At 42.1% G+C, this 69,860-nt stretch overlaps 6 protein-coding genes across 13 annotated transcripts in view; 4 read left to right on the top strand and 2 right to left on the bottom strand.

Annotated features, from left to right (window-relative positions):
* The window catches only part of LOC106096967 (class II histocompatibility antigen, B-L beta chain), a 15,762-nt gene extending 3,863 nt beyond the window's left edge, over nucleotides 1-11,899 (top strand). Inside the window, exons 4-7 of one of the 3 annotated variants that reach the window (XR_003214424.1) lie at nucleotides 7,948-8,054; nucleotides 8,145-8,279; nucleotides 9,347-9,494; nucleotides 11,517-11,899. The gene's annotated coding sequence lies outside the window, so the exon portion shown is untranslated. Of the gene's footprint in view, nucleotides 99-7,947; nucleotides 8,055-8,144; nucleotides 8,280-9,346; nucleotides 9,495-11,516 lie in introns of those variants that run through there. The other 2 variants (XR_003214425.1, XM_019346451.2) reach the window with 2 other exon arrangements.
* Nucleotides 11,900-31,282: 19,383 nt separating this feature from the next.
* tbk1 (TANK-binding kinase 1) lies at nucleotides 31,283-44,431 on the top strand. Of its 3 annotated transcripts, none has more exons than XM_003458438.3 (21): nucleotides 31,283-31,388; nucleotides 32,715-32,821; nucleotides 33,746-33,886; nucleotides 35,370-35,499; nucleotides 35,710-35,891; nucleotides 36,027-36,187; nucleotides 36,270-36,380; nucleotides 36,518-36,697; nucleotides 36,780-36,976; nucleotides 37,092-37,150; nucleotides 37,552-37,643; nucleotides 37,735-37,836; nucleotides 39,428-39,506; nucleotides 39,997-40,118; nucleotides 40,201-40,277; nucleotides 41,198-41,237; nucleotides 41,317-41,418; nucleotides 41,515-41,611; nucleotides 41,756-41,856; nucleotides 41,944-42,015; nucleotides 43,330-44,431. In XM_003458438.3, the coding sequence occupies exons 2-21, from the start codon at nucleotides 32,735-32,737 to the stop codon at nucleotides 43,367-43,369; spliced, it is 2,172 nt and encodes a 723-aa protein (XP_003458486.1). In that variant the 5' UTR covers nucleotides 31,283-31,388; nucleotides 32,715-32,734; the 3' UTR covers nucleotides 43,370-44,431. The 3 variants fall into 3 exon arrangements, with proteins under 3 accessions (XP_003458486.1, XP_005463515.1, XP_005463513.1); XM_005463458.3 differs by lacking the exon at nucleotides 31,283-31,388 and adding an exon at nucleotides 31,397-31,520; XM_005463456.4 differs by lacking the exon at nucleotides 31,283-31,388 and adding an exon at nucleotides 31,527-31,661.
* A 376-nt stretch (nucleotides 44,432-44,807) lies between these two features.
* LOC100712159 (histone H3) lies at nucleotides 44,808-46,002 on the top strand. The gene has a single exon (XM_005463455.4). It carries the CDS (start codon nucleotides 45,544-45,546, stop codon nucleotides 45,961-45,963), a length of 420 nt encoding a protein of 139 aa, XP_005463512.2. The 5' UTR covers nucleotides 44,808-45,543; the 3' UTR covers nucleotides 45,964-46,002.
* A 420-nt stretch (nucleotides 46,003-46,422) lies between these two features.
* Nucleotides 46,423-47,067, bottom strand: LOC100712429 (histone H4). Its single transcript, XM_003458440.5, has one exon. It carries the CDS (start codon nucleotides 46,862-46,864, stop codon nucleotides 46,553-46,555), a length of 312 nt encoding a protein of 103 aa, XP_003458488.1. The 5' UTR covers nucleotides 46,865-47,067; the 3' UTR covers nucleotides 46,423-46,552.
* Nucleotides 47,068-47,540: 473 nt separating this feature from the next.
* LOC100689808 (histone H2A-like) lies at nucleotides 47,541-48,066 on the bottom strand. The gene has a single exon (XM_013266283.3). The coding sequence runs from the start codon at nucleotides 48,064-48,066 to the stop codon at nucleotides 47,590-47,592; it is 477 nt and encodes a 158-aa protein (XP_013121737.2). The 3' UTR covers nucleotides 47,541-47,589.
* Nucleotides 48,067-49,947: 1,881 nt separating this feature from the next.
* On the top strand, nucleotides 49,948-66,334 carry LOC100690077 (CCR4-NOT transcription complex subunit 2). Of its 4 annotated transcripts, none has more exons than XM_005463460.4 (15): nucleotides 49,948-50,098; nucleotides 53,016-53,147; nucleotides 54,488-54,560; nucleotides 54,687-54,825; nucleotides 54,912-55,118; nucleotides 55,354-55,430; nucleotides 55,515-55,640; nucleotides 56,022-56,152; nucleotides 56,242-56,362; nucleotides 57,067-57,223; nucleotides 57,382-57,443; nucleotides 60,883-60,959; nucleotides 61,038-61,138; nucleotides 61,275-61,419; nucleotides 63,352-66,334. In XM_005463460.4, the coding sequence occupies exons 2-15, from the start codon at nucleotides 53,028-53,030 to the stop codon at nucleotides 63,436-63,438; spliced, it is 1,623 nt and encodes a 540-aa protein (XP_005463517.1). In that variant the 5' UTR covers nucleotides 49,948-50,098; nucleotides 53,016-53,027; the 3' UTR covers nucleotides 63,439-66,334. The 4 variants fall into 4 exon arrangements, with proteins under 4 accessions (XP_005463517.1, XP_003458490.2, XP_005463516.1 ...); XM_003458442.4 differs by lacking the exon at nucleotides 49,948-50,098 and adding an exon at nucleotides 50,974-50,995 and having other exon boundaries at nucleotides 60,883-60,932; XM_005463459.3 differs by lacking the exon at nucleotides 49,948-50,098 and adding an exon at nucleotides 50,974-50,995.
* The last annotated feature ends 3,526 nt before the right edge of the window (nucleotides 66,335-69,860 follow it).

Genomic DNA, 69,860 nt, shown 5'->3' with positions numbered 1-69,860 from the left:
TCTTCAGGTCCCAAAGTCAAACATCAAACGGTATCACTGAGCTTTAAAAACTGTCTGAATTCTTTCATCTTTAATAAAATGTTCAGTGTGGCGGCTTTGGCAGATGTACCAATAAAGTTTGACATCCAGACATCCATGAGAAACAAAATTCATCAAGTTTAACAGAGTTTGAAGTTAGCAGGGAGTTAGCTCGCTAGTTTCCATCTGAAGATGATATACCATGTTCTGGCTCAGGGATTACTAAAAATTTAAAATGTAAAGCTCTGCTATCACTTCAAACATAAATGAAGACAAAAAACTAAGCAGTACTGACGTTTGTAGGGATACTGAGGTTGGGCTAGATGGTATATAATTATGCTTTACATTATAGCTAGCGACAGAGCTATGGTTAGTGTAATGTAAAAATACATTAGCACAGTGAAGCTGGAGGATGAATGCTAACTTTTTACACTCAACAAGTGTTAACGTGAGGGTTCCTGATGGTTAGGGACAAATTCAATTGCATGGCAGGATGCTGTAAACGGAGCAAACTTCAGTCAGAAGAACAACTGATATGATCTATCCACAATATGAGGTTATTCATTAACCCTTTAAAGCCGGTCGGAGCGGGCACCCTCCGTTTTGCTTAACCATTCAGGGCTCTAGAGTGCGACCAATTTGTGGTGCGACTAAAAAAAATATTTTTTTTTGTTTTCGGGTAACAAAAAAAAAAAATCTCTGCAACTCTCCGTGTGGTCAACAACAGACACATTATGCCCTATCGTGGACTAAACCAATCAGAGATAGTCAGGGGCGGGACATCTCTGATTGGCCGTGGTCCAGTTGAAAGTGCAGGTGGAAGAGAGAGGTGAGTAGCTTGAATAAAGCGATATCAATTCATTAACGGATTCCACACAAAGACGTAAACACAGAGCGGACCCGACGCATCAGAATCAGCTTTGTCTTTCTCGGCTTTCTCACCCCACGGCCCGAACACGGAAGCGCTGTCGGAGCTTACCGATTCTGATGTGTCGGGTCCGCTCTGTGTTTACGTCTTTTTTGCGCTGATTCTGAGCTGCAGGTTTTGTCTCTCCAACCAAAATTCGCTGAGCCAGCAGCAAAAGAAGCAGCAAACTACGCTTCACATTTGATCAGTGTCGTCATGAATTCCCTCTGACTTTTGCTGTTTTGCTTCCACCATGATAAAAATCACACTTCATGCACAGCTCCCTCTCTCCCTCTCTCTCTGTACTTCAAGAACAGTTTCCCGTCTCAAATCTCTGTTTTCTGCATTATTCATTCGCTTATTACCCACCAGTCTACCGTTGTTTACAGCGCTGTCGGCCGCTGTCTTTTTCTTTTCTTTTTCTTTTTTCACTTAAATGACCTCGGACAAGAAAGCCTAATTTCTGCTGTTCAATACTGAAGAAATTTAAACTTCTTAAAATTATACAAAATTGCAGAATATTGCAGAATATTTTTTAGGTTATCTGCTATAAAACGCCAGACCAGGAAAATCTCCTTCATGTTTTTCTGTGTTTTATTCTCAGTTACTTTCACACAAAGGCATCTGCTGTGATGTTCACAATTCTGATGAAGTCTCACATGTATCAGTACTGATAAATGATCAGAATTATAATATTTCTGACTGTCTGAGGCTAAATTGAATCGAATCAGGACTTTGAGAACCGGAATCGAATGGATTATAGAAATCAGTGATGATACCCAGCCCTAGTGATCAGCCTAGGCCTGACAGGAGTGGATGCAGCTGTGGGTAATAAGAAAAGATGAAAAGAACTATTGATAACTTTTGTGTTAAGTTAAGGACTGATCCGTCTGAAATTCATAGCCAGCTCTGACATGGTGCCATCAATCTTTGAATGCTGAAAAAGCACAGTGTATCCAGAAAACACATTATATGCTGCAATAAATGCACTGCCCAGGTGTCCCCTCTCCCCACTGCCTTTCAGCAGCAGGCAGCAGCAAACAGGTCGTCAGAGGAGCCAAGATGATGATTAAGTTTAACATTTTCTACAATATTGACAAAGCACTTTAAGCACAAGTTTGTTAGTTAATAATTTAGAAATGAATATTGTCTGTATGGACTTTCCCCCAAAGAAAGTGCACATGTAAAACTGCGGTGTTAAGCGATGCGGTTGAAAAATTTGAGTGCGCCTAACTTTTGTGCCGGTACGCCTAAATTTTTAAAGTTAGACGTACCGGTGCGCCCATGTCAAAAAGTTAGTCTAGAGCCCTGCCATTTTTAAATCCGGGTAGCACTGCAAGCTAGCGCAATAATTTTTTTTGCATATGAAACCGGAGGAGTTGTACTTACATCTTATGCCATCAGCTTGTCCTAAGTCACGGTTTCCTTCCACATATAGCTTTGCAAAAATTGGATAAAAGCACTTACAGCAACAAAAACATAATATTCCAGAAACTCGCTTTGCCGATCCGATCAGCTGTTAATAACACTTTCCATGTCCATCAGCGCGAACTATCGCATGTCCGTCATGACCTGCCCGAAACCGGAAGTGACGTCATTTTGCGGAAATGTAGTTTTTTACCATCAGGGCCTTATGAGCCTATACTGGTGTTTTTAAAAGTTATGTTTGACTTTATGACTTTCTGTGTCATTTCTGGGATGCTTAGGACTCAAATCGCACTGCTGGAAATAGTTTATTTTGATGCATATGCTGTTTTTTGCAAACTTGCATCATAATATTTATTTTTTGTTTTTCCTGCACTATTTAAAAATTGATGTATTTCAAAAATAAAACTATGAAGACACTCAAAATAAATTTGCTGTGGTGGGAAACTATTTTGTGCAAATATCTGTATTTACAGTTTTGAGGGATAAGCCTCTTAAATTTCTCTTACTAGAAATATATGTAAAAAAACAAACAAAACGATTTTCAATTTTTTGGTAGTTTATTGTACTTTTTTTGCAATTTATGTAATTACTATGCACTTAATGCATACATATTATTAAAATTTGGGCTATAATGGTTGTTGATGTATATCAACTTGAAATCCTCCCAAAAATGGCACTACAGCATGTAAAAATATAATATAAGCTCTGGCGGACTTGGTTCTATGGTAGGTCTTAAAGGGTTAATAATGCTGCATGGTTTGGATTACTTGTTATGAAAATTTTCTGATCCTCAGCTTTATGTTCATGTTTGCAGGGGCTTGCTCAGATTAAACAGAACAAATTTGAAACATTAAAACATGTTAAAAACATGTTAAAAACACACGTTAGTCAACACAGAGCATTTTGGACCCTGAAGCAGGGTTCATACGTTCTCACTTAACAACCAGATTGTTGCTTCAGTATATTTTATATTTTACTTCATTATCTGACCGTTTATATCATTGTTGGACTTTTTTTTATATAAAACATACAAATAAGTCACCCAGCTGTGCATATAAGCACAACTAAAATGAATAATTAGTTAACAGTGTCATGTTCCTGGGTCTGTTGACCCAGCGTTTTAAGTTTTAGTTTATTTGGATGTTGTTTATGTTTAAGTTCATTAGATTAGCGAAGTTCATTTGGTTATTAGACTCCTTGTGTTTTCTTCCCCTGTATTTAAGTTTCCCTCACCCTTTGTGTTTCATGCTGCGTGTCTTATGTTATCAAGTTTGTATTATCATGTCTGTCTCATGTTTCCTGTTTTATTTTGAAGGAGTCGTGTGTTCTTTGTTCATTGTATTTAGTTTCACTTCCCTTGTCCTGTCATTAGGCTCATGTCAGTCAGCTGTTCCTCCATGTGTTCCCACTTCCCCTAATCACCTCCTGTGTATTTAAGTCCTCTGTTTTCAGTGTGTCATTGTCAGGTCGTCTGTTGTCCACGCCATGTTTCCCATGCCATGCCATGCTTCCAAGTTTCTTGCCTAGGTTTTGCTTATTGTTTGTTTAGATTTCCCAGTTTAGGTTTGTGTTAATTTTGCTTCAGTTTGCCTTGCCTTTTGTTTGTACCTCTTACCAGCCTGATTAAACGGCTCGCTTTTTGTTAACATTCAAGTTCTGTTCCCTGTTCCTTGGAGTCTGCGTTTTGGGTCCTTTTTTCAATTCATACAGTCTGCCCTCGCCAGACTGTGACAAACCGTTTTTTATTTGCTTTTTGTTTTTAGACAAAAACAAACAACTAAACATTGAGAGACTGGATCTTAGATCATGTAAATGCCCTCAAAATTTTAAATAAAACCATATGAAACGGTCAATTTATTTTGTTTTATTTCATTATCGAATAAACCGATAATGTCGAGCAAACCTGGGTGCAGCTGAAGAAGCTTCAGCTTAAGTGGTTACTGTTGGCGTTGTTGTGATTATTACTAGAGACGGCACGATACCACTTTAATTTGGATCTGCTGATACCGATATGAATCTAATATAGTCTACTTTATAATGAATAAAGATGTTTTTTTTTTTATATCTTGCTGCATTTTTATAAGTTCACACTCAAATTTAAAAAGACAAAACACTAAAGCTATTCTGGTACACTTCTATGCAAAAATACACTACACTGCACTGCACATATACTGATCTTTTTATTTAAACTTTTAGCAGAACCTTAAATCTAAGTATTTGAAATAATATTCAAAAAGTAATTTAAAATACAATTTTATGCGGATTTAAAAAAAACTCTTTGGTTCTGGAAAAAAAGAATTATTTTGTCTAATATCAGCACAAAATAATGTTTATAATCAACAACTAAAAAAAAAAAAAAAAACAGGTTGTAGAATGAGCCCTTTTATACTTAAAGCTTAACATAAGTAGACATCCATAATGGAAAGCAGTGCAAATAAATGCACTGCTTTCCATTATGCTTCACGACACTCATCTTTTATCAAGATGGATGTCAGTGTAAGCTGTTTCTATCACATTTAACCTGAGACTGAATTTTGGGAAATTTCTATACAAAACTTAACACAAGTATGAAAAAAGGTGTTTTTCATCGTTTTATTTTTTTTTGAACGACGGAACTGTTTAGCCTGCAACACAGTTTTTTCAAAGTAAAACTTGAGTAAATCCATTGTACGTTCAGACTTAGCAATGTCAACCAGAGGTGGGTCGAGTATCCAAAAATTGTATTTAAGTAAGAGTAGCATTACTTTAAAATATTATTACTCAAGTAAAAGTGAAAAGTAGTCGTCAAAAGATTACTCAAGTAAGAGTAAAAAAGGTAGTTGGTGAAAGACCACTCAAGCACTGAGTATAATGTCTGTTTTATTTTTTTTTAAAATAAGTGCTATCAGACAAACATAAATAAATAGATTTACAAATGTTAGTATTTTCAAGTAGAATACATGTAAAAACATTAACAAATTAAGGCACAACAATTCTAATTTCCAGATTTTAGTTTTTTACAACATAAAGCTTTTTTAAACAATACTTACAGCAAATAATATAAATATATAAACAGTGAGAACCATTTCCAGTGACAAGCTATGCTATATACTTTATAGTCACTTTTACTCCAAATGGCACAGCAGCCTCAGAAAACAATTAGAATGAGGCAACTTCAACATATGTACATACAAGGCAGCTTACTTTACCATAAATTGTATGGTTGTGCATCTATTTCTGCATATTTAGCAAAAATGTGCCATTTTTTAACTCAGTAAGGTGATGGTTAAGCTTCAGCAGCTGTTTGCTCTCAAGGTTTTTGCTGTGAAGATGTAACTGTTTAGCAGTGAACAGGAGTCCTGCCTGACTAAAAAGTCCAACAAGCTCCAGTTGCAGGAAGAGCTGTATTGATTTTGATTGACAGCTTCTTGATGTGAGGAAAGCCATGCAATAGATCCATACCTCCATGAAAGGTACCTCTCTAGCTCCCCTGCTTCTGGCTTTCCTGACCCCATGGATCCAAAGAAGTCATCTTTGTCAGATAGGCTGCTGTTTGTGCTGGCCTCATCCAGCTCTGTGTCTAGGTGATGTCAGATGAAGTTGAGACCTGTGGAAAGATATATGGTTTTCAAAAGAATTAGGACCGGGCATTACAGTTCTGTAGAGACTGCCAAGCTGCAGATGTTTGGCATTAAAATTTTATCACACTGGAGATGTTTTTTACTAACTCTTGTTGAAAAACAAAATCTTGTCATTCATATCCCGCACAAACAGTAATGAATGAATGTTATTAATTCCAGATTAAGTTCAAAATAAGAACGTATACAAAGCTAAGCAATGCTAGGCAATAGATCCTCCTTGCACTGTTTGGCTGTTCCTCGGGGGAAAGACAAGAAAGACAGTGATGAAAGCCGTGACTGGAGCTGCGATGTAGCCTCTAATCTCTCCATGGCTGTCCTGAGAAGGCGTGGCTGAAAAAAAATGAAACCACGCCCATTCCAATGACAGGGGAGGAAGATGGATGATGCTAGCCTCCTAACACAGACTGTTGAACAAGCTGCTGTTTCACATAATAAACCCTGTCAACCGCTGTATTGCCTTCTGATTTAACAGTTAAAGCAGTAGAGACGGGCTGTGTTTGCATGTGTGTGGAACTCTAGCTTCATTAACCAGGCTAGCTGTTAGCTTATAGCTCAAGCTAGCTAACCAGTGAGCAGTTAAAAGGACAGCCGAAGCTGCAGACACAACACCCACAAACTTATCTCACCAGAACTCATTCTAGTTTAATCGAACTCAGGGCATGAGGAAAACCGCCTCCATATCCCTGCAGTCATGTGACAGACCTCGAGGAATCGAGCTCAACACAGCTGCTGTAACTAGTGATGTGCGATACCACTGATTTCCTTTCCGATTCAATACCAAGTAAAATTCAGGGTGGTATCGACGATACTGATCCAATACCAATACTTTGTACAAAAACGTAACGTTTCATTGTATTTCATAATACAATATATAATTGTATTATGTAATTTTAACAATAATATAATAATATAGCTTCATAATGTTTACAGAACATCAAACTACTTGTTCCTATTGCTTAATAATGCAAAATAATCATATAGAAATAAAAGACCTGAAGTTGTGTGCTGTTTGATCTACAAATTTACCCCAAAGTACTAAAATATCGATATTTTAATATGAGAATCTATTCTATAACATAAATTACCGGTATCGGAAGAATTGATATTTCAGTATCGATCTGCACACCACTCGCTGTAACATAAGACTGACATCCACCTAACCACAGCGAAAAAGAAGTTTAGAGTAAACTTACACATTTCCTCAGGTTAGATGAGTTGAGTTTTTTCACGCTGAAATGTCGGTTTGTTTTGGCTCACATTGAAGACACAGTGTTATAGTTGTTCTTTTGTTCTGCTTTTAGGCAAAACATGCTTTGTATATGAGGCCAAGGGTATTAATCCTCTTCAATTCTAGCGTAGACAGTTGCCTCTTCCATGTTTTCACGTTTCTTCTTTCTTGGGCCACTCTGCCCGCCATATTGTACAACAGATCATGTGACTGCATGACTACATCTAATTGGTGAAAGAGTTACAGGTAACTCCACTGACGGCATGATCTATTATTAGTAGCATTATCTCATGGGTGAAATTTATTGTTTAAAAAAAAGTAACGAGTCAAATACTGTCAAATATAGTGGAGTAAAAGTAGTGTTTCTTCTTCACAAATGTACTCAAGTAAATGTAACGAAGTAAATGTAACTCGTTACTACCCACCTCTGATGATAATGCACAGACGTCCGAGCTCCATATATCAGTTGTTAAGCTTAACATAGGAATGCTTTACAAACATTAAGAAATTAATTTACACACTTGCTTTACTTTTCTGGGATAGCTCTCTCGGAGATGAAATGCCAGTTTGCCAGCACATAGCGATACTCCAGATGCTTTCAGTGTGAAGTAACTCCAGACCACCAACAGGTCTCACACACCACAGCCGCTCTATCACATGATGCACACTGCTCCAACGTACTAAGGTCACTACCTGAGTTACGCCATGTCACAAGTTTTGTGAGGTGCTTTTGTGATATTTGACTGGTACTACCAGACTCATTCTTACCTGGAGTACATCCCAACTTCAGGAGAAAAAATTGCCTGCATGGTCGAACACCTTGGTCTCTCTGAGCCGATGTTTTTGGTCTGGGGTAAGTTTGCTGCTGTGATGCCAATTAAAGTTAGAGATATAAAATTGAAGCTGCATAATTACGAGTTTCACTTTTATCTCACTGTTTCAGACCCCTCCCTCCCAGTGGCACAACGAACTCAGATAGCTGTTGGACTGTGTGGACTCGTGATTGGATTTGTTATTGCAATATCTGGATTCATCTACTACAATAAGAAGTCTGCTGCATACATCACTGTGTGTCAAAGTAAGGAGTTTGTTGGAAGTGTACATAACATAACATATTCTGATCTAAAGCTGGGCATACACTGTGCGATTTTTCCAGTCGCGTTTTTCAGCTTCAGCTCAAACTGCACGATTGACTCGCAGGAGTTAGAAGTTCGTAGGTCACGATGCAGGGTCTCACACTATACGGCCCGATGCTCTGATGCGACCTGAGTGCTCACACTGTGCGTCCATAAAAATGAAGGTTATAACAGAAAATCTGTCGCTCGCTCTCCCTCTCTGTCTTTCACTCACACAGACTCACACCACCATCATCAACTTTGCTAAATTGCCAATGAAAAACATTGATCAGGCAGCTGTGACTGAGCAGTGGTGTAGATCCAACTATTTTCACGGTTGTTGTGGTCGTGATAATTTTGTGATGTCACATCGAAAAGACTCAGATGAGCTTTCCAAAGTTCTACAAGTGCCTCCATCGCTTGTGTCCAGATCACACGCTGCACTGCTGTGCTACTCCGTCTTTTTCACCGACATTTATGTGTTTGCGCGTGCGCAGTGTGAGCGGCTGCGGTGACACCCTCATGACGGTCGGGAGGATTTCAAACATGAAATCCTCCCGACCAAGCGATTGATGATCGGGAGCTGGTCGTGAGGTGTTAATCGCTTCTCGTTACCCCACATATACTACACGATGAACGACGCACGATGAAGGCCAAACTCGGGCCGATCAACAAAACGGTCGCACGACTGAAAAATCGGCTCAAAATGGGCCAAAAATCGCGCAGTGTAAGCCCGGCATAAGACTGAAAGCCTCGGTGTGCCATGCACTCAGTAACTTTCTTGACTTTGTCTCTTTAACCTTCTGTTTTCAAGAGAATCCTAAAAAAATCTGTTCCTATTCTTACTACAGCATATATTGTTATTAAGTAGATCTATTGCCTCATCATCATCATCATGTTTTCTATGCTGCTATTGCTGTGTTCATAAATTGGGCCTTTTCTGTGGTTGCAACAACATTCAGTTTTGCTAACTTAGTAAATCTGACCAGTAGAGTTAATAATGCGATAAATATGTCCTTCTTTTAAACAGGACAAGTTTTTATTCCTGTGGAATCCTTTCCTGAAGCTGGAGCAACTTAACAGCCTGAGCAAACACTATTAATACGGGCACGCTCCATCCAAGGTGCCCCAAATATGTCAGCTCTCTGAATAATGATGGCTGCTGTGGGTGTTTGGGGGTTTGCATCTTCTTTTTTTTTTTTTTTTTTTTTTTTTAACCTGTCCCGTTTGGTTCTTTTGCCATCAGAATTATTGTCTAAAGGCGAAGAAAGATGCCCAACGGATTTACTTTACCAAATGGACCATCCCAGCCTTGCCGTAATGGTCCATTTGATTCAACTTTTTATTGTTTATTTTATTTTCACTTGCTGAATACGGGACAGACTTGACTGGAGGAGAGAACGTGGAGAAAGAAAGAGGGAAAGAAAAAAACCTGAGAAGAGGGACGGGGAAAAAGGGCAAAAAACAAAAACCAACAGAATAAGCAGACAAAAAATACATATATCGATCACCTGGATCACCTGTTGAGAAAGAAAAAAGAAAGCAAGCAGAAGAAAACGAGAGTAATAAACAAGATCACAATGATATATGGGAATATGACAGTAAATACTAAATATTAAACATTATTGTGCAGCACGTGAGATCGACAGCGCACAGTGTGCTTTGAGGTAGGAGCCAAAAAGGGTGTAGTTTGTGTGTGTGATCACCCGTGTGTACACCTGTGAGCATGAACGCGCTTGTTTTTAAAAGGTTCCTTCATGTAATGATCTGCTAGAGGGTGTGGGGGGCCACTGCCCCGACCTCCAGGGCATGAAGCAGGTATGGAGGAGATCAAGACTCCAGAGATCCAGAGGCCCCCAGAACACAAGAGACCAAGGAAGACCAACAGAGGGGCAGCCGCGCCACTATCCCAGAAAGAGCTGAGGAGAGTCCCAGATGAGGGGTCACTCAGCAGCCGCGGAGCAGAAGCCAGGGGGGGTTGCAGTGACGTGCCCGTGAGCTCCGCCGGCAGCCAGCTGTGCCTGAGTGGCCGAGCCCCGGGCCGAGAGGCCAAGGGCACCCCATCCCCAAAGTGGCCCGAGCGAGCCCCAGGCTCCAGGCCCCAATAAGCAGCCGCCAAGGAGTGAGCCGGTGGGTACCTGGGCGCCCACCCCCGGAGACAGAGAACCACCAACGCACCGATGTCTGAGGGCGTCCGCCACCGGCAGGGGAAGTGGTGGGGGGAGATGGGCCTCCAAACCTTGGAGGGCCTGAGATGTCCCCAGAGAGGTGGCGTCTGATACCCAACCTGACATATAGACACAGACAAACAGGCACACACAGATACAAACATCTATTCCCACCCTCATGCTCTCATATACAATTGCTCAACACTCACCCAACGTGGAGACAGACATAGAGAGACGCTGTACACACAATCACACTCCCCAAGCGTACTCTAAGCCCCGAGTCTAGGTACCCTTGCCCCTGGAGGGGGAAACTGCACCCAGACTCAGGTGGTGTAACCCTTTTCCCTGCGGTGGGGAGAAGCAGACAGCCCCGACTCCGCAGCAGCAGGGAGGCCCCATACACCAGACCCCAGTCGGACGGCCAACTCCTCCTCCTAGCCCCCCTGCTCCAGCAGGCCGCAGAGAACGGGGGTGTAGGAAGACTCCAAACCTCCCTCCACCCGCTCATATGTACTGTTGATGTATGTGTGTTCTAAGGTGCATTTAAAACCCAGGAGGGCATGGAGCCACCTGCCAGAGCAGCAGGTAAGCGTATAGCCCCTCCTGCTAGCCCTCAATGTCTACATGTATTTAAAATTGAGAGGTGGGCAACGACGCCAGGGGTGAGGTGTACACCCTGATGGTAGTTTGGAATCCGTGTAGCGTGCCCACCTCCAAGATCCTATATGTATGTGTAATGAGAGTGTGAGTAATGTGAATGTCTAAGTTGTGGGATAAAATTGAGGCAGAGGCAGCCAGAAGGGGACAGAGGGGGGGGATGTCTCCTCTGCACCCTGGTGACACACCCCTACCCCAAGGCCCTGCATGTGCGGGTGATTGTGGTGGAGCGGGAAGAGGGAGGCCGCTGGAGATGGGGAGGGAAGGAAGGGAGGGGCAAGTGACCCCTCCCTGGGGCCAGCTCCCCCGCTGACCCCAGTAGGCACCCCCATGCTGTGCAACCCGCCAGGGAAAGGGGGCCCAGGCCCATCCGGGGTTTGCATCTTCTACCTACGGGACAGAGGAGACATTTGTAATGTAGTTAATACTGTTATACAGTATAGTAATATATTTTTATAGAAAAATGATTACACTGTATCTACTGGCATTAACCCTCATTAAGCAGTAAACCCTGTGAGTTAACCAGTGGTGAAAGTGGAAAAGTAGAAAAACCCTGGAACAACAGGATGGTTCAAAAGCTACCCACAGTGTGCACACCCACATGGTACCTTCCTAGCAATTAAGTAAGAGAATGATTATTTCAAACTATAAAGAACCAACTAACATTTTGTTTATTAATCTGAATACCCTGAAATTTTATGATTTAGTTGAATATAAAATGGCACAGATAATGTATAAAGCACAAAATAACTTGCTTTGCCCCAGCAGTCAGAAGCTGTTTAAAGTCAGAGAGAGTCAATATGACTTAAGGGGAACAGGTTTCTTTAAAAGAAAAAACAAGATAAGGACAAACATAAAGCAGAGATGTGTTTCTGTTAGAGGAGTTAACTTGTGGAATAGTTATGACAGTGATTTAAAAAGGTGTAGTTCATTTTCCTTGTTTAAAAATAGAGTATTAGAAAAATATATAAATCAAGAATGAAAAGAGCAATAATAACTAGAAAGCGAAAATTTCAGTGTAGTGTAGTTTGCCATTCATACGGCTACAGGGAGCAAAACTCAGCAGAGCAGCCATTCTCCACCATGAACTATGGTAAAAACAAACACCGCTCGCGCCTCACAGATGACAGCTTACAGTTTTGTGTAAAGATGAGGTGACTTCGTACAGCCCCGATTTGCAGACGCTGTGCGCAGAGGTTCATGAGCAGAAGTCCCATTGTACCACGGCAGACCCGACGATGTTTGCATGAACATGCTTTGTAGCATTACTTTATGGACCACTTTTCACACATGGTTGGTGTACCCACACAGCCGGCTGTAGCTTTTCATCTCACAGCCCGACACACACCAAAAGAACAGCCAAGAGAGCACAGACTTTACGCCTGAGAGGCGTGATTGCAGATGCAGCTCAGGTGGGTCCGCCTCCCCTGCAGCGGCACTGCAGACCCCGCCCCACCACACACATCAGACACGTAAAATAAATATTTATGCACTTTTGCATTCACTTTTTGTTTTTTGTTATTTTTACACAGTGTTCTGAATGATTAACAATGGTCTACAGCCAATCTTGTGTATTATTATACAAACTTTGGTTGTGAGATTCAGATAACTATTTACTAAAAGCTAGACATTTTATATGAGAGTAAGAAAGAAAAGTATATCTTTGTGCCCCCCTTTCCCTGTTAATGCCCTACCTGGCCCCCTGGCAAAAGCTTTGCTAGATCCACCCCTGCACAGTTACCAGCTGTCAGCTACACAGAAAAGGATCTTGGTGTTTATTTGTCTCTCAGAAACAGTTCATAACTTCCCTTCAACTCCCTTCACCACCTAAAACCTGAGTTATTTTTTCCACATCGACCACCATCTGGACAATCCACCACCTTTCTGTTTGTACCGTTACTAAAATGAATAAATAAATCATCGGCCCATAAAAACGAAACATAAGTCCAGCTGTGACCACGAGTCTTTGCGAGAGACCGGGGGGTGAAACGAGAATGACCCGCTCTCACTGTAAGGCAGGCCCGGTCGCTTTTTCTGCCAAGCTGCGCTAGCTAGCTAGCCGGCTAGCTGTCAGGCGGGACTGACGTCGTCAGAGCACTGTTGCTAATATGGGATGTCTTGATCAAATGAGCAGATATTTGAAGTTTACACAGCTACATTCTCGCCTGAAAATATCTTAAAAGAAGACCGGGGTGTGTGCGAAAACGACATCCCGAGATTGAGATCTTCTCGCCAGCCAGCCCGGGCTAGCTAGTTAGCTAGCTGTCTAGCTCTTGGCAGGCACCGTAAACGTCAAAGTTAATATGGGATGTCTTGGTAAGGGGAGCAGATATTTGAAGTTTACATCTAGCCAATCCACCACCTTTCACTGTTTATACCGTTACTAAAATGAATAAATAAATCATCGGCCCATATAAACGAAACAATAGTCCAGCTGTGACCCCGAGTCTTTGCGAGAGATCGGGGGGAGGTGAAACGAGAAAAGGCACACTTAATAATACTGAAACTCTTGGTTGTTTTGCTTTGATGTAGTTACTTATCTAAGGTGGAAAGTTTTTTTTGTTTTGTTTTTTGTTTGTTTTTTTGCTTTGCTTTGTTTTTTTCTTTGCTCCGAGCCCTTTGTACAGGAGCTGCATGCTAAAAGATATTTTGTTAAAAGGGTTGGCGTAATAAGCATATGCTTCAGCCAAAACCTTTTGATTAGCCTTTTCTTGTGCTTTCTTGCTTTGTGGTAATCTTTATTCTGTATTCACTGAGATATTTGAATGCTAATCAATAAAATCAATAAATCAAAAAAAATCTCACCATCGAGGCATCAAACACAGATCTACCACAGGACCGACCGGAGGGGATACTTACCGCTATACCAACAGGGAAGGATAATATATGAGAAGATGCAGTACCCAGAAGGTAATACAAAGAAGCAACGTTCAGCGTATGGAGGTGTAAACAGCTGGAAACAGAGTTGAATCCGACCTGATAATAAATCCACAACGTCCACGGATCACTCTATAGATAGACAGAGAGATACTTTATTGATCCCACAAGAGAAATTATTGTGTTATAGCAGGAGGATCAAAAGAATAAAGAATTAAAATTTTATATAAATACAACAATGATTAAAACAAAAAATCTCCAAAGAAAATAAAAATCAGGTTAAGTTAAAGGAAACGTAAAAGCACCACTGAGAGCAATTTCAGAACAAACAAGAAGCATTCAGAGTGCAAACCTCTACCATGGCCTTCAATCTGTGGCCAGTATTTACTTTTAAGGGAATAGTGTCACCTAAGTGGTGAACAGTAAGAGGATAAACAAGTTTTAGTAAAAACAAAGGTAGCATTATGTAAAACAGGAACTGATTTGTTTGGAAGATGTTCAGGAGCACTAAGAAATAAACCAGGTGAAAACCCACAGGCGCTCATTTAAGCACACCTGTTCTTTGATGGAATGTTATCGCTTTCTGCCAATCACTCTGTGGCCAAGTACCTTATACAGGCACTTAATTTCAGCCTTACACCATTTGGCAAAGGCCTAGTTCTGTCACTTTACACAGCCTGATTGACACGCACACACATTCTGAATTCACCTCTTCAAAATGAGGAAACTACATGTTTTTATAAACCCGCTGCAGAGTTGAGACTTACAGACTTTCAGACTTCATGTGGCCTTCATATTAGCTCAAGAACAGTGCATAGAGAGCTTCAACAACAACACTCAAGACAGAGCTTATGATTTCTTATCACTGCAGTCAGCCTCTCTGATACTCTAACTAGGGTCTCTGGACTGTCCCTCTGTCTGATTTTAAAACTTGAGGCGAGGTTTGCTATGATTCTGTGATTTTTATTCATTTATTTCGTTTTTATGATTTTATTCTGCCGAAAACACATTTTTATAGATTATCTTTCTAGCTTTCTGGGTTCTTTTTGAATATGCAGCCATTTGCATCTCTGGAAGTATGTATGTATGTTGGAATGAATGTCTGACTGTGTGGTGAAATATGTGTAGTTATCTTTAATGTGTGGCTTTTATTTAAACTGTGAATAACTGTAACTCTGTGTTTTGAAGAGTGCTATACAAATAAAGCTATTATTATTTGTGATTGTTGATAGATCCATCTGTGTTTAGAGTTATTATATCTATATCATATGTAGAGATTGTTTTGCTGGCAGTCAGATGCAAGGAGCAGACAGTCGGTGGGGGCCTCAAAGGTGGTGTTTTTCACATATAAAACGAATATGCTGTTCAAAGGAATTGAATGAAAACTTTTTAATCAGACTATACTGTCAAGTCGATGAAACTTCTGGGATATTGATCTGGCCAGTTAAGTAGCCAAAGAGGTTGTTAATCAATTTTAGCTGCTTTGGTTTTTGTTGGAGAATGAATCAGCTTGCTTGGCTGTTGGTAGAGAATAGAGCTGAAGTATACTAGGAACTATGAGAAGCACAAGGAAACTACAGACTGGAACTGAACCACAAACTTTCCAGTTAGTAAGTGACGTGCTCCACCACATGAGCTACAGGAACCCCTTGTCATTGTCGTGAATGTCATGGAGAGAGTGCATTTCAACTGAGAATTTTGTTGGTGTATCATACTCTTTTTGCTCATTTGACCAATTCTATCAACCATTATGAGTGATTAAAAAAGCAAGGGACCGGTGTACCCTGCCCGGAAAAGGGTTACCCGGGCTCCACCCTGGAGCCGTCCTGGGGAGGGAGCGTGGCAGAGAGCACCTGGTGGTTGGGCCTTAGTCCATGAAGCCAAGCAATGCGCAGCCCTAACAAGCTACATGAGCCTGCCCTCGCATGGGCCCACTACCCATAGGAGGCACCGTAGGGGTTGGATTATTGTGTATTGATTGGTGGTCAAGAGTGGGGGCTTTGGTGGACCTATCCTTGCCTGTTGAGGCTGGCTGTTGGGACATGGAACCTGTGTTGAGGAAGGAGCCTGAGCTAGTGCTTGAGGTTGAGAGATAGATACTAACTAGATATGGTCGGACTTACAGTTTGGGCTCTGTCTCCTGGAGAGAAGCTGGACTCCAGTGTGGAGTTTCCCTTGGTGAGAACGGCAGTTCAGAGTACCCGGTCTTCTTGGAATCATTTGGTGGGGTGCTCGAGGGTGCTCCATCTGATGACTCTGTTGTCTTACTGAGCTTCAAAACTTACATGTGCAATGACACAGAATGATGATCTGTTCCTGAGTCACTGACAAGAAAATCCTCTCAAATGATTTGTTGCTCTCATGGTCTTACACTTTCCTAACAATTAAAACAACAAAAAGTTTTATCTCCCAGCAGGGAATTGAACCCTGGTGTCTCACATGCAACTCTAGCAAGGTGTGCCCCATCATGAACAGCTGCAGTACTAAATTTAACCACAACAGTGGACACTTTGAGAGGCTGTTTCATTTATATACACCTTTGTGTGTCAGGTTAGACATCAGACAGCGCTCCTTTGTGGTCAGAGAGGGTATTACATCCATACTAAAAAGAGCAACCATAGATAATTTAAGGATTAAGAAATCTGGGTTTGTTCAAAATCACTACCCTTTCAGCTTGTTCGTGGCCAAAAGTGTCCACCAACAGATTAAGTCTGTAATTTTTATTATTTTTATGTTTTTTTGCCATTTTTTCTGCATAAAGCTTTTAACTAACTTCAGTTCTTTTCATAAATATAATTTTATATATTTGCAGTGCTACTGGAATTTCTTGTATTATTAATAGTAGAGTCTGGGACATGTAATTGATTCACATCAACATTGATTATAATTCTTTGTTATTTTTGTGCAGGGAGAGCAAAATCATAAAAACTCCCTCTCAGCTTGTTCGTAGCCAAAAATTGCCACCCCTGGTTTACGTTTACAAAATGCTATAAAATTAATATATATTTAAGAAAATTCCACTTTCATTGATTTGTTTTTTTTTAATTGGCATCAGTGCTATTCATGAAAATCAAAATTTCATTCAAATTCAGAATTTTAACCCTTTAAATACCAGTTAGATCACAGAATGCTAAGAACTCATTAACGGAAAAAATCCCAATTTTTTTCCAAATAATACATGCCATCTGATTTATTTCCTAACCATGATGGAGGTTAGATGCATAGCAATAATTAACCGTATCATTGATTATATATGCATCATTATTTTTTTGTGCAGTGACAGAAAAACAAAAAAACTCTCTCTCAGCTTGTTCGTGGCCAAAAATGGCCACCTCCTGTTTACGTTCACAATATGCTATAAAATTAATATATATTAAAACATTCTTCTACTTTCATTGACTTGATGTTTTAAATTAGCACCAGTCCTAGTTATGAAAACCAAAATATAATTCAAATTCAGAAATTATACCCTTTGAATACCAGTCAGATTCTGTATTATTTCTACGTTTTGGGGGAAAAATAGGAAGTTCACATTTTTTTTCATCATATGAATGATGAAACCTAATATTTTTTTAATCATCATTGCAGGTCAGTACCAGTACCAGTAACAATGCTTTATTTTTACTTTACTTTATTATTATTATTATTATTGTTATTATTATTTTTTGGGATGAATGGTATTACGGGTCCGAAAGTAAAATATTCCTTATTCCACAATGGCCAAAAAGAAAATCACACATGGTGTGTTAGTAGCCAGAAAGGCAATTTAATGACCAAATAACCATTGAAATGACCACTAAAATGATCAAAATTTATAGTTCAGTGTGTATGCTCCTATGTGCGTCCTCATTAGCAGCAAGATGTGCTAACCACAGCAGTGTGGTTTTTGTAGGCACACTTTCCACACGTGGTGCAAGGGGCTGCTGTTCCAGTCCTGGAGGTGCGCCTTTTGCACCTTCTTCTCATTTTGTTGGTGGGGTGTGGGTCACACTGTGGTTCAGTCTACTGTATATTGAGATCAATGGCAGAAGTGGCTGAGAATCAGGGACAAGGCCGTCTTGCAGTTGTTGAGGTCACCAGCATGTGCCCCGGCTCTTCCAGGATCACTCTTCATTTGTGGGTTGTAGAGGACACCCCCACTTCAGTGAAGTTGTTTCCGACAGGACAAAGGCATCGTATCCCAAGACATCCAGGAGATTGGAGAAAAGAGCCATCAGCCATCAGTTAGTTTTCTTTCAACAATTCGAGGTGCCAATGTCCTCTCTAAGTTATCTAAGCTGTATTTGTGCCTATTGTAGTCCAGGATTGCTTCCTCTATTCCCCATCACTGACTGCTGGTTCCCTGTGTGTTGGTGTCAAAAGAAGCACATTCCTCCGTTGCTTTGGCATGTGGGATATCGCCGTGGTAGTTTTGGTGAAACCAAAGACAGACAAAATCTTCCTCTGGGTTATTTCCCCTGTGGCAGTTTTCATCTGAGGAGTTCCTCTGCCAAGGTGACCGAAGTAAAGATGTTGTCCTTGGAGCTCCTCTGTCAGTTGGAGCCTGAACCCCTTTCCCTTTTTTTACTTCCCGAGAACTTCCAGTGTTGTCATCCAACATGCTATGTATTTCTTTATTCTGGTGTAGGCTTACATTTCCACTTCATCTATGATCCTCCAATCTTCACACCTTTGCCTCCCGTGCAGGTTTGTAAGGGTGCACAGCAGCTAAAAGATCTCCTTTGTTATAAAAAAGTCAGAAGTAGATTTCAGGCTGCTAATGCAGGGAACTGCATACAGGGTGAGCCCTGGTTTGATACCAGTGGGTACTGGATTATAGAGCAGTCTCTCTTCAGTAGTGGGACCCACATGGTTTTCCCTTCATGAGGGATCCACTCAGTCACCGGCTCCTCGGTCTCAGAAAATGCTCCTACTTTCTTTTCCATCACCTGCTCGGCCTCCACCTCCGTGCCCCCCAACCCCAATTCTCCCCCAAAGAAGAGGATTCAGGCAGTGGCTAATACTCATCATCAGTGGTGTCCCCTCATCTTCGGGAGAGGAAGTTTCTTAATCTTGGCAGGTGTCTTTTCTTCAAGGGCAGAGGACTGCTTGCTGTCCTTGCTCTCTGACCAGATCATACAGACAGTGTTTGAAGCTGTTACGGCCCTGGGCCTTGGAGAGAGTGAGACTACCCTTTTGTGTTTATGCAAATCTAAGTGTGCTAGGACTTGTGGATGACTGGCTGCTGGGAGTCCTGTGCCAGCCTTCTTTTATGCAGATCACAGTGTGCCAGACCTCGCGGACGATTGGCTGCCTGGAGATCCCATGACACTCCAAGACCAATTGACTGGCTGACTGACTGCACCTGGGAGTATAAAAAGGCTGAAGATTCTTCATACTGTGGGGAACTGCTGCTCTGAAGTGAACATGCAGTGGCTGCCTAGCTTTTGAACTGTGTTTATAAACTCATATATACAGCTGACTTTAGTTTTATTAGAGTCTTGTGTTTGCTGGCTTGCCTTAGTTAACCCTTAGTTTTTATTTTGTGTGCTGCCAGCTTACCTTAGTTTAACCCTTAGTTTTTATTCTTGCCTGTTCTTTTCATTGTGTATTAATTATTTGCCCGATGGTCTGTTGAACAGCCCCGTCGGTTTTCAGTTTAATGTTTGCAATAAAACCCCTTATTTACTCTGATTTTGTGAGAGGGCTTGTGTATGTTTCCTCCCCACCTGTCGCCTAGCAGAGGGGGTCGTAACATAAGTGGGGGCTCGTCCGGGATCTCCTTTTCCCCATAAGGAGGATTCCCATTTGTGAAAGAGAGAACGTGTGTTTTGCTCCATTTTGGGGTTTTTTCTTCTGCCCTCTTCCCTGTTTTAGCGCCATGTCAGCTCTATTTTGTTTAGAGGATTTCTTAAAAGCCCCATCTGTTGTGCTCCTTGAGAGCTGCCGCAAATGCGAATTGCTGCAAATTGCAGAACACCTTAAGCTACAGGTCTCTAAAACACTCCGTAAGAGTGACCTGAAGAAGCGTGTAGTAGACAAGTTGGTGGAGGCTGGTCTAATGCAAGTCCCTGATCTGCCTGAAGTGCCTGTGGTCTCTGGTGAGCCTAGTCAAACTTCCTCACTTGAGGGGGACCATAAAGATGGTACGGGTCATGACAGTGTGGGAGATGAGCGGGGGAAGATGCCGTGCACGCTCCCTCACTATGATCCCCTTTCCTCTGGAAGTTCAGAAGCATGGGACGGGGCCCGGCTAAAGGTGCGCTTGGCACGGCTCCAGTTGGAGGCCGAGGAGAAGGCTCAAGTCAAGCGAGCTCAATTAGAGCTTGAGATCAGAAGGCTGGAAATAGAGGCAGATAAAACAGCGAGGCTGCGTAAGCTGTAGCTGGAGTCTCAGCCACGAGCCTCATCTGTCTCTGCTGATTGTCCAGGTACTGCCCCCATGTCTACTACTCCTTATGACATTAGTAAGTGAATTTCTTTAGTGCCTGCTTTTAAAGAGGCTGAGGTGGATTCTTATTTTGCAGCATTTGAGCGCATTGCGGGTGCTTTGCAGTGGCCTAGTGAGATCTGGCCCCTTTTATTACAGTGTAAACTGACTGGAAAAGCCCAAGAGGTGGTAGCTGCGCTTCCGTTAAAAGACAGTTTGGAGTATTCTTGTGTTAAATCGGCTGTGTTGCAAGCATATGAATTGGTTCCAGAAGCATACAGGCAGAAATTTCGGCTACAGAGGAAACTTCCCTCCCAAACGTATGTGGAGTTTGCCAGGGAAAAAGGCATCCTTTTTGACAAGTGGTCCGCTGCGTCAAAAGCCCATGATTACGCTTCACTGCGTGAATTGATGTTGCTGGAGGACAGGAGTGCTATACTTGAATGAGCAGAAGGTAACCACTTTAGCGACTGCAAGTGTTCTGCAGATGAGTATGTGCTTACTCATAAGTCCTCGTTTTTGATTAACGAGAAGTCACAGCATAGTGCCGCGCAGCAGGCTCGCACTGCTAAAACCTTAGGTTCTAAAGAGAGTCATGAATGTTTCTATTGTCATAAACTGGGACATGTCATTGCGGACTGTTTGGCCCTGAAACACAAAACAGTGAATTCTCAGCAACCCAAAGGTGTTGCCTTTGTGAAAGTAGCGTCCCATCCTGAGGTGCTTGATTGTGGTGGTAAGGTACCAGACCCTTGTTTTGACCCATTTATCTTTGATGGTTTTGTATCACTAACTGATAAATCCACTGATCTAAAATCGGTGCGCATACTGAGAGACACCGGAGGGTCTCAGACCTTAATCCTTTCTAGTGCTTTACCTTTCTCAGCAGACAGTGCATGCGGATTTAATGTTGTGCTGTGTGGAATAGAGATGGGTTATGCTCCCCGACCTGTTCACCAGGTCTATACCAAATCAGAACTCGTTACGGGATTTTTTCCCCTTCGCGGTATGTCTGACCTTACCCATAGAGGGGGTGGCCATGTTGCTAGGAAATGATATTGCGGGCGGATTAGTGCGTCCTAGTCTGGAGGTGCTGGGTAAGCCCCTCAGTTATGATGCCCCAGATATTTCTGTGACCCCAAAGCTGTACCCAGCCTGTGTGGTTACTCGTGCCCAAGCCCGTAAAGATGGTGACGTTACCCTCGCTGATTCTGTGTTGATGACCTCATTTTCTGGGGAGGGTGCTGCGTTACCTGATGAAAACAATGTTTTGTCTTCCCCAGACTTGGTAAACCCTGAGGAGCCTGTTCCATCTGTAAAAGATATACCCCTGCCTTTAACCAGAGAAAATCTGTTGGCGGCCCAGTTGGCTGATGAATCATCGCAGCGATGTTTTAAGCATGTGGTAAGTGCTGAGCAAGCTAAGAATGAGCAACAAGCCTATTTCATAGAACATGTGCTAATGCGTCAATGGTTTCTTTTTTTTTCTTTTTCTTTTCTTTTTTTTTTTAACCTGTCCCGTTTGGTTCTTTTGCCATCAGAATTATTGTGTAAAGGCGAAGAAAGATGCCCAACGGATTTACTTTACCAAATGGACCATCCCAGCCTTGCCGTAATGGTCCATTTGATTCACCTTTTATTGTTTATTTTATTTTCACTTGCTGAATACGGGACAGACTTGACTGGGGGAAGGAAAGGGGAGAAAGAAAGAGGGAAAGAAAAACAGCGGGGAAGAGGGACGGGGAAAAAGGGCAAAAAACCAAAAACCAACAGAATAAGCAGACAAAAAATACATATATCGATCACATGTTGAGAAAGAAAGAAGAAAGCAAGCAGAAGAAAACGAGAGTAATAAACATCATCACAATGATCGATGGGAATATGACAGTAAATACTAAATATTAAACATTATTGTGCAGCACGTAAGATCGACAGCGCACAGTGTGCTTTGAGGTAGGAGCCAAAAAGGGTGTAGTTTGTGTGTGTGATCACCTGTGTGTACACCTGTGAGCATGGACGCGCTTGTTTTTTTTTAAAAAAGGTTCCTTCATGTAATGATCGGCTAGAGGGTGTGGGGGGCCACTGCCCCGTCCTCCAGGGCATGACGCAGGTATGGAGGAGATCAAAACTCTAGACATCCAGAGGCCCCCAGAACACAAGAGACCAAGGAAGACCAACAGAGGGGCAGCCACGTCACTATCCCAGAAAGAGCTGAGGAGAGTCCCAGATGAGGGGTCATTCAGCAGCCGCGGAGCAGAAGCCAGGGGGGGTTGCAGTGACGTGCCCGTGAGCTCCGCCGGCAGCCAGCTGTGCCTGAGTGACCGAGCTCCGGGCCGAGAGGCCGAGGGCACCCCGCCTCCGAAGTGGCCCGAGCGAGCCCCAGGCTCCAGGCCCCGCCAAGCAGCCGCCAAGGAGTGAGCCGGTGTGTACCTGGGCGCCCACCCCCGGACACACAGAACCACCAACGCACCGATGTCTGAGGGCGTCCGCCACCGGCAGGGGAAGTGGTGGGGGGAGATAGGCCTCCAAACCTTGGAGGGCCTGAGATGTCCCCAGAGAGGTGGCGTCTGATACCCAACCTGACATATAGACACAGACATACAGGCACACACAGATACAAACATCCATTCCCACCCTCATGCTCTCATAAGCAATTATTCCACACTCAACCAACGTGGAGACAGACATAAAGAGACGCTGTACACACAATCACTCTCCCCAAGCGTACTCTAAGAACCGGGTCTGGGTACCCTTGCCCCTGGAGGGGGAAACTGCACCCAGACCCAGGTGGTGTTACCCTTTTCCCTGCGGTGGGAAGAAGCAGACCGCCCCGACTCCGTAGCAGCAGGGAGGCCCCACATTCCAGACCCCAGTCGGACGGCCAACTCCTCCTCCCAGCCCCCCCGCTCCAGCAGGCCGCAGAGAACGGGGGTGTGTGAAGACTCCAAACCTCCCTCCACCCGCTCATATGTAGTGTTGATGCATGTGTGTTCTAAGGTGCATTTAAAACCCAGGAGGGCATGGAGCTACCTGCCAGAGCAGCAGGTAAGCGCATAGCCCCTCCTGCTAGCCCTCAATGTCTACGTGTATTTAAAATTGAGAGGTGGGCAACGACGCCAGGGGTGAGGTGTACACCCTGATGGTAATTTGGATTCTGTGTGGCGTGCCCACCCCCAAGATCCTATATGTATGTGTAATGAAAGTGTGAGTAATGTGAATGTCTAAGGTGTGGGATAAAATTGAGGCAGAGGCAGCCAGAAGGGGACAGGGGGGGGATGCCTCCCCTGCACCCTGGTGACACACCCCTACCCCAAGGCCCTGCATGTGTGGGTGATTGTGGTGGAGCGGGAAGAGGGAGGCAGCTGGAGATGGGGAGGGAAGGAAGGGAGGGGCAAGTAACCCCTCCCTGGGGCCAGCTCCCCCACTGACCCCAGTAGGCACCCCCATACTCTGCAACCCACCAGGGAAAGGGGGGCCCAGGCCCATCCGGACCGGGGCCCAGAGCGGCAGCGCTGCCCGGCCCCACAGAGCCCGGGACAGTCCACCCGACCCCACCACAGAGAAAACTGCACCCATCCCATCATCCACTCATCTTCCAGACTACACTAGACAATAGACGCCCAGGCTGAGATCTTCCTCCACCTCTCCTGTATCTCCCCCTCCTGCAGAGAGAGTTCCTGAAGAGAGGAAAGCTCCTGCAAGATGTGACAACCTCAGCCAGGTGGCTCGATGCACCGGCGGCACCCTGCGCCAGGGCCGGGCCCCCATACACCCACCCGCCCACAACCCCGGCAACACACCAACCAGGACCCAGCCCCTGAGGCCCGGCCAGGGCCCCGGCCCAGAGACGGAGCGCCCCCAGAACCTCACGCCCGTCCCGGACCCACCCAGGGGCAGCCAGGCTACCAGGTCAGTAACCCACGTACGTCAGCACAGACCCTCCCCTAGCCCTGCTGCACGCAGCCACGAGGAAACCGTCACCCAAGAGCCAACAGAGCCCTTAATTGGCCATGACCGCTACCCCGGGTTGAGCCCCCCAAGGAAGATGCTCCTGGGGAACCCCCCGATGCCCTAAGCCCGTCCCTGCCCCCACACCCATCACAACAGTGAAGGCGGGACCAAACTATGACCCCCCACCCCCACTAGGTGATGGAGCTGATCAAAGGAGCCCAGAGCAATTGATCTGATGTGGTGGCAGAGGCTGTATCAAGACTAATGTAATCTAATAGATAATTTCTATATTGGTTAGAATTAAGATTATTTTTATTTTTCCAGTTCATGAGGACTGTTTTCTTGGCTATGCATAGGGCAGTGAAAACCATATGGGCTATATTCTTTTCCGTAGTGACATTATCTAAGCTGCCCAACAAACACACTAAAGGGGAAGTTGGAATGTTACATTTCAGACACTTTGATAAGTCTTCACATATCTCGTGCCAAAACTTCTGAACTGGTGGACAGAACCAAAGAGCGTGGATATAATTGTCCGGTGAATTGGTTTGGCAGTGTGAGCAGTTGTTGGTAGACGTAAAGCCCATCTTGAACATCCGATGACCTGTATAGTGTACTCTATGTAGTATTTTGTATTGAATTAATTGAAGACTGGGGTTTCTAATTAGATGAAAGGTTTTTAAGCAAATCTGAGACCAGAAGTTTTGGTCTAAGTTAACTGATAAATCCGCTTCCCATTTTGCAATAGGAAGTGATATTGATTCATCTGTTTTAGAAAGCATTCTGTATATTTTGGACAGTAATTTGGGGGTTTTAAGAGTAAGAAATTGAACCACACTTGGTGGTGTTTGTAGTTCAACTTGACCTGGTTTAAATCTCTTTTTTACTATGGATTTAATTTGTTGATACTCTAAAAATCTTTTCTTGTTGATCCCATATTGTGTAACTAGTCTGTCAAATGAAATAAATTCTGTTCCTTCTAGTATATGTTCTAAATATTTGATTCCTTTACCACTCCAATCTGAAAAGTTTATCATATTATTGTTTTGTAATATGTCAGGGTTGTTCCAGATAGGTGTACGTTTGCATGGGATTAATGAAGACTCTGTCAACTTCAGAAACTCCCACCATGCTGTCAGAGAAGAGCTGATGTTGATGCTTTTGAAGCATTCATGTCGTTGGATGTTTGAGCTGATAAATGGTAGATCTGAAATCTCTAGATTATTGCAAAGTGCTTGTTCTACATCTAGCCAAGGTTCATCTAAGAGAGTATGTTTTTGCCATCCTGAGATAAACTGAAGCCTGTTGGCTAAGAAGTAGTGCTGAAAGTTAGGTAATTCTAATCCTCCTTTATCCTTGGTCTTTTGTAATGTTTTTAAGCTTATACGTGGGGGTTTATTTTTCCAAAGGAATTTGGACATATATGAATCTAGAGATCTGAACCAATCTTGTGGCGGTTTAGTTGGGATCATTGAGAATAAATAATTTAATGGTTTCCATTGGGTGCTAGAAGTGTGGACTGGCGTAAGGTTAAGCAGATTGTCATTTCCATGCTGTATCGGTCCAAGATCCTGGCGCCTGCTCATGAAAGCCAGTGGTCAGGACATTTAGGCATCACAAAAACGTATCAGTTACTATTAAAACACTTCTTCTGGCCTGGCATGAAACATGATGTGGCAGCTTTCTGCCGTAGTTGCCATGTGTGTCAACTTGCGGGTAAACCAAATCAAGTTATACCCCCTGCATCATTATGTCCCATCCCAGTAGTCGATCAACTATTTGATCACGTCATAGTAGACTGCGTAGGTCCACTACCAAGAACAAAGTCGAGAAACCAATATTTACTCACCATTATGTGTGCAGCTACACGTTTCCCTGAGGCTATTCCACTGCACAAAATTACGGCAAGGTCGGTTGTGAGAGCTCTTACTAAGTTTTTTTCTACATTCGGCCTGCCTAAAGTCATCCAAACAGATCGAGGTTCTAACTTTCAGTCTAAATTATTCAAGCAAGTAGCTAAAAGCCTACAAATCAAACAGGTTGTGTCCTCTGCCTATCACCCAGAATCCCAAGGAGCTTTAGAGCGGTGGCATCAAACCTTAAAAGCCATGCTCCGCAAGTATTGCTTAGAGGCCAAAGTGGATTGGGATGAAGGGATTCCCTTTGTGTTGTTTGCTGCTCGCGAAGCCGTCCAAGAGTCACTCGGGTTCAGTCCCTCTGAACTGGTGTTTGGCCACACGCCTCGTGGCCCACTTAAAGCAATAAAAGAGGAACTTTTGATCCAGGAAGGGAGCCCTAGAGTGGGAGTGACCAAGTATGTGCAAGATTTCCATGAGCGTTTGAGTCAGGCTAATGCTCTGGCTAAGCAGCACCTCATGGCTTCACAAGGAAAAATGAAACACACTTATGATAAGGCTGCTGTCAAACGACAATTCCAGGCAGGAGATGAAGTACTTGTTCTCTTGCCTGTCCCCGGATCATCTCTCTCTGCTAAGTATGAGGGGCCTTATGAGGTACGCGAAAGAGTAGGAGAAACTGATTACATAATCGGCACGCCGAATCGAAGACGCAAAACCCGTGTTTGCCATATAAACATGTTAAAGTTATACCATTCCCGACCCCAACCAAAACTCACTGGGAGCTGTGCTCCTGTGGCTGTCTTCAGTCACTCAGAGGTAGAAAGCACAGACGAGGCTGATGGTTTAAAACTGAACTACACCAGTTGTTCTAGGCCCCGCTTGTCTAACTCTGAAGTGTTAAAATCATTCCGGAGTCAGCTTGATCACCTGTCTTCCGAGCAACAAGAAGATGTAGCTAGTTTGGTCCATGAGTACCCCTGTTTATTTGGCGATGTGCCAACACGGACTACAGTGCTAAAACATGACATAGATGTTCAAAATGCAAAGCCCATCAAACAACACCCTTATCGCGTAAATCCCACCAAACGTTTGTTGATGAAGCAGGAAACTGAGTACCTACTACAACACGGTTTGGCAGAGCCCAGTCAGAGCCCCTGGAGCTCACCATGCTTGTTAGAAGCGAAGCCAGATGGTTCACCTCGTTTTATCACTGACTTCCGTAAAGTAAACGCCGTTACTGTCCCTGACTCTTACCCACTCCCTAGAATTGAGGTTTGCGTGGACAGTATTGGAACGGCCCAATATGTGACTAAATTAGACCTTCTCAAAGGCTATTGGCAAGTCCCCTTAACCAAGCGTGCTTCTACCATTTCAGCTTTTGTAACGCCTGACACCTTTTTGCAGTACACTGTCATGGCATTTGGGATGTGTAATGCACCCGCGACATTCCAGAGATTGGTGAATAAGGTCCTCTATGGCCTTTCCAACTGTAGTGCTTACCTAGATGATCTGGTAATATACACTAAAACATGGTCGGACCATTTGTACACACTGCGCCAAGTATTCCACCGTTTAGCTCAGGCTTCTTTAACCCACAATCTAGCTAAATGTGAATTTGCTAAGGCCACAGTGACGTACTTGGGCAGAGAGGTGGGACGCGGGCAGGTGCGACCTCTTAAAGCCAAGGTTGCAGTGATTATGGAGTATCCCATGCCTACCACCCGGCCGGAGTTGCGCAGATTCTTGGGAATGGTGGGTTATTACAGGAACTTCTGCAAAAACTTCTCCTCCATAGTCCAGCCGTTGACCAACCTGCTAAGCCCTAAGGTTGATTTCCTATGGTCTGATGAGTGTCAGGATGCCTTTGAAAGTGCAACAGCCCTCCTATGCCACACTCCCGTGTTAACTGCACCCGACTTGACGCGTCCATTCAAGTTAGAGGTTGATGCCAGTGCTGTTGGGGCTGGGGCCGTACTGTTGCAAGAAGACTTGCAGGGATTGGACCACCCCATTTCTTTCTTCTCCCGCAAGTTTAACAAGCATCAGGTAAGTTACTCCGTCATTGAAAAGGAGACATTGGCCCTGTTGCTAGCTCTTCAGCACTTCCATGTGTACTTGGGGTCTGGCACATTACCCGTTGTAGTGTACACTGATCATAATCCACTTGTATTTCTTGTCCGAATGTTTAATCACAATCAACGACTCATGCGATGGGCCTTGCTGCTGCAAGAGTACAATTTAGAGATTCGGAATATAAAAGGATCAGAAAATGTACTAGCTGATGGCCTCTCCCAGTTGTGAATATGACTTGTTTTGTTGTCTGTCACAAATATTGAAATCTGTGTATACAAAACGTGGTCTTGTATTTTAAGGGGAGGGGCGTTACGGCCCTGGGCCTTTGAGAGAGTGAGACCTCGCGGACGATTGGCTGCCTGGAGATCCCATGACACTCCAAGACCAATTGACTGGCTGATTGTCTGCACCTGGGAGTATAAAAAGGCTGAAGATTCTTCACACTGTGGGGAACTGCTGCTCTGAAGTGAACATGCAGTGTCCTCCTCGTCTGCCTAGCATTTGAACTGTGTTTGTAAACTCATATATACAGCTTACTTTAGTTTTATTAGAGTCTTGTGTTTGCTGACTTGCCTTAGTTAACCCTTAGTTTTTATTTTTGCCTGTTCTTTTCATTGTGTATTAATTATTTGCCCGGTGGTCTGTTGAACAGCCCCATCGGTTTTCAGTTTAACGTTTGCAATAAAACCCCTTATTTACTCTGATTTCGTGAGAGGGCTTGTGTATGTTTCCTCCCCACCTGTCGCCTAGCAGAGGGGGTTGTAACAGAAGCAGTGATGACCTTCTTGCCATATTGCCAGAATAAATTATCTGGAAGCTGTTAGGCTTACTTACAGCAGTAGCACTGTCTGCACCTGCATAAATTCCAGGACGCGTTTACAGACAGTGTTTGTTGTAGTTTGCCCTGCAGGTTTGAATTCTGCAAAATGTCCTGTGATTGGGGATTTTTTTGTGTTTTTTCGAGAGTTAATATTTTGGGTATGGTATCTTTTTATGAAAAGAACAAGAGTAAAATTGCTTTTAGCATTTGCTTCAAAGCTAAGTTTGAATGGGAACCTCAAAGCTCAATAGCCTGCATCAACAGAAATTCACTGCAGCCTATGTAATATTTGATGCATCATTATTTATTCCAGTCTATCTTGCAAATACATGTTTGTGCTGCATTGTCATGCACAAACACAAACTATTAGATCCCTAAGATCAAACCTATGTCAAAATTGTTTCATTCTTTTGGTCCATTGGAGAGCAGTAAGCCATCAAACGCCGCTATTGGAAACTAAGAATATTACATGAAATTGCTTGTTTGGCCAAAAATGGGTAAATGATGTCATTTGGTAAAAAAAAAAAAAACATTAAAAACTACAATTTTCATGTGTTGAGTTTAGAATGTAAGCAATTTTACCTAAATTGCATGATTTAGTACTGCCAATAACAAGGAATCAAAAAAGGTGGTTATAATGGGTTTCAATTGGCCAAAAATGAACACGATAGAGTCAAGCGGAACAATTTGATGTATAGTGTATATTATTGATATATTTAAGGAGCTGAAATTAAAAATTTTAAAATCTGAAAAAAATCGAGACCCTTGGGAAGTTTAATTCCATTTGCATTAATACAGCGAAAATGGTTGAAAAAAAAAAAGTGAAGTGGCCACCGTGAGATAAACAAATACATGTAACTACAAAAGAAAAAAATTGGAGAGAATAAGAGAAATGATGCAGGGTTTAGCTTTGTGAAACTTTTTTCAAATGCAGCTTTATTAAAAAATGGTTTAACATTTTGTGGCTTCACACAATACTTCTAGGTTTTCAGCCATTTTTCATTATTTTCAAATGCTTTCATTACTTCTGCACAGGAAAAATAAAATCTGATAATTACTTTCGTGAGTCTAATTTTCCAGGATGCAAGCAAAACAGCACTTATGTTTATGCCACAGTTTAACACGGTTAACCAAACATTTCAGAACTGCTTTGAAAGTATTCACATGAGGCCTATTCCTCCACAGAGATCCACCCTCCAGCTGTCAGAAGTCACAGCTGTCTGTGAAAAATTGGATCAACTGCATCAACTGGCTGCTCAGTCCTGCAGTGAAATCAACTGTTAGAGGTTTAATGTGTGTGAGACATTACGTCTAACATAAGCACGTTTTTGACCAATGTGCCTTCACTGGCTCAGAATAAAAGCTAAACACTATATTTATTTACCACTGCATTTACATTTAGTTCATGTCACTTAAAAGTCTTGCAGGAAGGGCTGAAAATCCCTGTTAATCCCTATTTTAAAAAAAATGCTACAAGAGATTAAGCATATTTTCAAACACGTTTCATTACTATGATGCAAATGTTAATAATGTAATAAAACACTTAAACAAAAATGCAAGGCATAAGAAATTAATAATGCACGCACACACAATTAATAATATGTTAATAGTATTCTATATTAATATTAAACAAACGAAAGATCTGGAAAAATCTGTGATCTTATTTGCAAATAACCGGACGTCCAAAACTTTGCGTCACAGCTGTATGTTATAAATAAATCTTCGACCACTGACCAAAAACAGAGAGGATAATTGAGTAAGTTGGTATCTTCCCTGATGAATAACTTAGTGGCGTGATTATAATCTGAATTTCTTACATTAGAAAAGAGTATTGATAAAGTTATTACACAGATGATAGGTATCGGTTTTGATTTCCAGATCGATTTGTATTTCTTCCACTTCTACCGTAATAACCGAACAGAGCCAGTCAGGTGGAGGCTGACTCTGAGTCAGCATAGGATTAACCTCCACTGTCACTGTAGAGTTTTATACAACTCAATAAGACCATTATTGATGTCGCAGCTACAAAAATAAAAGTTTTTAAAGAACACAATGATAAAAATTAAAATTAAATAAAACTGGGTTTATAACAAGGAGTCGTTTTGAGGACACTTTGTTTTATTTTATCGGTCGCCTATCCTATCGGTATTACGGTAGGATCAGGCCACACCCCTACATATGTTGGGTTCTCTGATTAGATTACTGCTGTCACGTGACCCGACAATAGCGGAAGAAGAAGGCTCGACCGCAGAGAGAAGGTAAGGAAATAAACAAAATAAAGACGGATCGTTTTAACGGGGAAAACTCCCGGTAGTGTTTTTACTTCCCGTACGTGTACAGAGCCTGGGGCTCGCTGTTGACGGACCCGGTGTTCGGGCTCGGTTTGGACGGTAGATTTACTCAAGTGACGCGTTTTTTGGGGGGTCGTTCCGGTTCGTGTCGACAGAAAGCGAAAATAAGACACGAACAGATCAAACAGATACCGGATCGAAAACCAGCCCAGAGGAGCTCGTGCGGCAAGGGGTCAGCAGGTAACCTGAAGTGTGATGGCCCGCAGGTGGAAGCGTTCAGCTGTGTTCGTGTTTAACCGGAAACCGTAAACAGTAAACACAAGCAAAGGTTAAAGACGTCACCGTTTGTCCGGTAACGACCCCAAATCGGCTGAATAACCTTCATGTTGCGCGCACTTTTACCTTTTTCTTGCTTCAGGCCTCAAACGGGAATTTCCCAGCAGCTGCCGTGACGTCACGACGCAACCGGTGACGCAGCGAATAAACATTTTTTAAACTTTTTTTTTTTTTCCATTTTATGTATTATTAAGTGGCGGGAGTGTTCCAACCAGGCGCTTTTTATTGATTGATTGATTGATTGATTGATTATTGATATGTACAGCAGTTTAACACTATCACTTTATCAGTTATTGATTAGTTGTTTCTGCTGAATATTGATCTATTGTTTTTGCTCTTTCTCGATTAGCTGTTTGTGGACTCTACACCACAGCCAGCTAATGGATACATCTTAGAAACAACTGATCAATATAACAGCTGAACAGTGTAGATCAGAAATACCTGACCCATACAAACCACAAACAACAATCAATGGATGCCACAAATACAGATCAGTATACACCAGAACGCCCAATCAGTATCGATGATTTGTTCACTACTGTTTAGTACTGATGACCTGATTGTTGATTGGCTGTTTCTGGTTTATATTGATCAGAGTCTCTAGTGTGTATAAACTGGCTGGTTTGGTTATGCTGTATATTGATGAGTACTGATTGACAGGCCCTTAGTTTTTTAAAGTAAGACAAATATGCTTCTAAAAGAAAATAAACTCTCAGACTCTCAGAAATACCTCAGATTTTCAAAGTAAAGGCCGTCAGTTATGGTTTATCATACTTTAAGTTGCCAGATTTTCAAAATAAAAATCTGCTTCTTACTGTATCGGTAACAATTGCTGTCTCTTTTTTAGCTAATCTATTTACCTCCAAGTGTTTTAGCAGTAAAACTCGACTGATCAGGTTGTGTTGTGTATTAATCATTGTTTCCCTTGATGTTGAGCAGTTTGTGCTGTGTCTGCAGGATCACCCGCAGCCTTCAGGATGCAGAGCACCGCCAACTACCTGTGGCTGATCTCAGACCTGCTCGGTCAGGGAGCGACGGCCAATGTTTACCGTGGACGGCACAAGGTATGTCGCCATGCCAGCCGTGAATAGTTTTTCTCTCTGGAAATACAGAAACACTCCGTGAAGATACCAAGATATTTTTATTCTGGTTTTGATCCCCTCTGTTTATGAAGAAGTGACCTGTTTCAAAGTCTTTCGGCAATATTTGAGCTCAGAACTGACGGTAGAGACCAGATAGATATTGAGTGTTGATTGCAAAGGGGAAACATTCAGGTCTGCTTACAGTTTATGGTTTAACATCTCAGAGTGAGAGGCTCATATGTTGTTTTCACCTTCTAAAACCTAAAGATGTCACCTGGACACATTCCAGAAAGCAGGTTTAACAAACTCTGAACCTGAACTCTGGTTTTGGTTCCACAAAAGCCGATCAGAGTTTGTTTTTGTCCTGAGTCACAAAATCCACAATTATCCATTATTATCCTCAGTTAATGAATAACAAGTTAACATTAGTTTCTTGTTTGTAAAGATGTGAAAGCTCTCATATGAGCTTTGATCCCGACTAAAAAAAGAGCCAGGCAGCTACTTCAGCATGAGCGGCAGAGTCATTGACTTCACAGAGTCTGTTACCCTGGTAACCTCATCTCGGGGTGAACAAACTCAGTCTTTACTAAACCTGTGTTATTGATTTTCACACCGATGTTGATCTCATTTATTTGTTCCAGGTTGAATTCATTCATAAAAACTTTGTTGCTGTGCTGAAAAGTTTCTCCTTTTCAGATCTGAATAATTTAGTCTGATGTCGGGTTAATTTCATGTCTGAGCTCAGTTTGTGTTTTAAACCCTTCACGCTGCCTTCACCCTGCAGACTACGCTGAGGGCAAATTTCTCCCAGAATGTTTATGGTCCTTCTGAGTTTCACCTCTTTTAAAAACAGTATTTATTTAAAAAGTGATGATTCTTGAGTTTAACCTGCACGTCTGTGTGCAGAAAACCGGCGACTTGTATGCCGTCAAGGTGTTCAACAACCTGAGTTTTCTGCGGCCGCTCGACGTCCAGATGAGAGAGTTCGAGGTGCTGAAGAAACTCAACCATAAGAACATCGTGAAGCTGTTCGCTGTGGAGGAGGAGGTGAGTAACTTCATGTTTTATTCTTACTGAGAATATTTAGTCCTAGCAAGTGAAAGATCCCTGATTTGATCCCAGGAGGAAACAGGAATCTTTCAGAAATAACATCCAGAGCTACCCTCTGTGGATAAAGGAGCAGGTGAAAGTAGCTTTTTAGCTTTTTAATGGAAGAAAACCCAAGCTACGAGTGGATTCAAACCAGGACCTTAGCCCAGTAATACTTATTACTGGGTTGTCTTTCTAGATCTTTATCAGTAACTCCCAGTTTTCCCCAAGTTTTTTCTTTTTGTGAAAATTTTGCATCAATTTTTAGAACAAGAAAAAAAAGATAATAAATGTGAGAATGAAAAATCTGCTGGAGCAAAAAGGTTAGCTAGGGCTGTTGCACATCTGGGCCCAGATGTGGCTCAGATGTGCTGCTTTTTATGGCCCACATTCGGGCCTGGCTGTTGTCGTTGATTCAGGTCGAGTCTACATGCTTTAACGCAGCTGCAGGTTCATCTTATATGAGCCAGATGTCAGGTATGCTGCGACTTTTTGGCCACATCTGGCACACAACACCTGTGAGCGCCATAACTGAGCTGAAAGGCCCAAAAGTGTCTGAATGAAGTGAAGCCGTGATAAAGAGCTCAGCTCCACTCTGCCAGACAGAAACTTCTGAAGGTTTGACCCACGACTCATACTCAGTGTGAAAAAGAACCGTCAGACGAATGAAGGCGAGCACAAGGATGAGGTATCGCCACTGTATCCTTGTGCTCGGCTTCATTTATTTGTTCAGCTGTCTATAAGTTTACAGAAAACTTTTCCTCATAACTGAGTTTATTCAGCTGTAAATGTGAACAATATTCAGCAGCATTTAAATATAACTTAACTTTATAGTTAAGTTATATTTAATTAAAAAAGCAGAAAATATTATTTTCATTTTTCATGTTGTTGATCTTCAAAAGCTTGAAAGCTGCCACTAAAGATTCCCATCATCATAAAAATGGTTTATAGCCCAAAACAAGAAGGAATATTTCCTCTAATGTAAAAGGAGGAAAAGAAGATGGAGCCTAAAAAACAGAAACAAGAGTGAAGTCCTAAATATTTAAATTAAAGACAAAAGTATAACATTTTTTATGACATAAATCTGAAAACAACATTCAGATTTCACATTTTTTAGTTTTGAATGTAAAGATTCAAATTATGTGGTTATTAAAAGAGTATTGCAGATGTTTGTTTCAGTAAACAAAACAAGTAATTAGAGTTTTTTAAGCCCTGAATTAGCCTGTCAGGCGCTTCTACCTCCTGACTCTCAGCTCCAGCTTTAGTTTCAGCTTTTAGGCTCAGTTTATGTGGTTCTTCAAAGTGAATTCAAACTAAACTAACATCTGACATGTAAAAATTGACCAAAACTAACTGAAATTATATTTTGTAGCTGAGAAATAATGTTGACATCTTTAAGGAGAGTAAAAACATCCTTCTAATGTCCTCCTCCTCCTCTCAGTCCAACACCCGTCACAAGGTCCTGGTGATGGAGTACTGTCCCTGCGGGAGTCTCTACACTGTCTTGGAGGAGTCGTCCAACGCGTATGGACTCCCCGAGGACGAGTTCCTCATTGTTCTCCATGATGTTGGTGAGGGACACATTTAACTGTGACACTCTGCGTTGGTTCCAGCCAATCAGGTTCTTTTAAATGTGAAATCTCACTGTAAGAAGTTTCAGCAGTTAAAAGGAAATCAAACACGAGTGATCAGTCCTTTCTTTAAATGTGGAAAGAAATGCATTCAAATGGTTCAATATGGAGACTGAAACTCTCTCTGACTGGTTGTTGTGTCTCCTTCAGTGGCAGGTATGAACCACCTGAGAGAGTACGGCATCGTTCACCGGGACATCAAACCGGGAAACATCATGAGGGTGATCGGAGAGGACGGCCGCTCCGTCTACAAGCTGACTGACTTTGGAGCGGCGAGAGAGCTGGAGGACGACGAGCAGTTTGTGTCTCTGTATGGCACTGAGGAGTACCTGGTCAGCAAAGCAAACGCACGCAGTGAACAGGAACTGTAGATAAAAGATGGCAGCATAAACAAACATGCCAGTGAGTGATGTCACAGCTGGTGCAGCTGCTGCTGAGTAACTCTTCTTCATATGTCTCTTATGCAGCACCCCGACATGTACGAGCGCGCTGTGCTGAGAAAAGACCACCAGAAGAAGTACGGTGCCACAGTGGACCTGTGGAGCATTGGCGTCACGTTCTACCACGCCGCCACCGGCAGCCTTCCCTTCAGACCGTTCGAAGGGCCGCGCAGGAACAAAGAAGTCATGTGAGAGCTCGCTGTGACCTTTGACCCATTCTGACAGGAATTAGACTGAGCTGAAACTTACCCAGCTGTTTGTCTGCCTCAGGTATAAAATCATCACAGAAAAGCCGTCCGGGACGATCTCTGGCCATCAGAAGTGTGAGAACGGGAAGATCGAGTGGAGCACAGAGATGCCGGTGTCCTGCAGCCTGTCAAAGTACAAGACCCTCAAACGCCCTGATCATCACGCTCATGAACAAACATGCTGAGGGATATATGTGTGGAAATGTCTCACCCTGTTGTTTCCTTCATGGTCACACACACAAATCATCACTGTCTCTGGTTTTGTTTCAGGGGTCTTCAGAGCCTCCTGACCCCAGTTCTCGCCAACATCCTGGAGGCCGATCAGGAGAAATGTTGGGGGTTCGATCAGTTCTTTGCTGAGACCAACGACATCCTGCACCGAACCGTCGTTTATGTCTTCAGCCTGCAGCAGGCCACGCTGCACCACGTCTACATCCATGAGTACAACACGTAAGCCTTGTGTGCCCGCGCACGTGCTTTCTTAAACAGTCTGCGCGGTGTCTGAAAGCTGCTGTTCTTCATGTGCCCACAGGGCAGCGCTGTTCCAGGAACTGTTGTGCCGCAGGACCAGCATCCCTCTGCATAATCAGGAGCTGCTTTACGAGGGCCGCCGCCTCGTCCTCGACGCCAACCGCCAGGCCAAGACTTTCCCCAAGACCTCCAGAGAAAATCCCATCATGCTCGTCAGCCGTGAGTCCGTCGCCACCGTGGGACTCATCTTTGAAGATCGTATGCATTTCCTTTTTTTTTTTCTTCTATCATGTTTAATAAAACCAGAATTGATGTGATGGGTTTTGTTCTGAGATATGTTGGTTAGAAACTGGACCTGATTTTGTTTTCACAGCCAGTCCTCCTAAAGTTCAGCCCCGCTATGACCTCGACCTGGATGCCAGCTACGCAAAGGTACTGAACTCACATCACCTTAGCTGTGAATCTGATTGGCCCAGGAAAAAAAATAGTAAAATATTGCTAGTTTATACGGCCTGTTCAATTACAGGAGCTTAGGTGTGTCAGCATAAGAAATCAGGACGACTTCAGGATCAACTCTAACCCATTAATCTTTCTCTAATTCACTCATCTGGTGACTTTTAAGAAAAAAGTTTATTTTAAACTCTTGCAAACAGATTTACAGAGTTACAAAGACTGAACTACTGACCCTGAAAAGGATAAGTGGAAGAGGATGGATGGATGGGTACAAACTACCACAAATAAACTTGAAGCTTTTTGCAGAGGGACCACCGTGGGCCAGTCTTTTTTCCTTCAGTCCCTCGATGCTCGCTGACCTTCCTCTTCCTGTTGTTCAGACTTTTGCAGGAGATGTCGGCCATTTGTGGAAAACTTCAGAGTCTCTGCTGCTTTATCAGGAGCTGGTGCGGAAAGGAGTTCGAGGTTTAATGTAAGCTCACATCACAAAAATCTTCACAGATGTGGAGCTCAGTTGGTTTTCTCATGTGACGTCATCTTTCTTTATGTCTTTACTCATGCAGTGAGCTGATGAAGGAGGACTACAATGAGATTATGCGCAAGAAGTTGGAGGTTTTCCATCTGTGTAACTTCTGCACACAGATGTTGGAGAAGACCGAGCAGCTGTGAGTGAGGCCGTTAACCCGCACAAGGCTCCTAAAGATGCATCACAAACGAACAAAGCCAGCGCCTGACCCTTAGATTAGCGAGATCAATGGCCTCAGTTCTAACTTATATATATCCTAATGTCACATGATGAAGTTTCCACAACATAAAGATCTGTCATGTCTTAAAAAAAGGAGACTCAAAACCGCTGCAGTGAACAACCGGCCCAAAGAGCCTTTTGCGGAGACTAGAAACTACAAGACTTGGAACTATCGCCAAGTAGCACAAAGACTCATGTAGTTACTACCAAAACATTTATAAAAAAAAACAAACAAACCACAAAATATTATTGCCAAGAGACTCAAAACTTAAAACTATCACAAAGAGACTGAAGTCACCAAAGGGACTCAGAACAAGTATTGAAAGCATTTACTTCCGAGACTTAAAACTACTGCAAAACAAGTCCACAGAAACTTGACACTACATTTAATAGTCTCTAGTAGAGCAGGGAGATATGACCAAAAATATTTATCACGATATACATTTGAAAATTTGCGATAACGATATAACTGACGATACAATTGACACTAGACAAAATACTTAACAACTCCACAACTTTATTAGTGCAAAAAAACATCACAAACATGTATTTTCACTTAAACAGCAGCTGTTTTTTATGTGCGATAAAGTTATATAAAAATTTAACAGTGCAAATGCAAATTCCTTGCTGACAGTTGAAGTGGAAACTGGCCGACATATCCTCAGCATAACCATGTATAATATCCACAAAATATCCACAAAAGCTTAAAAAGAGGTTATATACACACAATACGGTAATATTATGTTGAAGCGGGGCGGGTTCGTAGCTTAGCAAAGTCGTATTAAAACATTTGACAGATTTTCGAGCGCCGTGTACCACATAAAATCGTTTCGAGGTCAGTAAACACAACCAGAATTCATACATATGGCACGCGGGATTATAAGGGGCACTGACGATTTTCAGAAAAATCAAAGGATTGATTTTAAGTGTGCCGTATTTTCCAAACAACACGGTAATAACGACGGCTCGCTAGCATGCTCTACCAAAAATAGTGCTTTGTTGTGTATCTGATGGACTAAAGCTAAACCAGTTCCACACCACTGAAGTTGCAGCATTTTTACAAACCAGTTCTGGTTCATCTGTTTCATTCAACGATCCGCTTTCGCCCTTCTCATTCTCCGTCGCCATCGTGCTTTTTCCACCATGTGCGTATGAAAACAAAGGCACTGCGCATGCGCGTTTTACCCATATTCTATCGCGATATTTCATTTTCTTATCGTTGCCCAACATTATACCGGTATTACTGTGAACGGTATGATATGGCCCAGCCCTAGTCTCAAGTTGTTTTTCCACCAACCTCGAATTTCTGTTTAAGACTGAACAAATCCACAAAGTCACTGTAAGCAACACTCTTAGACATTTATGGTCGCAGTTCTTTAGATCTGTTTTTCATAAATCATCCTTCATTAACTGTTTAAAGTGAAATGTAATGCAGTGTTTGAATAATAATAATTTCCAGAGTGTAATCCTGAAAGTTTTGTTAATAACGTGATGCTCTCGCCGTGCTTCAGGTTCGAGGTGCTGATGCAGGCCAACATGCTGTCGTCAGAATACGACGAGATCTCAGACATGCACAAGAAAGTTCTCAGAGTGAGTGCTGGCGCTCTTTTCCTGTCTCTGTGCCTGACTCTCCTGATTTTTATCAGCTTGGTTCTTAAAACCTCTGCCTGTGCTGAAACTCATAAATCCTCTTTTTTAATTTTATTGTAACCTGACAGTAATAATCTGAGAGAACAGCCACACTGAACTCTTGGTGATGACTCTGAATTTGAGTTTGAGAATTGAAGAAGACTTTGGATCCAGGAATGGTTTAAGAGGTCAAACTTAACAGCCGAGTAGGACTATAAGAAAAATGCTTAGTAGTTTTGTGATACTGACTCTCAGAAACACTTGAGTTAAGAATTTTTGGTCATGTGCTCACTTTAAAAACCTTCAGTATCACCATACATATGATATCATTAGAGTCTGAGGTTGTTGTTAATTACGGTGCAGTCGTCTCACTATGCCTCATTTCTTTCAACTGTTTTTAAAATTTTGGTGATTTTTCTTTGTTTCGTCCTGACGTAATGTTTCTGTGCAGATCTCCGGCTCTCTGGAGCCCATCGAACGTACGACACAAGACGTCAAGAGTAAATTTCTGCCTGGAGGCCTTCTGACCGACACTTGGACGCAGCAAGTTGGGACGCACCCTGAGGACAGGAAGTAAGTTTGAAAGAAAAGGAAATAGTAATGCAAAAGTGATGTGTGGTGATGCAGTGCGTGACGCTGGGCTTTTTCTCTGCAGTGTGGAGAAGATCAAAGTGCTGCTGGACGCTATCACCGCCATCTACCAGCAGTTCAAGAAGGACAAAGCAGAGAGACGTGAGTTCACAAACACGGCTGCAGATTCAGCTGTTTATCTGTGGAGGAAGAATCATCATTCAATCATGTTTCATTTAGAACCAGCTTCACCTACAGTCTGCATCAGGGTCAAAACTTCTGTTGGTCTAAGGAGATTTATTGATGAGGCTCAGAGACAGAAAGCCTGCACACAGTTAGCTTCACAGCTGGTCCAACAGCACATGTATTTGTAGGAGTTTCCTTTTCAGAGCACCTAATAATTCTGGAAGATTATTTAAAGAAAACATAAAAACATGATTTACTAAGTTTTACAGCACACACTTTACTGCAGATTGTATCATATCAGCAGCTTTTATTTCATGCCCGATGTTGCTATGCGGCCGTTCATTTCTTCACAATTTCCACTATACCTGTGGTGTACTGCAAGGCTCGATTTTGGGTTCTATTTTATTTTCTATTTATTTGCTTTCGTCTTCCATTGTTATGCAGATGACACCCAGATTTACCTTCACAACCTCGCTGCTGTATTAAACTCTAAATGTCAGATGTTACGAAATATTCTTCACCTGCATAACAGAAAATCAGAAATCTTTTCTATTTCTATTACTTTCTTGAACAAAACAAACAAACTGAAACAAAAGTGATCCTCCATCAGTCGGAGTTTAAGATGTGCAGCTCTCCTTTGTTGTCATTGTTGAGCTGTTCTTTTCCGTTTACTGACAGCACACTTACAGTCTTCTGTTTAATAAAACCTTTTGTTTGCTGTCAAGGTTTACAAACAGTTATGATGACACGACACTGTCACGCTGTGCTTAGAGCAAATGAACTGAAGGTTTTAGTTAATTTAAGACGATTTTAAAATCTTTTAAACCGAGAGCATGTCGCTGTCACGGGAGTAAAAGTCAAACTTTAAATGGTTTGGTTTCATTTCTTCTGTTCAGGTCTGCCGTACAACGAGGAGCAGATCCACAAGTTTGACAAGTAAGTTCTGGCATTGTCAGCTGTCCTCCGTCAGGCTCCGCCTTCTTTCTGACGCCATGTTTTTGTTTCTCTCTTACAGACAGAAGTTGGTCCTTCACGCGAGTAAGGCCAGGACTCTGTTCACAGACGAGTGCGCAATGAAGTACCGTCTTTTCATCTCCAAGAGCGAGGAGTGGATGAGGTAATGACAGGCAAGGGGCAGCTGGGTCGTGACCTGAGCTCCTCACGGCTTGAATGTTGACGTTTTTCTGCATTTTTTTTTTTTTTTTTTTTTCAGGAAAGTTCATCATGTGAGGAAGCAGCTGCTAAACCTGTCCAGTCAGCTGATCAGCATCGAGAAGGAGGTGACCATGCTGATGGAGAGAGCCATCAAGGTAAACATTAAAGCGATTTCAGGTGCTGGGCGGCTGATGCACACGAAGTCTGTCGTAATAATGAAACGCATTCGTTTTACAGCCAGTTTCCCAGAATGAAGTCTGGAAGTGACAGAAACACGTGTCTGTTTGTTTGTCTTCCAGCTGCAGGAACAGCTGCCACAGAAAGTTCTTCCTCTGGTGTCCAGTGGCATGAAGCCTCAGGCCTACCTGAGCCAGAACACGCTGGTGGAGATGACTCTGGGGTTTGTTTGTTTCCTCTCTATTGTCGCATCGTGTTGAATTCCATCTGAAGCAGCCGTGAGTGCTGACTCTGTGCTTCTGTGTTTCAGGATGAAGAAGCTGAAGGAGGAGATGGAGGGAGTGGTCAAAGAGTTGGCAGAAAACAACCATTTCTTAGAGAGGTCAGACTTTTCTGTTTTTTATTTAAGACTAAATCAGCCGCAGGTTCTGTTTCTATTGTTTGATTTAAAATTTAAAAAGTACGCAGACCGCTCGGAAACAGACGCAGGTTCGATGTTTATGGTTCTGAATTTATCGACTGAATCTTTTCTCTAAACCAGGGATATCAAATTTATTTTACACCGTGGCCCACATACAGCCCAGTCTGAGCCGAACCAGTGATATCTTAATATAAGATAAAGAAGTGCAGTGGAGACTGTCCTACAGTTATAATTCTGTCAATTCATTAAACCATTCCATTTAATGTCTTTCGTATTTGTTTATTTATTTTTACTGTGAACCCAATATAAAATCAGTAACTTTCTGTAATTTAATTGTTTACCTGTTACGTATTTATTTCAGTGTAGTATGAATGACCATTGGGGAGCTCCTCACCATCAGCAAAAGCTGTAAAACTAAAACAAAGTTAAAAGCCCAAATTTCATGCCCTCCTTTGTATTTCCGAAGTCATGCAGTAGGCTAGTTGGAGTCTTTGGTCGGCCAATTCTGGCCCCAGGGCCTTATTTTTGACATAACTTTGATTTATGTTTAATCAGCTCAAAAAGATGCTTATCAGCGTGCCTCTGAATAATATGGACCAGTGTCAACTCCCTAACAAAACAATAAGGACACAAATGAGCTGATCAGTGACCCCTAAAATACAGTAAATTTTATTCTAAAAGAATTTGATTTTTAAAAATAAAGTTGTCACTCTTAGTAATACCAGGATTCTAATGGTCCTCAAACCACAACTTTATTGATACATACTGAAGTGTCAACACTCATGATTAAGGTATATCAAGGGTCATCTTTATGGGGGAAAAGTGAACATTATACAGATTATACATTATCCTCCTAAAGTTCCCTTAAAATTAGATAATTATAATGTTAGTATATTTAATGAAGCAATTAAAAGTGTTACCTTCAACTAAAACAGTTTCAAATGTGGCCAACTTATTTTTTCCTGCATTTTAAAGTTCAGCAGGTTTCTACTTCATACTTTTAGAGCTGAAAAACACAAAAACTCAGTTTAAAAACTGCAACCAAACCCACAGGAAATACAAAGGTTTGGGGTCATTTTGACCTGGATTTATGAACACTGACACTGAACACGTGAACACTTTCTTAGAAACAGAATAAAAATGTTTTTGTTTGCCTGAGCCAGCTTCTGAAAACCTGCCTTCAGCTTCTTGTTTCACTTTCTTTTATTTTAACTTTAGTGTGATTATTTTGGCACAAATGTGACTCTGTATGTCTGGTCTGTATCGCCTCTGCAGGTTTGGCACTCTGACACTGGATGGGGGCCTGAGAGGATGAGTGGAGTCGAGTGTCGCTGCCGTTTGTACATACTCTGTGTGTTTACTGTGTAAATAACGTCGGACTGTTGAAGACAAAGCTTTTTGTATGAGTCTCTGGAAACTCTCGCTCAATTGCTTCTGTCGCTTTAAAAGAAAAGGATCGGAGATGTTTTCAGCTAAGGATCAGCGAAGGAATGCAGAGCAGCTTCATCCAATCACATCGCAAAGAGACCCTGAAACACCTTTGAGTAGTTAGCCGGACACAGCCGGGAACAACGGGTTCAGGGTGGGTTTACATCACGTTTGGACTCAAATACTTTCTGCTGCAGGTGTTATTGGAAATGATGAATGGATTAAAGATCAGCACAGGTGTGTTTACATTGTTCTGTAGTTTTTCACCTGAAGTGGAATATTTAAGAGAACAGTTTTAATGGATTAAATGTTTATGGTTTAAGGTGGTTTTAATGGGTAAAAAAATAAAACAAACGTTAACTTCAATGTCTAAGGAGTATTTACTGGACCTTTCAGCAACAGGCTCTGATTAATCTCATTTTACTCTGTAAAAACTTTAAAGCATGAGCAGAGTTTGAGATGCTTTAATATAGAAGTTTTAGGTTCTAGTTAATATCAGCTAGAAAACATTTAAATCTCATATGATTATTACTGTTCACTGTAACTGCAGCTGAAATATTTGAGATTCAAAGCAAAGTCCTTTCTGAAGCTCAGGGGGGAAGTCACAGCCTTGAATGCTTGTTTTTTTTTTCTTCTTTTTAATGGTTTGGATTTTCAAATTAAAATGCAAACTAAAGGACCTCTGACTGATGATTCAGATGAAGCTGTTTCCTGTTCTTTGGGGCAAATTAGGCTAACAATATACAGAGTATATTATGGGGTATTTAATGTTTTTTCCAGCTGGATTAAGTAAAAATACAAAATGGCATTAAGTTTGCAATGAAAATAATTGTTAAAGCGTTAACTTCTGAAATGTTCAACTTGATCCGAGTTTTATAGAAGATTATGTATTAAATTAGAGGGTTTTTTTCTTCGTTCAGTGTCATCAAATGCATTTATTTCCCGGTAAGTTGCATTAAAGTACTGTATTTATTGGAAAAAGCTGGTGTCCTTTTAAAGGCACTGAATTTTATCGGACTGTGAATTGAACAGAATATTTCTGATTAATGATTATTTTTTTGTTAGTCTCTCTTTGTCATACCTCTATCCTTCAGCTGGTCGTCCTTTTCGGCATCTTTGTTTTATTTCTTGTCCATAATTAAAACACCAAGTGACTGTTTAAATGACCTGTAAATACGCCATTCAATCAATCAATAAACTGATCAGGCATGAAGCTGTGTCAGCGTGACCTGTTTAACAGTTTCAGATTAAAAGAGTTGTTTCACACAAACTGCTCCAAAAAAAGTGTTTGAGGGCAACCCCATCACAGCTCACCAGACCTCCCAGTTCATGTGCTGGATTCTGTTTATCATTAGTCACTTTACAACCTTCAAAGTAAAGATACTAAAAACATGCTGCTCTGATCTCCACCCAACAGAAGGTTTTCAGTTATTAAATACAAGACTGAAGGCAGAGACCCACAAACATGCAGCAGCTTGAGGTGGATGCAGTAAAGGCCTGAAGAGGAGGAAACACGTGGTGATGTCTGTGGTTTCTAGACTTCAGGCAGATTGCAGACATTAAAACGTGAGACTGTATAAATGTCTGCAATTCCTAGACAGTTAAAGCAATACTGGTGTTGAAGCCTAAACTAAAGGTGAAAGTTTACACGCCAAACACATCTCTATAGTTTAATTCAAAGCCCACTGAGGTGGTGTACAGAAGCAAAGCTGCAAAAGAGCTGCCTTTATCCATAAACACATGTTCCTCCCTGTCACAGCTTTAAGAATGAAGCTTAAAAAAATAAAGCAATAATTTCATTCCCTGTTAAACTTTCTTAGCTTTAAAACATTGTTTTCATTACAAAAGGATTATTAGTTATTTATTTTAAGCTTGTGCTAATGTTTTTTAACTAAAAATTCACTGTACCGCTGCCTTGATAGGTCAATTTGAATTTTCAAACGTATTACGTATAGCCACACGTGCGCACAATGGACCAATTAGCGATGTAGTGGCGCCAGCGGCGGGCTATAAAGGGGCATCTGCGCGGTACAGCGTATAACGTTCCTTTCACAAACCAAGATGGCCAGAACGAAGCAGACCGCCCGTAAATCCACCGGAGGAAAGGCTCCCAGGAAGCAGCTAGCCACAAAGGCTGCCCGTAAGAGCGCCCCGGCCACTGGAGGTGTGAAGAAGCCTCACCGCTACAGGCCCGGTACCGTGGCTCTGAGGGAGATCCGCCGTTACCAGAAATCCACCGAGCTGCTGATCCGCAAGCTGCCCTTTCAGCGCCTGGTCCGTGAGATCGCGCAGGATTTCAAGACAGACCTGCGCTTCCAGAGCTCCGCCGTAATGGCTCTGCAGGAGGCGAGCGAGGCTTACCTGGTTGGTCTGTTTGAGGACACAAACCTGTGCGCCATCCACGCCAAGCGGGTCACCATCATGCCCAAAGACATCCAGCTGGCCCGCCGCATTCGCGGGAGAGGGCTTAAGCTGATCTGAGACCAGTTTATGTACAACAACGGCTCTTTTAAGAGCCACACAAACCTCTGAAGAGCTTAGTTCATCTTTAATGTCATGGGCCCAAGTTTGGTTTACTGCTACTAAAATAAATGCTCATGAATGTAACATGAACTAATGTCTTAAGCACTAGACGTTTTGATCTGGCTAGTTCATTGAACAGGAACAGTAAGACGGGCCTTGTGGTTCATAAGTGTTAAATTTCTAAATTAAACGGGCCATTAACCCTGAGGAGAGCTCCGAATACCCCCCCCCCAAACTCTCCTTCCCGCGCACACTCACTGTCTCTGAAGCCCAACCAAATGTCTCCTGGAAGGAAAACTGCGCAAAGTCAACCTCTAACGTTCGTGACAATAAGCATCCGATCACATCCTCCGTAAGATTTGCATAAGACGTTCAATTTTAAAACACAAAATTACGCCGCAATCGTGTTGTTCCACAACAGATCTATAACCGAGACCTTAAGATTCTTGTAATTATAATCAGTATGAAGTGTATAATAACATCTTTGTTCTTAGATGGATTGTGTGGCTCTTAAAAGAGCCGTTGTGTTGGGAGTCGAGCTGTGGATTTAACCTCCGAAACCATACAGAGTGCGACCCTGCCTCTTCAGAGCGTACACCACGTCCATGGCGGTCACGGTCTTCCTCTTGGCGTGCTCCGTGTAGGTGACGGCGTCACGGATCACGTTCTCAAGAAACACCTTGAGCACACCACGGGTCTCCTCGTAGATAAGACCGGAGATACGCTTCACGCCGCCACGGCGAGCCAGACGGCGGATGGCGGGCTTGGTAATACCCTGGATGTTATCACGAAGAACTTTGCGGTGACGCTTGGCGCCTCCTTTCCCGAGTCCCTTTCCTCCTTTTCCGCGTCCACTCATTTTCTCGAAGCCGTGTAGAAACACTACTGAAGAACGAGCAGCCAGCCCCGTAGTTTAAAGCAGTCTCGCGGACGTAGTTGAGAACAGCCAAGTATGGGCTCAATTTCAGCTTCTCACAGGCTAGGTGCATTTCCGGGTTGGGAAAGCTAACTCTTGGCGCACTACGTCATTGAATCACTGGTTGTGAATTGAATTGAATTGAATTGATTTAGACTGAAATTGGAGATAGCTACTCTGTTCTAACACTGGGAGCTGTGCTTAAACCGTTTATAGATGGAGCCAGCCCGGCAGCCATCTTGGGGTAAATCTGAGGTGATCAATTAAAAAGTGAAAATATTAAAAAGTGAAAGATTTAGTTCGTAGTCTCGTCCCACCATGGGAGTGGGAGAGTTCAACTTGTTTTTGCACATCAGGTCATTTTGCATATTAAGCTATAGCTCTTTTGCACACTTCAATATTTTGTATCCGTTCAATTGTATGTAATCGGCATCTGTGGGTGGATAGCAAAGCAATTTCATTGCACAGTGAAATTGCTTTTTCCTCTCTCGTGATACATTACAATCATCACTTGAATCTGTCATAAGTTACCCGCCATAAATCAGTGTGTTGTAGATTGTAATTCACGTTAGTATAACAAATGTTAGCGGGGATTGCAATTAAAGGATAGAGCTCTTAAGTTTGAGTGGGTGGCTCTTAAAAGAGCCGTTTCATGTAATACTGAAGCTTTACTTCGCTTTTTCGGTTTTCTTAGGAAGCAGCACGGCCTGGATGTTGGGTAGCACACCACCCTGAGCGATAGTCACTCCACCCAACAGTTTATTCAGCTCCTCATCGTTGCGGACAGCCAGCTGTAGGTGACGAGGAATGATCCTAGTCTTCTTGTTGTCGCGGGCAGCGTTTCCTGCTAGCTCTAGGATCTCAGCGGTCAGATACTCGAGCACAGCCGCTAGATACACTGGGGCTCCAGCACCGACGCGCTCTGCGTAGTTCCCCTTCCTCAGCAGCCTATGAACACGACCAACAGGGAATTGAAGACCGGCGCGTGAGGAGCGAGACTTCGCCTTAGCTCTAGCTTTGCCGCTTTTGCCACCACGTCCAGACATGCTTAGATCTTCTTCCGTTCGCCAAAGAGAAACAGGATACCGTGTAGCAGCAGAGTCTCGCTTTATATTGACGCCATCGGCCTCTTCCTGATCGCTCATTGGCCAGTTTGCGCTTCAGCGGGATGGTCCAATCAGAAACAAAAACGTAGTCCACTCTGTGACAAACAAGATATCAGGGAAATGTGAAACACAAAGGACTTTGATAAATACACTAGGTTGTAAGATTATATTAACATTGTATATTCATACAATGTTACAATGTATACAATACATTGTATATACAATGTATATACAATACATATATACAATACATACAATGTATATTCATACAATGTAAAAAAGGATACGAAGACCAAGGTTGTTACAATAAACTAGAGCCAAATTCAAACTGTGACACACAGCACTGACAATAAACCTTTACACAAAAATTAGAAATAAATAAAAATAAGGATGATTTTTTTTAGTTTTTTTCTGCCTGTGTATTTACATCAGGAGGCTTCAGTCCACATGTACATCTGTATTTTTTTTTTTCGCTTTTACTTTGAAAAATATCCACATGAAAACACAAAAATGTCTGAAGGTTGATCGATATAAGATAATTGTAACTGAAGGACATTATTGGTATCGTGGTATCGTCAGTTCTGTTTCTTTCAGCGAATGATGAATTCCAACTCACACCGGGGTATGTTGACCACTGAGGGTGAAGAAGCTGGATGAGCATCTCCAAGGGTGGAGCACCTCTCCAACAAGCTTAAGGGTGGAGCACCCACTCTGGGTCATGGGCAAGTTGCTTCCCTAAGTGGAGGACTTTAAGCATCTTGGCATCTTCGGGTCAAGGGAGAGTTATTCTGTTTTTTTGTGGTGAAGAGAGAGCTCAGTGTGACTGGCTGATCTCTGTACCTGGGTCCAGCTTTGTGGACCTGTTATAGAAGCAACATTACAATCCAACGGCCCAGAAGTTGTACTTCTTTCCTTCTTGAAAGAAGTACAACTTTGTACTTCTTTTTTGAAGTCCACTTGCAATCCACCCCGTAGGATGGCCCCTGTGGCCCACACCCAGATGAGTAACAGAAAATGTATGGATGAATATTTTTATTTAATATGCACAAACTCCTGTAGGAATAACAATTATGATAAAAGTAAGCAAATGTTGTTACTTTTTTAATATTAATAAAGTCAACAGATACTTTGTGTTATTAAAATAAAAAATTAAAAGTTAGGGTAGCAAACATTCATAAATAATCCACTGGAGAGCAGCCACATGTGCACTGTGAAGTTGATAGCTCTGATTCAACAATTTTTATTCATTATCAGCACAAACACAAAAACAAAACAAACAAATAAACCCCAAAGGGAATCACATAAATTTAAAGTCATTACATACAATTACAATTACACATATGGGGGAAAAAGGTATTTACCATCTATTCACCCACAGGTTTATAAAAGAAAATACAAGAGTGAACTCAGTGTTTGTGCTCACTTCCTAATTACCTGGAGGCACCCTAAAAACAACCGGCCCCTCTCAACAGTTGGGACAGATCATTTGGAAAATAAATAAGCAAAGGAGACCAAACATTGAAGAACAAATCCTCATCTCCTCCTAAGACAGCATCAACTCTTTCATGAGGAATAACTTTAAACAATTCCCTGTACCACAAAGTAACAGTGGGGGGTTTATCCTTAACCTAGTTAAAAAGAATACATTTCCGAGCTAACAGCAATAGTTTATATTATAGTTTACGCTACAAGTAAGTTAATGTTAATTATTTTAAAGGTAAACCAAGAAGGAAATATCCAGGGTCCCTTTGGATCCGATTATTAAAAATATTACTCAGTTGATATTTTATATTAATCTTTATGAGTGAGCTGCTCTCAGTCTGGCTGTGATGCAATTCCGCACATGGAGTGGAACAGAGGAGGAAGAGGAACATAAGATTAATCCAGTTAAAGTGAACATAACAGAAGTTGAACTTTATCTTCTCTTAAAGAGAAGGCCCTGGTGTCTGACAGTAGAGCTGAGTGGAGTAGAGTAGAACAGAGTAGAGTGATGGAGCCTTCCCAACATCCTCCTGATTGGCAGTGAGATGTCGGCCATCTTGGATTGTAGCGGGGAAGAAGGATTGATGCGGTGAGCTCCTTTTTTTATTGCTTTAATATCTTTTTTCGGCAGTTTCGGGGCTGAGGGTCCTTTAAATGAACCCGAGTTTGTGTGCTCGCTGCAAAGATCCAGCTGGTGAAGGGCGCAGTGGGTACAGTACGGCTCTGAACGGCGCGGCCCGGTTTCGGTGCTTTTTGTTGTTGTTTTGGGGAACTAACAGCGGAGGCGCAGCAGGCCCAAACACGGACAAAAGCACACCTGCCCGCAGTTCTCCTCTCAGCCCCGTTTTCTGTCCTTACGGCAGCGTCTATCCCGGTGTTACCAAGTCGTTAAACCGTAATTTAACGACCTACAAGTTTCCAATTAGATGCTTTTGTACGTTCACATAAGTGCAACAGCTAGCTTAGCTTCTATGCTAACAGCCCCATTTATTCCTATGACAGAAGCTGCTAGCCTGTGTGCGTTGCTCAGCTAGATAGCAGTAGCGTCTGACACATTTTTAACGCTAACGAGATAACGCCTGCTGATAGCTGCTCTTTCCTGGAGACCTGCAGTCAGAGAGCAGCACACGGCGGGACGAGCCGGCTCATTTAGTGCTGTCAGGAAATTCTAATGTTGGAGTTAACCCTAATCAGACACACTAGCAGCGCTAGCCTTGGCACTCTAAGCTAACATTAGCCGTTTTTGCGACACTGCTGCGCCTTCAGCGCCGCTTAGAAACGAGACAGACGGACAGACAGACTGCTGGGCTTCGGCTGCGGGGATAAAAGAAAAGTTTGGGAGGTTTTTAGCTCGTTATGAAACCTCAGAGCCGAGCAGGATCTCAGCTAGCCGTTGTTAGCCGGGACTGCACCTGCTCTAGGAGGCGTCGCTTATCTCTGTTTGCATCGCTTTGTGTTTTAGTGGAAGGTTTGATACATTATGCAGGTTAGCTGGTGCTTCGTGTTATGAGATGTGATGTTTTGATATTCCTTTTGGCTAATGTGCAGTTTGTCCTCACAAACACATCAGTCTGGTTGTTGATCAGTGATTTAGTGGTGGAGGCTTTTACTGTAAAAAAAAGAAACGTCCAGCAGACTTCTTTCACTCTGAAAGTTAAAAGAACTAAGCGTTCAGAGGCTTGAATATGTGTAGTCTGTTGATTTTCTGTAGTTATTAAACAGTGGAAGCTCTCCTCTGTCTGTCTTTGGAATTAAAACGTATTCTGGGAAGTATGAGGAGCTGTGGTGGGATACACACCTTTGGCAGTGTTTTAGTTTTGAGCCTTTTTGGTTTGGATGCTTTTAGGTTCATCTGTTAAAATGGGTCCAGCTTTGTAGGTTTGTTTGTAGTGACAGTCTTAAATCAGATCAGAGTCTACAGCTGTGACTGCATCACTCGAGACTCAACAACTCAATTTTTATTAGTGGTTTAGTCAGTTTCTTATTTCCCTGCTCTCACTGTGAATAACATCAGGAACCATCAACGCTTAAACTTGTACCTGGAATTTAATGCCAGTACCCAGTAGGCCTTTTCTGTAGTGCTTTAGCTGCCCTGAAAGTTTCTGATAAAACAAGATCACACCTCTGACATTTTGTTTATTCAAAACATTTTACATGCCACAAACAGTAAAACCTTTGTGTTTTGACCAGGTGTTTCCCCAGATTAGGTGTGTTGTTGTCACATCTCCCTCTGTGTAACCTGATCTCGCTGTGCATGAAATTGAGAGGGGTGTGACCGGATTGTATTACACTGTGCACTACCACTTGTAATGTCACTTTCGGTGCATGCTGCTTAACCAGAACTTAGCATTTAGCCTAAAAGTGAGTTCACATCTTTATGAAGAGTGAGACAGGAGAAGGAAATGGTATTAATCCAGTTTCTAATAACAGGTTATCCTGCCATAGATGCAGTAAAAGCCTCCCAAGCTTCAGTGTCCTTTGAGCTTTTGGTTAAAGCAAATATTTAAAACCTGAAGAGAAATGCTCCTGATGTAGCAGCTGCTAAATGGCTGCAAACTGCTGATCAGGGATCAACTGATCTGTGTTTGGATCACACATCGGCCTCAGAAGCCTGGATCGGGTATCTCTCTCAGTTCAGCCTTATTCTGTGTTTACTTTGCTGCGAGGCAGCAGGTGAGCTAACAGCACAGCTATTACACACCTGCTGCACCAACATACTTTCTAAAAAGGTCTTACTTAAACACTTAAACTGTTGTCATGGCTGAAAATGTCCAGAGACGCTGCTAAAACATGTTTTTAAGTTTGTATTTTTTTGCTCTCACAGTAACACAACATGTTGTTGTTCACAGCATTAATATCACCTCTCTGCGCCACACTGGGTGAGGAGGTCCACCACAGTGCGACTCAGAGGAGAAACAGTAAACATCAGCTCACCAACATATTTATATCAAGGACGCCTCACAGAGAGGAGTGCAGCTTTTTGATTTGTCACTGCTGTAAGCACAACACACAGGGAAGATACTGAAACCTGATCCAGATGTTGGAGTTGGGATTAGGCTGAAAAACATTAGAATGTTCAGTTATTTGTTTGTTTTTGGCAGAAAATGATGAGAAGTATCTTTAAAAAGAAGCTTAAAACAATGAAATAAAATTCTAGACGTTGTAAGCGGTGCAGCTCAGCCTGTAAACCTGAGATTAAGCAGACAAGCAGAGTGTGAGACTAAATATTTTATGAGTTTTTGATTTTAAAAATTGAATTTCAATTTTTTGTGAGTCATGCAAAAGTCGTTTTTTTTTTTTTTTTTTTTTTTTTTTAACCTTTATTTAACCAGGAATGTCCCATTGAGATTAAAAACCTCTTTTTCAAGGGAGTCCTGGCCAAGAGGCAGCACACGTTCCTGAGATTCTGAGCATGCTCAGAAGCAGGTTTCTGGTTTCAGAGCATGAAATGTTCCATGACAGTGAATGACTTCTGTCTGACTGTTCCCTGTCGTCTTGTTTCCCAGGTGACACGCGGTATGTTTGGTGCTAACCGGAAGAAGTTTATGGAGGGAGGGATAGAGAGTGACTACCCGGACGACTCCAGTCTCTACTACAGCCAGCAGTCCATGTTCCCTCCTCACCGTGCGGACAAAGACGTGAGTCCTGCACGTTCAGGAATCATTACGGTTTATAATTATTGTCAAAAAATGCATTTGAGGGTTTGGACATGCTCAGCCAGTCAAGAAACTTCAGAGGTGTTTTATGGGTCTTGCACATGTACATAAGGCATAATGGCCCTAAAGTGCCCCATGGCATTACATTTCATTCACATGTGTGAAATTCAGTAGCCTCATGTTAAAAAAAAAAAAATCGCCCTAAAACCAAGTGGAAGTGCACAGTATTGAATATAAGATGATATCTTGGGGCCATTTTTGTCACTTTTTCCAGGTGTTGTACTTCATGCACTAGAAAAAGAAGTGTAATTTCAACAGTATGTCTCAGTTTTTCCAAATGATAAAGAAATATGCTGCAATAAATGAAAGAAATCTGTCAGCATGATTCTTATTAGGAAGAGAATGTGCAAAATTACAGAAAAAACTTCTTGTAGCTCATTGGCTAGACTGTCCAGAAAATGTCAGTTTTAAAATGTCATTTAAAAAGAAATCTGAAATTTCTATACTTAGTAGTGAGAAAACAGAAACTTTCTGGTCGTTTAGTTGTTTATTTATTAATTAATTACTTTAGTTTAGTATGAACAGCTGTTGGGGAGGCTTCTATCAGCAGGAAAAGCACATTAAAGTACATTTAAAAGTGCAAACATTTAAGCCCTCCTTCACATTTTCCAAAGCCGTTGAGTGGCCAGGCCAGTTTATGCCAGGCCTTATATTTGATATCGCTGTCCAAAGGGGTGAGAGCTCTGTGTGAAGCAACTCGAGCAAAAACAAAGAAAAACAAGTCTCTTGTTGTAAAAACAGCAGACAGCTCATCTCCCTGTCATCTTTGCCCTCTTCTGTTCATCCTCACTTTGTCCTCACTGCCCGGAATGCAGCACAGAGCCCTTCCCAGCTTACCTGAGTGGTTGGCAGTAACAGAGCATGCTGCTGCAGCTGCTGTGTGTGTTGGGGCGATCGTGGCTCAAGAGTTGGGAGTTCGCCTTGTAATCGGAAGGTTGCCGGTTCGAGCCCCGGCTCGGACAGTCTCGGTCGTTGTGTCCTTGGGTAAGACACTTCACCCGTTGCCTACTGGTGGTGGTCAGAGGGCCCGGTGGCGCCAGTGTCCGGCAGCCTCGCCTCTGTCAGTGCGCCCCAGGGTGGCTGTGGCTACAACGTAGCTTGCCATCACCAGTGTGTGAATGTGTGCGTGAATGGGTGAATGACTGGATATGTAAAGCGCTTTGGGGTCCTTAGGGACTAGAAAGCGCTATATAAATACAGGCCATTTACCATTTACCATTCCTGTGTTTTGATCTGTGTGATTGTGTGTTTGTCCTCCTCAGATGTTGGCGTCTTCCTCTGCCTCCTCTACGGGTCAGCTGTCACAGCTCGGAGCCAGCCTGTATGGCCCGCAGAGTAAGACCAACAGGCACTGACCTGTTTCTGCTGAATAATGTGGACTCATTACTGTGATGTTATCTCAGAGAAAACGTGGGAGAGTCCACCTCATTTTTCACGCTTGTCTGCTTGCTCTCTCTGTAGGTGCATTGGGGTTTCCCATGCGAGGCATGAACAGCAGTGCAGCTCCTCCATTGAGTCGCAGCGGGTTGAACCAGTCTGCTGGTCAGCTCTCCAGTACGCCCAATGCTGGCTCGATGCACACGCCCCCCTCACCCAGCAGGTACCCCACACACTGTGTGCACTCATTATAAGAACTCTCTGTCAGTGTCTCTGCTTCGTCTTCAAACCACAAACTTCTTCCTGCAGGGGAATACTGCCCATGAGCAGCCGGAGCGTGCTCAATCACAACCAGCAGGTGGGAGGTCCGACGGGGCAGTCAGGTGGGATGGGAGGCGGAGAGCGTGGAGGTGGAGGAGGGAGGAGCGGCAGTATGGGGAGTCCCAGCCGGTCGTCACCCAGCATCATCGGGATGCCCAAACAGCAACAAGCGCGGCAGCCGTTTACCATCAACAGGTAACTCGCATCGCTGCAGTCCAGATGTGACCTTTGACCTGTGTTGTTAGAAATTAAGGTTTTCAGCAGCACAGCTGGACCGTGTGATGGAGACGAAGGTTCAGGAATGTTTAGGATTATTTATGATTTGAAATAATAGAGAGGAAGAGCTCATAACGGCAAAAACCTGTATAAAATTTACGTTAAACCTGTGTGTGTGTGTGTGTGTGTGTGTGTGTGTGTGTGTGTGTGTCAGTATGTCAGGGTTTGGGGTGAACAGGAATCCAGGCTTCATGAACAACTCGCTATCCAACAACATCTTCAATGGCACAGGTAACAGAGTGACATCAGGATTTTTAAAAATCTGTCAGCTGTTACCCGACCTGCTGTAATGTGACCTCTCTGAACTCGTTTCAGACGGCAGTGAGAATGTGACGGGGTTGGACCTGTCGGATTTCCCGGCATTAGCTGACAGGAGTCGGAGGGATGGAGGTTCGAATCCCACCCCACTGCACAACCCGCTGACCGGTCGAGCTCCCTACGGTAACACAGAAGGGACATTTATCTGTTTGTGCCTGTTTGTCTAATATAGAGGCGTCCTTTAATTCTACGCAGCGGTCTAGACTTTACAAAAGTCAAGCAGTCAATTAAATGTAAAGAAAATCAAACCATTTATGGAGCTGTTAGAATATTTGCTTTAACTTCAATTGAAGCACGATGGGGGACAGCGATGAGAAATACGGAACGCTTATTTTGGTGGATTTTCTTTCTTGTTTTATAGTAAACTGAATATTTTCAACCGTTGGTCAAACACAATAAATATTCAATAAAAACCTTATAAAATCTTACATTTGCTGCTGATCAGTGTGTCTGTCTGTTGTGTGTTTTGTTAATTAATGTTCTGCAATTGGTCACTTTCTCCAGTTGGCATGGTAACCAAGCCGTCCAGTGAGCAGTCGCAGGACTTCTCCATTCACAACGAAGATTTCCCAGCTCTCCCAGGGCCAAACTACCAAACAAAAGACCCCACCAGCACCAACGAAGACAGCAAAACGGTGACATCTCTGTCTCTCCGTCATCCGCTTTCTGCTTCTTTAACTTCCCAACTCATCCTCATTTGTCCCGTCTGTCTCCATGCAATCAGAATCTGAACTCATCGGGAAAGCCAGCCTCTAACTCAGATGGTCCAAAGTTCCCCGGCGATAAGAGCTCCGCACCGAGCAACAACAACCAGCAGAAGAAAGGGATTCAGGTGCTTCCTGACGGTGAGACAGATCGAGCAGATAATCGCTCAGGAGCCAGACATCAGCTGATCTTTGTTTCTGGATGTTAACCCTGAAAATGTTCAGAGTCATCTGTTTGAGAATTTAAAGAGAAAGGAAATAAATGGGACATAAGGGCTTTATTAGTTTATCACAGAATTGAGATAAAATAAGAAAAGATTAATTTGTGTTTACCGTGGGGAAATACATTTGTTTCAGCAGCTGAAACTATAATGGAACATATAAAATCATAAATGTCAGATGATGAGTCTGCCAAACAAATGCAGTTTTATGTCACTATGAAAGGGTTTAATAGGTTTCTGAAGACCCAGCTGTGACGTGTTTAACCAAATTAAAAAAGGCCGGAACTGAAAATTGTTAATGTGAATTTAATTTGTGTATTAAAAGAACCTCCGAACACTTTGATCCTTATTATTTCTCCTCCATCCTCATCATCCCCAGTCTGTCACAGCAGATAGCTTCCCCACCCTCAGCCTGATGCTGCAGGTGGACTTGGTCTTAAAAGGGAGTTCTTCCTTCGCACTGTTTTTTTGTTTTGCTTGTTTGTTTTGCTCTTCTCATTGAATTAACTCAGAACCATTAGATGGAGATTTTCTTATCTTTGAGTGAGTTTGGGTAAAAAAAAAAAAAACAAGCAGAAGAGATTTTAAGATAATCCGTAATCCTCTGTTGTTTTTGTGTCCCAGGGCGAGTGACCAATATCCCTGTTGGCATGGTAACAGACCAGTTTGGAATGATTGGCCTTCTGACGTTCATCCGGGCGGCGGAGACCGACCCCGGCATGGTCCACCTGGCACTGGGCTCAGACCTCACCACACTTGGCCTCAACCTCAACTCGCCTGAGTACGAGTCGCACATGCAGACGCGATTTTTAGTTGGAGACGAGCAGCGTCTTTAAAGTTTTTTTTTTTTTTTTTTTTTTTTTTGAATGGCCGCAGCAGCTGCTGAACGACCTGTCACTGTTCTCACACTCAGACCCTCTCTCTCCCTCTCTCTGTCAGGAATCTCTATCCTAAGTTTGCGTCTCCGTGGGCATCGGCTCCATGTCGACCGCAGGATATAGGTGAGTTTAACACCAACCTGGAAGTAGTGACTGAGAATACGTCCACTAATGCGTTTTTGTTTGAAAACGCATCGTTTTGAAAACGCTGTAGAAAACGCATACATTTGAAAACGGTGCTTTCGCGCCGCAGTGAGGACAGCGAAGAGGGAGACTTTTTGAAGACGATGACACATTTTAGTCATGTGATGCAGTCAAGTGACCAGTTAAACTACGATAGTGGAGGGCATTATACAGCAGTTGTTTTGTTTGCTCTCAATTTTAAAGATTAATTAAAGATTAAAATTAATCAATTAAAGATTAATATCAGTTTGTACATGTTTCAGATAGCTTTTCTTCAAATTCTTTAATTCTCACTCGCCTTTGCAACTTTGTACTTGTACTTGTGTTACTCACAGCAACAACTCCACCTCATTGTTAGTCCATTTAAAAAACTTGGTGCTTTTCCTCGACATTTTGCTGCGACGTTTCAAAGAGCCGGAAAGTAAATAAGCGACAGACAGAAATGAGGCAGGTCGAATTGTCTTGCGTTTCACGCATGCGCAGTACTGGAACGTAAGCGTTTTCGGCCGTTTCAATATGGACGCACAACTCTGTGAAAATGACTGAAAACGATAGTGTGGACGCGGAGCGTTTCCAGACGAAAACGCCGTTTTATCCGACGGGCTATCCAGGCTAGTGTGGACGTAGCCTGAGACCTTGAAGTCAGCAGGAAAGTGTTCATTTTCTCACAGACCTGTAAAATAGCCATTTGCTCACCATTAGAAACGATGCTTTGTGAAAAAAATGTGAAGGCTGCTGCTAAGTTTACTCTGACTTCAGAGAGGTACTGGAACCTCTACAGGCTTAGAAACTCTGAGCGTCTGACTCTTTTTGGGACTTCGGAGGCATTCCTGTCAGTGTCAGCGCAGCAGCAAAGTGACAGATCAGCCTGCAGAGTAAATTAAAATAGACAAGAAAAACTGACCTGATATGTTAGCAACATCAGTGTATTGATGTGGTCGTACGTAAGAAACCAGGGGTCCGTTCTTCGTACCTCGCTCACTACATCCAAGATCAAATGACACATCCAAGATCAAATCATCGCGCTAACTTTGAGCTCGCTAATCCGGTTCTCCGAACACACCTGTTGTTGACGATTAGTATAGCTGGATGAAGTAATCTGAGATCACTGGGTGGCTTAAAAGGGGCTACGCATCGATAGTAGAAACATTGATCGGCAACTCTGTGATTGGTCGGCGAAGCCGTCGAAGGAGCGCGCTCAGTATTTCACGGCAGCAGAGCAAGAACTCTTGATTGAGGGATATCAGGAGTTTCAGAGTTTAATTAAAACGCAAGGGAACACTGCAAAGGCTGCAAAAGCAAGGAGAGAGGGCTGGCAGAAAGTTGCTGACAAATTAAACTCGTAAGTAATTTATTATATTATATTACATTATATCATATTATATTATATTATATCATATTATATTATATCACATTATATCCTCTTTCACATTAGAGCCACAACAGGACCCACTAGAACATGGGAACAAGTAAAAGTGAAATATAAGAATATTCTACAGAATAGTAATATTTATCACTTATATTGCTTTTAGTCTCCTGAAAAGAGACCCTGAAATAATCTGTTTGTTTGTTTATAACAGCAACCAAGAAAAGGGCAGAGCAAATAAAGACAGGTGGTGGTCCTGCACCCCCTCGTCACACCCCGGCAGAGGAGCTGGCCCTAGGGTTGAATGCCACCAGACCCATTGTTGAGGGCATCCCTGGGGGCAGCTCTTCCTTAGACCAGCAGCCGGGGTGCAGTAGCAGCACCTTCATAACTGGTGCTATTTGTACAATGTAAAATATTTGGTTGTTGCCTTAATTAAAATGCTTTTTGTACTGTAACATTTATTGACATTGTGGGGTTTTTTGTGTAGTTTTACATAACACTCCATCACTTTTACCTGTTCCCATGCAAGGGGTGACTGAAGCATGCACAGTAAGTTGGGAGATATATAGATATATCTATATATCTAGAGAGAGAGAAAGAGAGAGAAAGAAAGAAAGTAAATAATACCCTCACGGGAAAATCGATATCTCTCTATGAGCACACTGTCGCGCTGAGCTAAAGGATCCTGTCTATCCCGCAATATACGCTGAATTCTGTAAACTCTCCTTATCAATCTTGCACCTTCCTTGCTCGCGTACAAACGGACAGGACATGGCTGCGACAGACTTCCCAAATCCACCTTCGCTTTTATAGCCGTGGTCTCTCATCTTGATTGCACGTAGTAATTTACTATTACTACCCTAAAATATGAATTACATCTGAAATAATCTACTACATGACATAGAATGATTAATAGTACATTTCCCTTTTTTTCGGAAATGACCTGTATGTATCTGTATGAAATCAATAAAAGAATCAAATGCTGCATTATCTTTAGTTACATTGATAATATTTATTTATGGTAAAACAGTGGCGAAATATCGCTGTTGCTTTCGTATAAATGCAGCGGACATACCTGAGTGGCCGCGATCTAATCTTGTTTACATAAAGTAAGCCTGCTCCCGAGCAGGTTTACGCTTACGGATCTGTTGCTATGACAGCAAGTCCCGGATGAGCTTTGAAGAACCGAATGATCCAAGATCACGCGAAATCGTCAACAATCAAATCCGGCTAACTTACTTAGCGAGGTACGAAGAACGGACCCCAGCTTCATTCGAAACCTGCTCACTCCAAACAGCCAGCAGGGTGAGGAGGAGTCCTCTCGATTTCTGGACTCGAGTTCAACAAATGCATTGTCACGGCTTTCCCTGAAGTCTGACTGTTAACACTCACTGAGTTTTCACTCACTTTTTCTTTGACAGTGAAGAACCGCTTGGCTCCAGCCGCCCCCAGACAGCATCGATGAGCTCTTCCATTCTCATTGATTTTTGGTTTTCACGCTGTGCAGTGAAGCTAATTTTCACCAAAGTTGGACATTTTAACTCTTGAACACAGATTCTTCTTCAGGGTTTTTGCTGTGTGTTAAAAGTTTTGGTGGTGAACAGAGGACAATCATCATGGCTGATTCAAACAGTTTTTAACCGATTTTAATTCTTAATTCTGTTTTATTTAAGAAAATCTTTGCTTTTAATGCATGTTGGCCAAACTCGTTTATATCTATTTATAAGGACTCGTTGAGTACTTCATCAGCAGGAAACTTAAATCTGGAGTTTTTCTGCCTCCATGTGGTCAGAACGAGTTAATGCATCATGTTTTTTTTCCAATCAGTTTTTATAATGTGAGACTGAATTTACTGAAGTTTAAATTTACTTAATTTTAGTTGCTTAAATAACATCAAAATGCTCTACGCCTGTTCATTGCATTAATTACATGCAGGCCAGTTGTGCAGTTTTTCTAATGAAGCTTTTCATTTTGTCCTGTTTGTTGATTTTATCTTTTCTTTTCCTGCAGACTTCCACGTCCCCTCAGAGTATTTAACCAACATCCACATAAGGGACAAGGTACCTCCTTCACAAGACACCCCAAAGGTCCTTTACATGATTGTTATGAGACTGATCTCCTGAAAAATGTGTCCGTATTAATCTGTCTCTCTCTCTCATGTGCAGTTGGCAGCTATCAAGTTGTCTCGGTATGGTGAAGATCTGCTGTTTTATCTCTACTATATGAACGGAGGAGACCTCCTACAACTGCTGGCTGCTGTAGAACTGTAAGAGCGACCGGTCATTACTGCACCCTAATCACACTAAGTCAGTCACCACATGGGTGGAAACTAAATAACTTTGATGTTTGGATGAGAAAACTGCCTGAAACTGAGATGAAAGTAAGAGTGTGTGTGTGTCCAGGTTTAACAGGGACTGGAGGTATCATAAAGAGGAGCGGGTTTGGATCACTCGAGCTCCGGGGATGGAGCCCACGCTGAAGACCAACGCCTATGAGAGAGGGACCTACTACTTCTTCGACTGCCTCAACTGGAGGAAGGTGGCCAAGGTGGACGAACACACGCGCGCACACATACATACACAAACACACACTTTAAATCAGCACCAGGATGTGTTGCCTACATTTGATCAGGTTGAAAGTTCTCAGATCTTGATTTCATGAAACTGGTCGGAGTGTTTGAACACTCAGTACTAAAGACTGCATTCGTACAGCTGTGTGGTGGTAAGGGCAGCTCCTTCTGCTGCTATCCCTGTCTCAGCCTCTAAAAGAGCTCCTCAGGTCAAAAACTAAGTGAAGAAGAAGGTTCTACTACTTTTTTCCCCTCCAAGTGAGGAAGAACATACAGAGATCAGATGAACCGATCATTACTGAAGTATTTTCCTCATCTCTGGGAGGAATGTTTGACGTTTGTCCTGGATCTGTAGATCTGCTTGAAATGAGGTTCAGAACTTCAGTTTGATTTTATTGAACAAGTCTACATTTGAGAACAATTATATCCTAGCAGGGCTCGCAAAATCGCTAGCCCGACGTCCCGGGGCTAGCGATTTTTCCAGTGGGGCTACCAAAATCTACCTCAGTCCTGCCCGTCGGGCTATCATAGGAAGGAAAATATATGTCCATGCTTTTGCATTCTTTCGAAAATGTAGCTGAGTAATTATGTCATTGGCATCGATGAGCCACTGTCAATATGTGACATATTGAAATCGCGTTTGAATTTGTGCTTATTTTTTGCTTTCACTTTCACTTTGCGATCGCGCGAACGGTGTGTAGAGAGCGGCAGCACTGATTGGTGAGTGACGATTAATTGCGCACCAATTCCTCTGACATCGTCTTATCACTCATTAGCTTACTATTCAAACATGACAAGTGAAATCTCCCACAGCAAGTTTAAACATGTGAGAGGTTGATTGCGCAGAGAATCGCTGACCGTTATGTGAGTGCGTGTGTAAAAGCAGCAGGATTTACGCAGGTATTTTAGTTCTGCTGAGCCAAATAAGACAGGTCAGGGTGAAGAAGGGGCAGCAAATAAAAGCCTACCACAAAACGGAAAAGTTATGACAAATCAGACTATGAGGCAAAAAGAAAGCTCAGCTTTTTTGGTTTCATGGACAAAAGAATTTATGTGGCTGGAATATGACGAGCTAAATAACATCATGTTCTGCCGGGTGTGTTGTGAGTTTCATTTCATTTGAGTCGACAAGCGCCTTTGTACCTGGGACCAGTAATTTTAAGAAAGACCCCATCAGAACCCATGAGAAATGCAAGAAATGCATTATTGCCCAGTCTGCAATATCTTTCCCAGAACAAACAGCAATTGCAAAACACATACTAAAAATAAACCAAGCACAAGAAGTCCTGAAAAATCTTTCAAAAGCGTACTATGTTGCAAAGAGTGAACTACCATTGTCAAAATTTAGCAGTCTTTGCAAACTTCAAAAAGCAAATGGCCTCGATCTTGGTTCCACTTACCTCTTACCCTTGACTTCAGTGGAAATTTCAGATTCAGGATCTGACACAGACTGATTCATGTTCTACACAGTTCTTACAAGTTCATAGAAATTTCTGTTCAATTAGAACCAAGTATTTGAGTTGATGACTGTGATTTTTATACAGTTGTTGTGATTTGTATTTTAACAACTTTCTGATTAATTTTTGTTTACGTTACAATATTATACTTTAATGTATAATATTGTAAAGGAAACAAAACATTAAAAAATTGCTCTCTTTTTTATTCGGGCTACTTAAATTTATTTTGGGCTACCAAAAACTGAAGAGTGCCTGCCCGAAGGGCTACCAGAGATTTTGAAATTTTGCGAGCCCTGCCTAGAAAAAAAGCTAACTGTTTTAATAGTAAAATGTGATTGGATCAAATTAAAATATGCATTTGCATCCCATTAAATCCAAAGCTAGTTTCATTTTGAAAGTAAACACAGAATATGATAAACGCTGTGTAAAATCCACTTTCCTCCTCGTTTTCAGGAATTTCATCTGGAATATGACAAACTAGAAGAGCGACCTCACGTTCCCTCCACCTTCAACTACAATCCTGCCCAGCAGGCCTTCTGATTGGCTCTCTCTCCTACTGCCTGCCTGCCATTGGCCCTCCTGACCCCATTAGGTTTTTCCACCTGCACACACTGAACGGGGAGGACATCCCGGCTCCTGTCCTCCTCTCTGAACAGACTTCATCCTTTTATTTTTTTTCAGATTTTTGTTCCTTCTTTACCTCATCATCGTTATTATTATGTTTTTTTAAATTCCCCACTTCTCCATCAGTTTGATTTGGCTGGTCTGTGAAGTGGACCACAGACTCGATGCACAGACACAAGCACTGCAAAGTGTCCATCTGATCGAGTGACTCATGTTTCTGCTCAGTCTTAAGAATCGACTATTTTTGTCTCCAGAAGCTTTTAAGAGAAACCAGATTTTAACACAGGAAGTGATCACCTTTCAGGATGGACAATTATTTCCCACTGTGTCGCACCTCTCTGAAACCTGGCAATATCTGTCACCCACGCTCTTTTATCAGGTTTATCCCCCAGCATTACAAACCAGAGCACATCATCAGACAGTAAGGAGAACATGCAATGTACATTGTAGCACTATTTCATAATAAAAGAGGAAAAAATATCCTTTTTTTTCCATTTGGTTCCTTTGTGTTATAAAGCAGGTTTAATTTAAACAGACAGGTGAGAGTGCAGCAGGTGATTTCATACTGCAGGGAGGTCTTTCACAGGTGGACACATTCCTTTTATCCCTCAAGGAAAAGGCAGGAAATCTCTCTTTTTTAAATTAAGTCTTTTATACATATTTCACCATCTGCAGTTATTTTTTTTTCTCCTGAGTTGGCAGCCTGTTTAAAAGTGAAAAAGAAAAAGACATTAGGTTTTGGGGGTTTTTTTGTTTGTTTGTTTGTTTGTTTGTTTGTTTTGTCATTTGAAAGACAGAAATCTGAGGTGGCATTTAAGAAAACAGATTTGTCTTTCTGGATGATAATGGCGTTAAATCTGAAATCTGGTGAATGCCATTTCAGATTTATCTACTACAAATCTTCATGTTTTACTCAAGTCTGAAATTGTTTTCAGCTTTTTCAAGATGGAGAGAAAAAAAAAGTTGTTTTTTTTCTTTTTTTTTTAGATTTTCCTCCTTTGTGTCAGATCTTATGTTAGTCCATGCAGAAGTCAGCTTTGGTTTGGTGAAATAATTGACACTTGCCATATAAGAACACTTTTTAAAAATAATTTTGAGTTTTGCTGCCTCATAATCGGCCTTTGGGGGTTCACACCATGGTAAACATGGCTTTTCAGTACAGCAAAGGGACTGAGTTTGTCTTGCTTTATTTGAATAGAAATCAGCGCACTTTTCTCAAGTTCTCGTTGATTAGATAATCAGAAAACGTCTGCTATGTTTAAATAAATAAAACCCCAGTTCAGATTCTCTTGGTTCTGGCTAAAACCTAATCAGGAGGCACCAATCACTACCCTGACCTTACAGCTACAAAGACGTTGGGATGATGATGCTAATGTTGTCTGTCGTTCTCTGTTAGCCTGTCCAGGGTTTAATCTCCCAGCTTATCCGACTGTCAGTTTATCCTGAGGATAAGTGGCCATAATAATTAATGGGATGGATTTATAGTTGGATAGCTGCACCTATTTCTACTCTCCTACTAGCACCTGCGATCTGTTTCATATTTTAATTGTTATTCTTGCTAAAAATGAGGCAAAATTTTGACTTCTGCCTGGAGATCAAAAACTCAAACTCTGCTGCCTGTATCCGCTTATAAAGATTACAGTTACTTGCTGCACTGAAAGCCCCCCACAGTGAGTCGCACAGTTTCCCACCGAGCGGAGGTCTGTACTGAAAGGCAGAACCTGGGGTTTATTGAGGTAGCTTCAAGTTTAACCCCGGGTGCTACATCAGCACCTGTAGAAAGCTCCACCTGCTGCTTTTCACCTGTTTTATGTTAATTTTTGTTAACACTGTTTTCTGCTTCTCAAACTTCTTATTTCTTCACCTTTAACATTATTTTCTTTTTATCTTCCTCGTTTTTGTTTTGTTTTTTTTTTCTTAAATTTTGTCCCAAGTCTGTTTTCTGCCCGGTAACAGTCAAACCAATCGGATTCTCATGACACCACCACCTTGCTTGTAAGCTACAGCCGGGAGATAATTAGCATCATTAGCAAAAACACTGGAAGTGGACACTGGCAGCCCGGCTCTCATGGGTCTGTTTAGTTTAATCTGCTGCATACACGTTGTGTTGGGACCAGTTAAAACTATACTCTGATAATTTTGATTTTTACTCTTTTTAAAGCTGCTTAAACAAACATACCATCCTAATCGTGAGGTGCTTTTCTTGTGGGCAGACCTAAGCTACCTGTTAAAGCCCATTCAATCTTTATGCTAAGCTAATTAGCTCATAGCTGTAGCTTGAGAAAGTTTCAAAAATCAACTTTGAAAGTTTTTTTTATTTAAAAAAAAAAAAATCATCCCAAAAAGTTTTTTTTTTTTTTAAGGCTTTGAATTTTTCATATCTTTAACCGCCAGGAGGCACCAATGTCCAGTTATGTATATGTATTTTAAATATGTATACATAAAAATGAGGCAGTATTTTTATGGAAAACGAAAAGGGGTCAAAACAGAAAAGAAACCCCTCCCTCTTCAGCTGGCCACCACTTAACGATGCAATACTCCACTTCCTGTCATGGAGACGGTTTCCAGGGGACCACGCCCGACTCCGCCCACCTACTAGCAACAACAATCACTGGGGGAGGGGAGGGGCCAGCTAGTTCACACTGCAGCAGCAAAGCCAAGGACACGCCCACAGACCTGTGTGACCTGTCTGAGGAGTTTTGATTGGAGGATGAGGACTGAGGCACTTGGCCGTTGGCTGTTTTATTAAATATGGCAGCTAGTGTTTTAATAGAAAAAGAATAAAATAAATATTCTGGTAATGAAACTGAAACACGACTCCTGGGTGTTTATTTGTGTTTGTGTCAGTCTTCGAGGAGCCAATTGTCCAGTCAGGTCCCTAATTATTCTGTAAATTATTCATATATAGAAGTATTTATAGTTTGTGTGAAGATGGCTTTAATTCGTAAACAGTTAACGCAGCATTTTCATAAAACCCTTTGATTAAAGCTGAACGTCAGAGCTTTAATTTGTCAGTGTCCAATAGTTCTGGTCATGGCTGTAGTTTAAAGTGAGGTTTGTCTAAATGTGGAAATCATTCAAATCAGTCTCATTGGGTCTGTCTCATCTGTTTGACCCTCGTCTTTATATTAATTTGTCCTGAAAGCTTACTGCTCAATATTTGTGTTTAAAAGTCAGTTTATTGCAGCTTCATTATCTGCTTAAGATCAACAATGAGACTACTTTCAACTCCATGTTTGATTTGATTCAACTTCACTATGGAGCCAAAAATTAAAATAAACCGTGATTTTATTCAAATTTCAGCCCCACTGGACTCAAATGGATACAAACGGGGGCATTATTGTGTTTTTCTATCTTTGCTGTTAAAATATGACCAACTCTTCTCTACTTTCTTTAAAGAGCAGTGCTGTGACTGACATCTCCACCTCAGAGCTATCTGTGGGTTGGTTCGGGATCTTTTGGCACGATGAAAGGAGCCTCGTTAACAGCTGTGAAATTTTAGTTACAACAATTCATACTTTAAAAAAAAAAAAAAAACTTTAACTATCTCACAGCAAGCAACTTTTTCCTCCACTGAGAACCCAGTTGTAAATATCGTATAAAGAACAGGCTCAGTTTGAACCACTTTCTCAGACTCACACTCAGTAAACAGGTTAGGAAAGTTTCCTCGTCCTTTACTGAAGGACCTTTGGACTGTGATGTTCTGCTCGGCTTTAACAGCTGCAAGTAAATGTGAAATGGCCTGCTGTGAATGCTCATTCACCTGTCGTAGAGGTGTAACATGCAAAATTAATACAAAAATTGTTTTGTCTGCTGTTTCAGGGTTTGTCCAGCAGAGGGAGCCACATGTCAAAGGACGACAAACGGTAGGAGGCTGCTCTTCACTGTGTGAGGTTCAATAAATCAATGAATCTATAAATTATCAATAAATATAACTAAAGTCAGTCATCGAGTACATCTACAGAGTTAAAAGGGTTCATGTTAAATCATTCAAAGCTTTTTTCACCTAACCAGTGAAGTGACTTTTCATTGACTGTGGGAGATTAACAAAAACAGTTTAATGGAGACATAAACCTGCAGGAAAAAGACGGATTTATAACCCAGAGGTAAATACACAGACTGTAAATGAGTAAAGGAAAATGAGCGGCACAGAGGCTGAAAAGGAAAAGTGGATTGTACTGCAGCGGTAGATTAAAACTGCGGTGTAACAAACCAATGAGGATAAAGAGAAAATTTAAATGGAGGTGAACACTGAAAACAAATAAACTCAGATATTTAACTTAAATCGCTGAGTGTTAGGGAGATGATGATGATGATGAAGAGATCTTCAATCTCTGTGATCAATAGTTTTCGATTGCTTGGAAAACTGGAATCTCAGTCTCAGTTTAAACATTTAAACTTTTCTTTTAAACTTTTCTCTCTGTGCTCTAATACAAAGGTGAACCTTTGCTGCTTCTTCTTGTGTTAAATATGTTTTCATATTTTTATGTAACTGCCCTCTAAACACAGTTATGTAACCAAGCAACAAACTAATCTAAAGTGAAACAAAGAGTGTGAGAGAGAGTGGGTGAATGTGAGAAGTTAAAACTTCACTTTATTTGTTAATTAGCTCGTTTCTTTTTATTAAACCCAGGAAAAAAACTCCATCACACTCTTTCCTTAAAGAGTCGCACAACATTAACCGAGAACGACGTCGTGACTCCACGTTTGCTGCCTCAAACAAATACAAACTACACTAACCTGTTTGGAAGCAGTAGAAACATTAATGAGCATCACGTTCCCAAGGCGAGAGCTGGGATTATTTGTCCTGTTACTGTGAAATAATCTGCTGTGCGTGGAGGGAAACTCACTTTGTTTTGCTGGTTTCATTAAGTCTGCAATCAACCAGCCATTTATTCTCATTTTTAATATTCAGTCTTGAGTTTTAGGCCATGCTGAGAATGACAGATGTAGATTATTGACACCTTAAATCTGAAATGTTTGTCCCAAATAGACTTTTTACATCATTTGTCTACAGAAAGCACTCAGACAGATCACAATAAACTTTATTAGACTTTCTCTAGCGCAGTGAGGCAAAATAACCCATCCTATTACAGTTCTACTAAAAATCAGGTAAAACTTTATTTATACAGCACATTTCATTCCACCACAGAGACTTTGATATAACACAATGCAGATAATATAAAACTTAACAGACGTAAGTGAATCAGTGGAGTCATTAAAAACTGAAGTAAAAACACATAAATCCAGCAAAGAAATTCAAGTTTAAGAAGCTGCTTATTAAAACCAGTGAAAAATGAAGTTAAACAGAAACAATTCTATTTAATTCATTGCTGCATACTTTCATAATTCCCACCAATAGAACTAAGTCAGAAACAAATAAAGGGTCCCAAAATAGAGCCCTTTAGTCATGAATAAAGAATATAAATATTTGGCTCTTTAATTACAATAAACTAGAAGTCATAATGCTTTTGTCTGAGGTGTTATTGTGATATACATGAACTTAAAAATCAAAGAAGTACAAGAAAATAATAAAATAAATTTTATTTATTTAATCTTATTCATTTAGGCCCAGAAAGTGGTTGCTAAGGGAAAACGTGTATTCCCTAAGTGGTTGGCGAGTAGTTGCTGGGTGAAATCTGTACCAAAGAACTCACTGTGATTGGTTAATAGTAGGTTGCTGCAGTCGCCTGTAGTTTGCATGGAAGACGGCGACTTGCCTGCAAATTCCAGCTGAACCAGAGACCACTCACCGCCAAAGTAAAAGCTGCACCTTTTGAAACATGCTGGTTGTGATGGTACAACTTTTACTTTGAAGGCGATCATTGTCTGATTCTGGTTTGTGAGTTTCAGCAGGGTTGGCATCTTCCATGCAAACTACAGGCAATCTCAGCAAGCTGCTCTCAATTTTAGGTGATTTTTGATTGTTTTTAGAACTTTGGGCTTAAAGATTTACATCATTTCTTCTTTCCTTTACCAGCAGTACACATAATGATCACAATCAGTCACCTTTGCATTATTGCTGTTTAAATCCACTTTGAACACAGAGCATACATTTGAGCTCTGGCTGCAGATTCCAGGAGAAGAAACTCATCAGACTGAAATTAAACGTAATACGTGACAGATTTTCAGATGAATATTTCTGATGTGGGGTTTCTAGCAGCAGAAGGCCGTCTGTCGCTCTGCGGTGCAGTGATGTGTTAACGCTGCCTGAAACCTGCAGACTGAGGCCGGCTTCTCTCCTGATGCTGTCGGAGGCCTCTGTCGCTCCTTGATGAGGGATGTTACTGTGTTGATGGAGGGATTTTCAGCCAAATGTTGCCTCTACAGCGGCTGCG

Source organism: Oreochromis niloticus, linkage group LG17 (genome assembly GCF_001858045.2).
Source record: "Oreochromis niloticus isolate F11D_XX linkage group LG17, O_niloticus_UMD_NMBU, whole genome shotgun sequence".
In the NCBI taxonomy this organism is placed as follows: domain Eukaryota; kingdom Metazoa; phylum Chordata; class Actinopteri; order Cichliformes; family Cichlidae; genus Oreochromis; species Oreochromis niloticus.
This window is presented reverse-complemented; position numbering and strand designations above follow the sequence as displayed.

Bases quoted from the DNA above. Each gene is read 5' to 3' on its own strand.
- LOC100690077 (XM_005463459.3), top strand. The intron at 54,561-54,686 runs GTAAGACCAACA...CTCTCTCTGTAG, and splicing joins CAGCCTGTATGGCCCGCAGA to GTGCATTGGGGTTTCCCATG. The intron at 60,960-61,037 runs GTCCTTTACATG...TCTCATGTGCAG, and splicing joins CTTCACAAGACACCCCAAAG to TTGGCAGCTATCAAGTTGTC.
- LOC100689808 (XM_013266283.3), bottom strand. From the start codon at position 48,066: ATGAGCGATCAGGAAGAGGCCGATGGCGTCAATATAAAGCGAGACTCT.
- tbk1 (XM_003458438.3), top strand. From the start codon at position 32,735: ATGCAGAGCACCGCCAACTACCTGTGGCTGATCTCAGACCTGCTCGGT. The intron at 36,698-36,779 runs GTAAGCCTTGTG...ATGTGCCCACAG, and splicing joins TACATCCATGAGTACAACAC to GGCAGCGCTGTTCCAGGAAC. The intron at 36,977-37,091 runs GTATGCATTTCC...TTGTTTTCACAG, and splicing joins GGGACTCATCTTTGAAGATC to CCAGTCCTCCTAAAGTTCAG.
- LOC100712159 (XM_005463455.4), top strand. From the start codon at position 45,544: ATGGCCAGAACGAAGCAGACCGCCCGTAAATCCACCGGAGGAAAGGCT.
- LOC100712429 (XM_003458440.5), bottom strand. From the start codon at position 46,864: ATGAGTGGACGCGGAAAAGGAGGAAAGGGACTCGGGAAAGGAGGCGCC.